This window comes from Motacilla alba, chromosome 13 (assembly GCF_015832195.1).
Source record: "Motacilla alba alba isolate MOTALB_02 chromosome 13, Motacilla_alba_V1.0_pri, whole genome shotgun sequence".
Taxonomy (NCBI): domain Eukaryota; kingdom Metazoa; phylum Chordata; class Aves; order Passeriformes; family Motacillidae; genus Motacilla; species Motacilla alba.
This window is the reverse complement of record NC_052028.1, coordinates 17339868-17401969: the sequence shown is the minus strand read 5'-3', so window position 1 is coordinate 17401969 and position 62102 is coordinate 17339868. Positions and strand designations below refer to the sequence as shown.

General features: G+C 52.1%; 2 protein-coding genes and 1 long non-coding RNA gene across 3 annotated transcripts; 2 read left to right on the top strand and 1 right to left on the bottom strand.

The window, feature by feature from the left end:
* Positions 1-2105: 2105 nt before the first annotated feature.
* FGF1 (fibroblast growth factor 1) lies at positions 2106-3829 on the top strand (the record flags this gene model as incomplete). The annotated part of the gene is made up of 2 exons (XM_038150613.1): positions 2106-2420; positions 3110-3829. Coding segments are annotated over 2 exons (510 nt in total), but the record flags the coding sequence as incomplete, so codon positions are not given.
* Positions 3830-15453: 11624 nt separating this feature from the next.
* Positions 15454-23250, bottom strand: LOC119706617. The gene is made up of 3 exons (XR_005258582.1): positions 23085-23250; positions 22499-22572; positions 15454-17499 (listed from the first exon to the last, which is right to left on the bottom strand). It is a non-coding gene; the product is annotated as an uncharacterized LOC119706617 (long non-coding RNA).
* Positions 23251-45079: 21829 nt separating this feature from the next.
* SPRY4 (sprouty RTK signaling antagonist 4) lies at positions 45080-58781 on the top strand. Its single transcript, XM_038150475.1, has 2 exons — positions 45080-45184; positions 54496-58781. The coding sequence occupies exon 2, from the start codon at positions 54542-54544 to the stop codon at positions 55433-55435; it is 894 nt and encodes a 297-aa protein (XP_038006403.1). The 5' UTR covers positions 45080-45184; positions 54496-54541; the 3' UTR covers positions 55436-58781.
* The last annotated feature ends 3321 nt before the right edge of the window (positions 58782-62102 follow it).

The following is a 62102-nucleotide window of genomic DNA, read 5'->3' as shown; positions in this document are numbered from 1 at the left end:
AAACTCTGTCTCCCCAGCACGAGGCAGTGCTGGGGGATGGATGAAGATGAGCTCCCTGAGGCTGGATAAACACAGCGTGCAGCTCCAGCCTCCAGGCAGGAATAAACCCAGCACGGAACCCTCAAACCCTGGGAAGGCTGGATGATGACCCAAAGGATCTGAAGAGACAGGACTGGGCTCACGGGCACACCCAGGAGAGGTGGCACGAGCTCAGGCAGTGTCTCTGCAGCATTTTCCAGAGGTTTGGCTGGAGTCAGAAGGAGAGGTCAGGGTCCAGATGGCACCTCCTGGGACACGGGGAGCCACCAAGGCCATGAGGCCACTGCTGTGCCCTGCCTCAGGCTGTGGTCTCACAGCGTGGATGCTGTCACACAGCCCAGTCCTCTTCCCTCTGGAAAAGCAGATCCATCACCTCGGAGTGCCCCCAGGGCTGCACTGTGCCCGTGGCAGCGAGTGCAGGCAGCCCTGCATCCCAGCACGCTCACACCTCCCTGCTGCTGGCCCGGGCCACGTGTTTGCAAACCTCTGCCAGAAAGGAACCTCCTGTGAAAGAGCTCATAAACCGGGATGCAGGAATACGCTAACATTTACAGAAACTCCTGGAAGGGCTGCGTGCCAGCAGAGCAGCCTTGGTGAGAGGTGCCCTGCTCTGAGCACCCACGGTCCTGCCCCTGAGCCTGGAACTCGATGGAGCCGCTCAGCATCGTTCCCTGGTGTGCAGGAGGAGCAGCCCAGGCCACGGCTGGCACCGTGGGACATTGTCACACAGCTGGGACAGGCACTGCCAGCCCCAGGGAGGGACAAGGCACAGGAGCACCCAGGGTTCATTGTGAAGCCAGAGGAGGCAGCAGCGTGCCAGCCGCGTTCCAGCTGCAGGTGCTCTGCAAACTGCCCGTGCCCACGTGCATTTTGCTCCAGACAAATACCAGGAATTCTTATTATTCTCTTAAATGGCCTCAGAATCAGGGAGGATCTCTGAGAAGAGCAGAAGGAGTCCCTCTCTCTAAGCCTTTGTTGTCCAGCCCCGCATCAGGATCCACTTCTCGCGTCCTTTGCGTGGGCATTCCAAGCTTGCACCAAGGAATGGAAAGAAATCTTACCAGGACACTGCAGATTCTCCAGGATGAAGCTCCTGCTCATCTCTACAAAAAGGCTCCTTTTCCTGCTTTCATCCCATTATTCATGGAAGGAAATCTCTGTACAGACCTGGAAGAAAACCTGAAAGAATTCAGTGCACAAGCTCCTTCCTCTGGACCCACTGTTCTCCCTCCCTCTGTGGCCAAAAACCTCAGCATCCCACTGGCAGCAGGAGGGTCCCTCACTCCCCTCTCTCAGGGACAGTTTTTGAGCAGTATCATCATTTTCATCCCATTTCCCTCCTTTCTTTGCACTGCTCCTTGGCCAGGTCCCAGGTGTGCAGCGCCTCAGGGAATGCAGGTGAGCTGGGGTTTTCCCAGGGCACATTCCCAGCCTAAGCCAGGCAAGCACAGGGGCCGAGTGCTCCTGCGAACCTGCAGCCACACTGCTTCCTAATTAACGATCATTTGCTGAGCAGGAAATGCCAACAATGAAGAATGTGAACCATTACAGCAAGGATTTCACTGCAATGGGTGCTCCAGCAGGCCAAGAGGTAACACTGCCTTTTACCTCATCTAAATGAGGATAAATAAATTAAATATAAACAGGAAGGAAGGAGCTGGAGCCGAGACATCCGTTCGTACTTCATTCCAACCAACCTAAATATTGCTGTTATAAATCTCAGGGAAAGGAGCTGCCTGCGAGATGGGAGCAGCTGGAATTTGCAAGTCACTGTCACTGCAGCCACAGCCTTCTCTATTTCCCCATTCTCCATCTCCAACTCTGGATAAATCCAGCTGCAGCAGACGGCTGGGTGGGATGCTTTGGATCAGGGGGTTGCTGTGCAGGCATCTGGAGCCTGCCCATCCCTGGCTTAGCTCTCAAAATACTTCTTCATATGTCACTCCTTAAGTGTCTTGTCAAACCACATGAGAAATTTGTAAATTAGAGCCAGAATTAAAACCCCAATCTCCTGTGTCCCATTCCAGCATCGTAACCAAAAGGCTGCCCTTCCTTTGATGTAAAATAGGGGAAAAATTGGGCTTTGGTTCCTAAAGGATGGCTGTGGGATTTCTTTGAAGAAGAGGGTACAAGGAGACACTTTTATTACACACTGTACTGTTTCCTATAAACTCTTTATAAGCCAGACTTTAACAAAACACCCCGCTAAACTTCCTGGCAGCTCTTTTTTCTCTCTTTTCCTATTTTCCTTTCACTGTTGTTTTCTTTTCTCCCCAGTCCAGCTGCAGCTGAGCGCAGAGAGCGTGGGGGTGGTGCACATCAGGAGCACCCAGTCGGGGCAGTACCTGGCCATGGACACCAACGGGCTGCTCTACGGCTCGGTAGGTGGGAGGATCCCGTGGGATCAGGCGTGGACAGGGCTGCAGGCTGCAGCCCTCTCCCAGCTGAGCACTGCAAACCACAGGCAATAACTGGGCTCTGCTTGCGATTCTGGCAGCTGCACGGCCACTCTGCATCTGGCTTCATTTTGGGGGGACGTAAAGAAATTACCAAATGATGCTATTTACTGCCCTGCCTCCGACAAATATTGTATTTCCTATCTGACACTTGGTAAATATTGTGTCTCATACCTGGAGCAGCAGCTGCTCTGCAGCCCCTCAGCAGCTGCCACCCAGTGTAGGTGTCCCTGCCCACGGCAAAGGGCTGGAGCTCGATGGTCTTTAAGGTCCCTTCCAACCCAAACTGTTCTGGTTCTGTGCTCTGAGCCTGCAGCTGCCACCACACAGCTCAGGGCCAGAGCAGGAGCCAGGGCCAGGAGCAGCTTATGGAGCACGGGGCTGGTTGGTCAGTGCCAATTAAAATTCCCAGGTCACAGGCACCTTGCTACAGGAGTGACCCAGGGGAGCAAATCAAGGCCACCTACGCCACAGTTTAAATAAGAGCTTTACTGGGGTGTGGAAGTGTCAGAGGCGGGTCTGGGCGGCATCTTAGAGGGGAGAGCTGAGCTGGGATTGTCACATCAGGAACATCCCCGGCTCACTGTGCCTCCCCCGGGCTCTCTTTCTTTCAGCAGTTACTGGGTGAGGAGTGTCTGTTCCTGGAAAGGCTCGAGGAGAACCATTACAACACCTACGTCTCCAAAATGCACGCGGACAAGAACTGGTTTGTGGGGCTGAAGAAGAACGGGAACAGCAAGCTGGGCCCGCGGACTCACTACGGCCAGAAGGCGATCCTCTTCCTGCCCCTGCCCGTCTCGGCCGACTGAGCCCGGCCCCGGAGCTCGGAGAGACCCCAAACCCCGAAACCCAGCTGCTGCTGCCTCCTTAGGGCTCATCAGAGCTCCGAGCTTTAGGGCAAGGCTTTGCCAAACCTCGCCAAAGCAGAGCCCCTTCGCTCTGCACGAAGCTTTGCGGAGACGAGGGGACGAGCCCTGACAGCCTCCCGAGGTCCTTGGGGCTCCATGTCCCCCTGCCCTCAGCCGTGTGCCCGTGTGTGCCATGACCCTCAGCTGTGTGTGCCATGTGTGTGTGCCATGATCCTTGGCTGTGTGTCCATGTCTGCCATGTGTGCCATGACCCTCAGCTCTGTGCCCATGTGTGCCATGTCCCTCAGCTCTGTGCCATGACCCTCAGCTGTGTGTGCCCATGTGTGCCCTGACCCTCAGCTGTGTGCCATGACCTTCACCTATGTGTGACATGTGTGCCATGACCCTCAGCTCTGTGTCCGTGTGTGCCATGACCCTCAGCTGTGTGTGCCCATGTGTGCCCTGACCCTCAGCTGTGTGCCATGACCCTCAGCCCTGTGCCCGTGTGTGCCATGATCCTCAGCTCTGTGTCCGTGTGTGCCATGACCCTCAGCCCTGTGCCCATGTGTGTCATGACCCTCAGCCATGCCCCTGTGTGCCATGACCCTCAGCCATGCCCCTGTGTGCCATGATCACGCTGCAGCTCCCAGGACCTGCCCTGGGCACACACCCAGGAGTGTCCCCGAGGCTCGCGCCGGCTCCCAGAGAAGCTCACACTTTGTGTCCCCAGGCATCCTAAGGCAAAGCCTGCCTGGATCCTGTGTGTTAATACATTTATCCATCCAGGTGTGTAGCTTCTGCCCTGCCCTCGAGCCGTTCCAGATTGCACCATCAGTGCCATTATCCAGGGCCAGCCTGGTTCGTGCCAGCTGGGCACGCTAAGCTGAGCTAGGCAAAGCTCCAGCCTCAGACCTTATCTCCCTCACAACATCAATAGTGTGTATTTCGTGCTAGTACCTGGCATATGTTATTTGTATTTATTTATTAAGTAAACATGTCTCTTCTACAAGCTGTCCATAAGTCATTCCAGGCACCTCGAGGCTGTCCCAGGGAGGATGGGGCAGTGGCAGAGGGTGGCGTGAGGGTGTGATGTACCACAGCAAGGGGCTGCACGAGGGTGGCAGAGCATCACGCCCATTCCCAGAGGATTCCTCCCACTGCCTGTGTCTGGCCAGATGGGGCTCTAAAAACAGCACTGAGGCCCCTTGGTGGCTCCCAAACCCCCTGAGAAGCTGGGTTTCTCCACTGCTGGCACAAGGGCAGCTCAAGAGCCACTCCTGCCAGCTGAGAACATCACCAGAGCACCACGCTGCCACGCTCCACCCAGCTCCTCTGGAAAACCCGTGCCAGGGCCTCACCACCCTCCCGGGGAAGCATTTCTCTCTAATATCAAATCTAAATCTACCATCCTTCATCTTAAAGCGTTTCCCCCTCATCCTATCCTGCCATCAAGGATAGGGACAAGACACAAGTGCTCCCTGCTCCCAGCAAACAGGGATCAGCCATCCCACGTGGAGGAAGGAATAAAAAGGCTGCCTTGCATATTTCTGCAGCAGCAATCAGCCACTAATTGCTGCGCTTTCCAATCGCTCTGCTAATTACTGCACTCCTGAACTTCTGCACTTGCTGCACAGACCTTCTCCCAGCACTGATAGCATCTCTGCGATCCCAGGGCTGCCAGGCAAACGGGGAGCTGCCATGGCAGTGGTGGGGCCGTGGCTGGGAAGGAGCCCATGCCAGGTCTGTGCCACCCTCCCCGTGGCCCTTCAGAGCTGCTTCCCTCCCACCTGTGGGATCCACAAGGAAACAGAGGGGAAAGGTGGATTCTGCTGATCCTGTGGGATCCACAAGGAAACAGAGGGGAAAGGTGGATTCTGCCAATCCTGCGGGGCCCACAAGGAAACAGAGGGGAAAGGTGGATTCTGCTGATCCTGTGGACCCCACAAGGAAACAGAGGGGAAAGGTGGATTCTGCCGATCCTGCGGGGCCCACAAGGAAACAGAGGGGAAAGGTGGATTCTGCCAATCCTGCGGGGCCCACAAGGAAACAGAGGGGAAAGGTGGATTCTGCTGATCCTGTGGGATCCACAAGGAAACAGAGGGGAAAGGTGGATTCTGCTGATCCTGCGGGGCCCACAAGGAAACAGAGGGGAAAGGTGGATTCTGCCGATCCTGCGGGCCCCAGCTGCTCCTCTTGGCCAAGAGAGGCACCCAGCCGCTGCCCGGCTCACTGCTCTGGTGGGCACAGCGTGACATTCCCATGGCGAGCACAAAGCCGGGCGAGGCAGGGGGATGAGGACAGCCAACAATGCTTAAACACAGCAGCCACCTTCCCTGTGAGAGGCTGAGCTGTCACTCAAGTCAAAAAAGTGAATTAATGCATGAGCAGGAGATCCAGGTTTCTAATTAAACTGGAAAGTTGGGCCGTGTAAGGCTGGATTTAGCTGGGCTGTCTTGCAACACCTCATTAACCCAGGGCACTCTCTCGTTAGGCTTCTGCTGCTCCGAAACCGCCCCCGCAGGTACGGCTTGACACCCAGCTGGGGAAAAATGTCAACACCTGGTCTGAAAAATAATCCCCGGGGAAGCCAAGTAATTGCTTCAGACAGACGGACAAGCCAGCGTTGCCCGGAGAAACCACCCCGGGGTGTTTGTCCTTAGCGTGAGAGGCAAAAAAGGAGAATTATAAGATTTAATAAAACCATTACACGTGAATATCTTTCCCGGGAAGCGCTGCGAGCCCGAGCGTGCTGTGCGAGGGTTACTGGGCAGGGCCGGGCTGCAGGGCGGGAGGCATCGCGCAAAAAGGGAAATAAATAAACCCGGGCTGAGCACACGGGAACCGCGCGTCCCCTGCGGGATGCCCGGAGGCACCGAGGAATAAAGGAAATAAACAAACAGCTCCTCAGGCCGACACGGAGCCGCCGCGATGCCGGGAGGTGGCGGTGCCGAGGCGCCGGAGCGGGACCGGGCATCCGCGGCGGGCGGAGGCGGCAGCGCCGACATCTGGCTCAGCATCTGGAGCAGGACGGAGCGACAGGAGCCGCAGCGGCCACCCCGGGGAGCCCCGCGTGGGGCCGGGGCTGCCGGGACCCCCGTGGGCAGCAGGAGGGGGGAGAGGGGCCGCGGCCCCGCAGAAGCGCTCACCCCGCAGCGCGGCCCCTCCTTCCTCTTCCTCGCACCCCGCGGCCGCCTGGCCCCGAGACAGAGCCCGGCCCCAGCGGCCAAACCAAGCCGGGAGGGAGCCGGGAACGGTCTGTTATTAAAGGCTGGGAACCGATGGGAATCCGAGCAAAAGGAAAGCTTGGGTTTCTGCTGCTTTCCTGTGGCTGGCGCGCTGGGAAGGCTGCCGGAGGACACACGCAGGATGGGAGCCCTGGGACGCTGTGCTGGCCACCACGAGCTCGGGCAGCATTGTCCCCTCGGAGGCTCCAGGGAGCCCCACAGCCCTGGCCTGGCCCCTGGTGATGCCCATCCCTGCAGCTCTCCCTGGCACTGTCCCCCCCTCCACACACCCTCCCCCTGCCCCCTCCTCTGCACCCCAGAGCTCCCTCCCCACTAACCCAGGCTTGTGCCAAACCATTTCGGGATGTCCTGACTGAAAGAGGCTCTTGGGACAGCACAGCTATTCCCCTTTGTGCCCTGACTCTGCTTTTAGAACCAGAATCTGAAGAATTCCCAGCTGAGGAGGGAGCTGGGGTAAACCTCTGTCCAGAGTAGTAGAACGGTGGAAATCTGTTCCTTAAAGAGAAGCGATTTCCATGAGGAAGGTCCCGTTGGGAAGAACGGCGGGATTTGCTGAGCAAAGCCTGCCAAAGCTCTGCCTCACAGCATCAGCACGGCTCTTGCAGGTTGGGCTCCCCCTCAGCACGGGCAGCAATTTGTTCTGGCTAGTGAGGGCGGCTTGTGGCAAGGGCTAATCCCAGCTCCGGGGTCGAGCCCCTCAGGAGAGGGGAGAGCCCCCACTCGCAGCCCAGGCTCCTCCCCAGGCGCTGAGCATCCAGAGGCAGCAGCTTTGTGTAATCCCCGCACAAAGAGGTGGTCACTGCTAATGGGTTTACCTGCTTAATTCTCCCTGGCCCTTCCTGCCTCTCCGGGTTTTCCCTTCCCTCTGGCTCGGTGCTACAGGAAACTCTGCTTCCCACATTAAGCAGATTGTCTGCAGCAGGACAGGCAAATGCATTTATCCTGCTGAATTCCCCGGCCGTGACACGGCGGCGTTTCCAGGATATGAATCCTCTGCCACTCACATCCTTCCCTGCCTGCTTCCGGAGCTGAGCCACGACACGCTTATCAATTTATCACCCCAGGCACAGAGCATCCTCAGCCCCCTGGCTCCCTCAGCGCTTCCCCGGGGACCAGCTGCTGTCACCCCCAGCTGCCCAGAGGAGCCCTGATGCTCGTGGTGACCACCAAAGCATCTCCCACCCCACTGCCAGGGCTCATCCCTGCCCAGCACAGCCCTGCGTCAGAGGGGTCTGGTGGTGGGTACACTTGGGACGCGCTCAAACACTCCCCACTAGCCCAGATTTACTGCTTTGTGCAGAAATCATCCCAACATGGGTCTCCTCTTCTTGCAGGAGGAAGGTGGGAAGGACATTCCCACCCACACGTGCCACAAGAGCCAACCTCTGCGACGTGCCTCAATTAGAAATGGTTTTCAGGCTCAGACTAGCAGTGTTGGCCCAGTCAGGGGAGGATGGGCTCTGTCACAGCTCTGCTGGGCAGGACACTGGGCAGGAAAATAATTTCCAGGCACAGCCATAGAAGTTACAGCTCGATAACTCAGTCTGCAAGGTTTGTGCTCCTTGGAGAGCAAGGCCTCCAGCTCAGGTCCAAACCCTGCTCTCCAAGGACAGCCCCAGCTTTCCAAAGCAAATCCAAGCACAACTCAAAGCCATCAGAATCCAATTGCTGCTCACTCGAGCACATCCCCCTTGTCACTGAGCATGGAAATTCAATATGTGGGAAGAGCTTGCAACAAAAAAAAGAGAAATTCTGTTTATTTTCTTAGCAGGAGTTTGGGCTAAACCCTTCACTTTTGGGAAGAGAGTCAGTAACTCTGTCACTTCTTTTTTTACCCTCCTTTAATTACTTTTCTAACCTAAATGAGAACCAAGAGGAAGGCCTGGGGCACAATCACAGCGTCGTTGGCCAGATGTACCCTGGCCAAAAAAGTGATTCCAAAATGAGACAGAGCGCAATGAATTATAACTAAAACACTGTTTTACCAATTTTCCTCAGAATCTGGACAAGTTTTCCACAATACAAAATAATTATTTTTTTTTCCTAGCCGAACAACCTGTGTAAGAAAGAGCTTGGGAAGGGCATCCCTGAGGATGTCACTTGTCACTGCAGATGCTTTGTCCAGAGGAAAAGGCACACGGCCACTGTGCAGCAGCTTTAGCTCCACCAACAGCCCACGCTGTTGTGAGGGAGGAAACCCTCAGCCCACGCTGCTGTGCCGGGGAGCAGCTCCTTCACACGTCAGGCTGTAACTTTCTGAGTGCACCGCAGGGTTTACATTGCGTTAAGCCCATCTAGACACAGAACCATTTCCTCCTCCCGGCCCCGCTAAGCCCCAGCGATTAACACTGTCCCCACCAAGGAGCAGAGAGGTCCCCACGGCTCCTGAACGCCCTCTGCTCCCCCAGCCTGCTCTGGGCTGGCTTTCTGGAGCAGATCTTCCTCCCTCCTGACGCTTGGGACACATTCATCCATTCTGTGCCCACGGGATGGGTCCCAGCACGTGCAGAGCAGCTCCATGGTCTGTCCTGCTCCCCCAGCCAGGAGCTGTTCCATTCTGTTCCTCCAAACCCTCCAAACCCACCTCTTCTCCTTCCTCACCAAAATGCAGGCTTAGACCTCATTTTTTTTTTAGTAAAATCCTGGTTCTGCTGTCCCTCACTGCTCTCTCAGGCGCTGCCCACATTCCCAGGCCCTGCCACAGCTCCAGCCCCGCTGCTGCCCTCCCATCTGCCAGCCCACCTGTCTCTGCAACCGGCCACAAATCACACCCCAGAAGAGTTAAAGCAGCCTGGAGCGTGGCTCCTGCCCCACTTTGCTGCCTGAACACCGTCCAAAAGCAGTCACACAGCACAATGGCCGCGGCCAGCAGCGCTGAGGTTCCGCAGGGACAGACAGACAGACTGACAGCAGCAGCACCGGCCACCCCGTTCTCTCCAGGATTTTCCCCCACTGCTATTTCCATTCCTTTGGGGGTTTTCTTGACAGTCTGGGCTGTCCCCCCTGGCAGGCTGTGCTGCCTGGCCCTGTCCCCACACAGTCCTCGTCCCCTCGGGGCACAGGGACCCCAAGGAGGCCAACACAAACTGCCACCAGGACGCCACGCGTACCACTGACAAATCTCCTAATAAGTGTTGAAAATGAGAAGAAAAGAAGAAATAAAAGGAGCCGGAGGAAGGAATCTGCTCGGGGAACAGCTCCATCTGGGCTTGGCACCGGGGCACTCAGCACATCAGCGCCCAGGGGACGATGGGTCCTGGCCAGACGGAGCTGCTGGCCCCGGCCCCGCGGGGATTCGGCCAGTTCAAACGCTGGGGCTGCAGGAATTCTCTGCTGAAAAGGGGGCCACGCAGCCAGGGATTCCTGAAAACAGAAAAGAGCTGGGTGCTTCCCTCGCTTCCCTGCCCTGCAAGGCTCGGGAGGGTCTCCAGCAGCAGGAGCTGGGGGCTGTGGGCAGCAGCAGCTCAGGTCTCTGTCCCACAGTCGTCGCTTCCTGCCTGTGCTTTATTTATCCCATATGTTTATTTTCTATACAGTTTGTCCTGAAATATGGCAGTTTGGGCTTTCGAGGCTTTCCTATCCACTGGGGTAAACCCCACATGTGGGATGACAAAGAGATGGAATCAGCCAGTGCTGATTCTGTGCTCTGGCTTCTGCCAGCTCCAGAGGCTCTGTGGGCTTTGGGGGTTTTTGTTTCTTTTTTGCTTTTTTTTTTTCCTCTTTTTTTTTCAACTGAACTTGTGCTTTTAACACTTCCTAGCTTAAATATTTTCAAAAGTTAGAAATAGGAAAAAAACAAAAAGCTCCACTGATAACAACTTTTCCATGTTGTCATGAAAACAAGAGAATCTCTCGGGATGCTGTGGGTGACTGCTGGGATGTGCCAATGGAACAGCGACCACAGGTCCTGTTCTGGGGTGTAACAGTGCTCCCCCACCTCACCAGGACCTTCATTCTGGGCATTTTGGGACAGAGCTGCTCTGTGATGATGACAGCAGGATGCTCAGCCCCAGCTGGAGCAGTGCCATGACCATCCCCCAGCCCAAGGATCAAGAATGAGAATTAAAAGAGAGAAAGAAAAAAAAAAAAAAAAGCCTCTTTGAAATCAGTTTTAAGTAAACAAAAAATTGATCTCACAAGCTTCAGTAACCACAAGCATAAATTTGGGGTTGGCTGGGCTCTGTTTTGCTTGGGTTCCTCTGCATCACATATGAAGCCTATTTTAGGATGCTTTGCTTGAGCGGCTCAGCTCATCACCAGGGCCAACGTGCACTGCACAGTCACCCCGGAGCCACTGCTGGCCCCACGGCCACGGGGACAGGGAGAGGCAGAGCTGGTCTGGAGGGCAAAGAAAATCCCTCATCCCTTGGGCTCCTGCTGCCACGGGCAAGCTCTGGCACGAGTTCTCCCTCTCAGCAACTCCTGCTGCTGGCCACGTTCTCAGCTGCACTGAGCCTGCTGCCTGCTCCTATGCCCAGCCTGGAAGGAGTCCCTGGGTGCCTGTCCTTGCCCCAAGACAGCAGCTGTGGCAGCTGTCACCTCCCCAGGCGCAGGGACAGTGGGCCAGCACAAGCAGCGATGTCCTCACAGCAGAGCCCTGCAGAGCTGCACGGAGGAACCTCTCAGCACAGCCTTCCAGAGAGAAAGGGCTGGGGGCGGCGGTCCCTGGCCAGAGACTGGAGCTCCTGTGCCCCCAGGAAGGCAGGGAACTGCTGACAGCCTGGCCCTGGACACTCCTCTGCTTCCCAAAGCCCTCCACGCACCCCAACAGCAGCTCCTGCTGCCCCGAGTTCCCTCAGCACTCCCGGATCAGGACACACGGCCATGGTCTGAAGTGACTCCTTCCCCACCCGCGGGCAAAGCAGGAGCAGGGAGGCAGAGCTGTTCCCTCATCCTCACGGGAGAGGGGAGGCCAGGCTTGGCTGGGAGCAGGACCCCAGAGAGTGGGGTGAGGGGAGCAGGACCCCCAAACAATGGGGTGAGGGGAACAGGACCCCAGAGAGTGGGGTGAGTGGAACAGCACCCCCAAACAATGGGGTGAGGGGAGCAGGACCCCCAAACAATGGGGTGAGGGGAGCAGGACCCCAGGCAGTGGGGTGAGGGGAACAGGACCCCAAACAATGGGGTGAGGGGAACAGGACCCCAGGCAGTGGGGTGAGGGGAACAGGACCCCAGAGAGTGGGGTGAGGGGAGCAGGACCCCAGGCAGTGGGGTGAAGGGAACAGGACCCCAGGCAGTGGGGTGAGGGGAACAGGACCCCAAACAATGGGGTGAGGGGAACAGGACCCCAGGCAGTGGGGTGAGGGGAACAGGACCCCAGGCAGTGGGGTGAAGGGAACAGGACCCCAGGCAGTGGGGTGAGGGGAACAGGACCCCAGGCAGTGGGGTGAAGGGAACAGGACCCCAGGCAGTGGGGGACAATCTCGGAGCTCAGGGGTGGATGGAGCCGGTGCAGAAGCACAGGTCCAGCACAGAGCCGTGCAGGCTGATGTGAAATCAAAGTAGGAACTGCCAGGGCTGACACATCAGTGCTGAGGCTGGAGGCCACACACGGCTGGAGCTTCACCCACCCTGACAAAACCAGCACATCAAACTCACACCTATAAAACAGCCGCGGCTCAGCCCCAAGTGTTTTGCATTTAAAGAATGGCTGCTGTTATCTTCCACAAGTCCCTGATTGAAATCCGTGTCTGACTGGCATGGCTGCAGGTTGGCTGTGTTTGTTCACTCACTGTGAGTGAGCTGCTCAGTTTCCCAGAATCCCAACACAGAAACACTCCCCACTGAGATGAACAGGACGTGCTTTTAGTGGTTTAGCAACTGTGCATCCTGTGTGTCCTTCGTGACAGCCACGAGCCCCTCCACGGCTCCCTCACGCTGCTTTGAGCACATCTGCACTTCTGGAGTAATTCAATATAAATATATATTTATATCGGGTCCAGCAGTTGGACTCGATGATCCCTGTGGGTCCCTTCCAACACAGGATATTCCGTGATTCTGTGATATATTTGTCATACATTCAGGAAGGCTGGCTTCTCAAAGTCTTGCAGGGCTTGGAACCAGCAATGATTATAATCAGGAAAAGAGCAGAGTGAGACATCTCCCATCTTTTTACGGAATAAAAGTCCCATTTCTATCTTCATAGGGATAGATCTGATTTTAAACTCAAGCTACATGAATACAGGAAAAAAAATCAGGATTGTACAAAGAAAATTCCATACTATTGTTGTCAGATTTTAACATTTCAAGACGGGTAGGAAAAGAAAAGTATTTCTCACCTATCACAGGAAATCACCTGGATTTTCTGTGAAAAGAGCCTGACCTGCTGAAGCACTCAGAGGAGATCACATGGAGACACCAGGGCCAGGGCAGCACCTCACCTCACTCACCAGAGACAGCTCAGGTGTGAGCATCACCTTGCACAGAACTTGGATCTCTTCCCCCCACAACAGCAACTCCCACCCCTGTGTGGCTTTTGTGCATGCCTGGATGGAAAGAATAATTCCAATTATCCATCAGCTGTGATGATTTGGCATTAGTGAGCTTCTGCAGTTTGCTGCTGCCATGGTTGGCTGAGGAAGCCTGAGGATGGCCCAGAAGGTTTCTTAAGTGTGGCTTCTATCAAGATATGCAACTTTTAAATGTTTTTATGCTTTTGCCAATTTAATTCAAATCTGATAGATCTTAATCTCTCTATCAGCAGCATCTGCACTGCTGTGAGAGAGCAGCAGCTCCGTGGACAGATGTGAGGGGGCACAGGGGACAAAGCCCCTGTCCCCAGGGCTTTCCTCCCTGGCCCTGTAATGTCCTACTCCAGAGCACAGGAGCCGTAGCCACCTGCTGCCAGCAGGAAATGACAATGTCAGGGAGAAAAGGCAGATTTTATTGTGTCTGGAGAACTGCAGCTCCGTGAAGCTGAAGTATTTAAATAGACAAGAATCTTTTGTCCAGGAAACTGAGCACTAATAATAACATTTCCTCCCGCAAAGAAGGCTTCTTCCCAGCTGCTTTGCACGGTCTCTGCCTCCTCCTGTTCCCTGGCACTGTCCCAGACCTTGTCACCCCCCTTTCCCCTCTCAGGCTGCAGAACACCCCACGGTTTTCCCGGCCGCCTTCACTCCACTCCCCAGCTCTCCCTCCTCCACCAAACATCCGGATTTTCTATTTGATTCCCTGCTCTGTTTTCTCCTCCAGGCTGCCTTGGCAAGCACACACCAGCAAGAGGAAGCCTCTCCTCTGGATCTGGTGCCCGGAGCCGCGGCACACCCCAGTTCCCCCATCCTTACTGGGACAGCCTGGTCCTGCTGGTGCAGACACCCCACTCAGAGAGCACAGGGCACCTTTTCCCAAATGCCCACGGCTTCCCAAAGCTGTGGGGGAATATTACGAGGGATGAAAGAGGACCCAGCCCAACATTCCATGCGCTCATCAACTTTCCAAACCCTGGCCAGAGCATGGAGGTACTCCAGCTCTCCAACCAGCTACAAATTATTGAATTATTCATTCATTTCCTGTGGGCACACTTCCCAAGTCAGCCCTAAAGAAAATCCACCCCAGGACAGCAGTCCTGTGTGTGGGTGTTGGGATGCACTGCTGTGGCAGCAGAAAGGGACTTGGGGCAGCCGGGTACCGAGGGAACACAGGGAATTTCCTGGAGCAAAGAGCAAGCCCTGACTGTTCCTGCCAGCACAGAACAATGTGCTGGAGGAGCCAGCAGCATCCTCTGGAGAGCAGAGCTGTGGTTCCCATCCTCCCCTCTGGAACAGCATCCCTGTCCCCATGGCTGTGGGTTAAACACCAGGGCTGGGTCCCCTGGGAGCATCCCATGGGACAGGAGCCAGCCCTGCAGCCTCTTGCCGGGACAAAACAATGTGAAAGGAAAGATGGAGTGTCAGAAACGAGACCTGTAGGAAACCAAGTCTTACCTGGAGGAAATGCAGGGCTGAGGGAGCTGTGTCTGGGCTGGAAAGGAGGGTCAGAGCAGGGGGCTGTGGCTGCTCAGAGACCTCAAATCCTTCAATATCCTGCTGCTGCCAGGGGACCAGAGTCTCAGCAGAACCATGGCTTTAGCAGGTGACAGATCTGAAAACCAAAGTGCTGCGTAACAGGAGGAACAGAAAGAAATGAGTAAAAATAAAGGGGTTTAATGAAAACATATCTTGTTTCCATCTTAAAGAAGGGGAAGAGGCAGAACAATTCTTATCCATAGCTCAATGTATTTATTGGAATTCATTTAAGAGCAGAAAATTCATAGATAGAAAAAATATCGTTCCATCACGACTGAAGTGTCCTGACAGTGTTGGTGCAAAATCTTTGCTGGTTCTAGTAAAATAAATTGGATTTAATGGTGGTTTGATCTCTTGAGTTCAACAGGACCACAGCCCTACCCTGCACCCTCAAGCCAGCCTCAGAGCAGAGGATGGGTGTGGAGTCAGGAAAGCTGCAAGGTATTAACAAAAATATTGAAATGAGGGTCCAGGTTTCCATACACAAAACCCTAAAGAAACTGGATCCCAAGTGCCAGTTTTTAATTAAATACCAGCTTGGACTATTATAAAAATCCAGGAAGTAACATATAATTATGCATCTACAAAGCTGATGACTCAAATTATTCTATTGATTTGAAATACAGTGTGTGCAAATGCATTTTACATATGTAATAAACTTGTTAGCTTAATAAATATGTGGAGACAACATTAAAATTTGTGTCTGATTTTAGAAACAAGTGGCTAAATCCCTGACCCATTCATCTGCATGAGACAAGTGAAACAAAGGCTTCACTGCTTTTATTTTATTTTATTCTTACAGAAGTAATGATTTAGAAAATGTACATTATCATCAACACTATAATCACCATCCCGAGTCTGTAATTCCACGAGGGAAGCCTGCACTGCACATAAACTGAGCCCACTGGGGGCTGTTGAAGCTTAAGTTCCTTAAGAATTATTTTTAAATTCCTCTCCATCAGGGATGTTATAAGTAATGAGAGCAGCTGCAATTGTGGCTTTTTGGAGAGTGTTCTCCCAGCTTGTTCTAGAAAAGCTGCTTGAAAGGTCATGGTGCTGAGCCTGTGGTGCCTGGGCTGGCTGGTGTAACAGAGCTGCATTTTAGCTGGCATCTGGCTGAGCTTATATTTTCATTTGTAAAAATTGAAAAATTCTTGGAAGAACTCCACAGCCTACAAAAAAAAAAAAATGTTCTTCTTGAAAACTAGTTATGAGTTAATGATAATTCCACTTTGGGCAGGAAGGAAGGGTTTAGGCTGGACGTCCCTGGGTGAGTGGGGAGGATGTTAAACCACAGCCCTGCTCAGGTCCCAGGCTCTGCTCAACAGGACAGAACCTCCCATTTCCAGGAGATTCATTAAACATCTTCCGCAGAACCAAATTACTTTTATAAACACTAAGTAATTCTGGATATGGGAGAACTTTCTGAATGGAGCTCAAATCCAGCTTTTCCTTTGACACATCCCTAGAAGAAACCTCAAATATTAACTCCTGAGAAATGCAGACAAAATCATGCAAGAGCTGAGACATCCTGGATGTACAATGTACTTGATAAGTATTTTTATATCCCTTATGCCAGAGATACAGGGGAACAATCACAGACATCACGGCAAAACTCAAATTCTGATTTATCCCCACATTTAGCTACAGCCAGGGTACAATTCTGCTTAGAGTGTCTGTTTGTAGAAAATATATGTCTATTTAATCTTGATGAGCTCTGGAGTGATCCTGTGCTGGGAAAAGAACTGGTCATTATTCAGAAGGACTTACGGAACTTCCACACAAGGAAAAGGCTGGAGCTCTGGAAATAACCAAAGGGGAGCTGGACAAGGACAAATGAACGACCTCTCCTCTGCACAGAGGGAAAAACCTGCCACGCTATTCCCTTCTTTCCAATAAATGTCCAGATTTAAGGTGGATTAGCAAAGGTTTAGACTCCTAGCATCCAGCTTTACTCCATCTATTTCTCCACTGGCATAAATCATGGAATCACATTGAACTGGGGAATTGTTAAGGTGAGAAAAGACCCCTGAGATCAGATTCAACCATCAGTCCATCAGCACCATCATGTTCTCCACCAAACCATGTCCTTGGGTGCCAGATCCACATATTTTTTGAACGCTTCCAGAGGTGATGACTCCACCACTGCCCTGGGCAGACTGTTCCAACGCTTGACAAACCTTTCCACGAAAAAATTTTCCTAATATCCAACCTAAACCTTCCCTGGTGCAACTTGAGGCCATTTCATCTTGTCCTGAGGGACCCCAGGGCAGGCACAGGACTTTTGCAGCTCCACAGCTTTCCACCAGGATTTATGCACCCTACAGAAGGAAAGAGCTCACGAGAGCCAGGCAAAGCAGGGCAGCACCTCACCTGCCCTGGAGCTGGGACATGTCCCTGCTGGCCCTCAAACCAGGGTACCTGAGGGAGCACACCTTAGAAGAGGGGAGTGAAAATGAGATAGGTGTGTCCTGCCAAAACCCCACATGAGCTGGGATGTGCATATCCAAAACCCCGACTGTCCCTTGTCCCCTGCAGGGCTCCGGAGCTGCGCCACGTCCCCTACTCATGAATGTTTCACTGCACTTCTGGAAAACAGGCGCTGCTTTTGAGCAGTCTATGAAACAATATTGTCAACAGCTCAGCTGTTCTCCCCTCTGGCCTGGGCAGAGCCAAGAACAATGTCAATTCAGGCATGAAAACCCTTCGCCTTGGGCAGCCCCATCCAGGGATGCTCAGCTTTGCCTTCCCACTGCACCAGGGAGAGGTGATGGGGCTGGATGGAGGGTCATGGCACAAAACGAGCCAGGCAAGAGAGAGGCCTTCAAGTGAGCAAGCCCACGGTTGACAGGGATTGCAGGATTTAAGCTGGAGCCAGTGAACACCCTGGGCTGGATGCGCCTGCCTGAAAAACAAAAAAAAATCCAATAAAATGGGCAGATGGTCCTGGAGACGAAGGGGGAAGGGGGGCTGGAAACAAGGAAACCAGATATTAAAAAATGTAAATGAGAGGGAAATTATAAAAAAGCATAAAGCTCCTGTCCCTGAGGGAACAGCTGTGTATGCTAATCCCTCCTGGGCTGCTCCTTTTGGATCTCCCTTCCTTCCTTCCTCCGTCCCTCTCTAATAGCTCCCTTGTTCCTGCTGGACAAAACCGGCCCTTTGTGGCTGCTCTCAGAACAACATTAAAAACAGGAATAGGGAAATTGTAAACAGGAGGCTTTTGGCCTACAGGCCAAGGCACACACCGGCCTCTGAGGTCTACTTCATGCTAAGCAAAGAAACAGATCTTTGTTGCTAAAGGGATTAGGGCTGCGGGATTTGGGAGGCTCGGCAGAGGCATTCAGCTGGCCTGAAGTGGGGGCTTTGTAAAGAGATACCTCCATTATGGCCCCGCCAGCGGAAACGGCTCCGCTCTTTATGCGCCGGGGAAATGCGATAGTGCTGGGGCTGAAGGGCTCTCCCGAACGCCCCGTCTGCTCAATGGCAGATTCTTCCCCTGCTAAATAGATGGGGGGTAATTACCTTCGCTGGGGGGCAGGGAAAAGGCCCATCTTTAACCCTTGGGTGCTTTAGTGAGAGCCACCCCAGCCAGGGCTGCAATGGGTCTCCAGAGGAGCACCTACCACCCTTCCTTCTACCTCGAATTCCTCCTCAAGCAAATCAGCACATGCCATAAAATATCCACCACCTGCGTTATTCCAGGGCTCCCTTAGGCCACCTTTGTGCCCAGGGTGCCAGTGACCCACAATAAACCCCAGCCCAGCCCTTGACCAGAGCCATCCCTGGCAGCACATCTTCCCACTGCCCAGGGTTTGTGCCCTGCGTGGGGTTTTGGCTGGGGATGGCCTTTTTCTCTATTTTTTTTTTTTTTTCTGTTTTAGGAATAATCAACCAACTCCTTCCTGCTGAACAATAACCTACATTCAGGGTTGCATTAAGATTATCCCTCAGTTGCACACAGCCCACACCACCTCTATGGAAGTATTATGGATTTTTCCATGGTTGACTTCTAATTAAATTCCCCAGCTGAGCTCAAGAGCCATGGGAAGATAGGCATGCTCACAAACAGCACGGTACTGGCAGCCCCTGTGCTTCCAGTGGGAATCTCTCCTGGAAAAGAGAGCAGGCAGCTCTGAGCCTGCCACAGCTGAGCCCTCTCCATCAGCACAAGCGGGCTGCCCTCGTGCTTGTGGGGCGTGGGGCAGCCAGCCATGGGTGGTCACACTTCTCCTAGTGGTACCTAAGAATTACTCCTTCTTTTCCCCCAAAACCGAGAGCATGTGCAACTGGAAGTGGCTCTGCTCTGGAAAAGGAACAGAACTTCACTGCAGAGTCTAGAAAGGAGAATAAATACAAAATTATGTGCCTTGGAGGCTGTTGGATGAGAGATTCTGCTCAGGCTGTACCAGTGTTGCCAGTGACCTGCTGCTGGCTGTCACCTCTGCCACCCACCCTTCTCCAGTGCCACCAGGGTGTCCTGTGGGCAGAGGGAAGAGCTGGGTTTGATGGCACAGTTCCAAGCATTCCAATTTTCAATGACACAAACTGATTATACCAGAACAACCTTCCTTAAAACCCATTAATTTGAAGTTTACAGGTTGGCCTGATGATAAAAGCCAACTAGCGTGCAATCCATCTTTAACTTTTTTTTTCAGGCGCTGCCTAAATGTCAGTCTTCTCCTTTTTGGCCCCAGTTTCAAACTCTCTTCCCAGGAAAATGTTTGTAAAAATAATTTGCTATAATTAGAAAAACATTTCATTGGAAATTCATTACTGGAAGCCTGTCCTGCCAGTGGGAGCAGGGCAGGCTCCAGGACACCTCTTTTGGTGACATGTCTCTGCTGAACTGACAGCCCAAGAGACGCCCATGTTTGTGTCACAGGGCTTTGAGCTCCAGCTCCCAGAATCAAAGGATTATGAGTGCTTTGCTACATCCAGAAAAGAGATCTCTTGATTCCAGTCCCTGTGCCTGGTGGGAGTCCTGACTCCCAACGAGAATGGGAACAGCAAGAGCAGGATATCTGTTATTTTGAGGGCATTTAATGTGATACCCCCTCAGGTGTGGCAGTGCCACTGAGAGCCGGGGCTGTAGCTGTCTCTAGAACTCAGTATTTGGGCTCAGAAACACAGACACAGCCTCTGCGTCCTGCCCTGGGTAACCTGGGAGCCACCACCCCTCAGGAGAAGGGGGAACATCATGGCAAGGGCCAAGTGAGTTTGGATGCAGTCACTAAGCCCAGCCAGCGCCGGAGTTTTAGGTGTGCCAGTGCTGTGAGTGAGGAGCTCTGCTGTGCCATGCTCCCCCTGGGGTCAGCACAAAGGCTTCCCACGACTGGACACCAGAACTCCAGCCAGGGATGAGCATTCCCTTCGCCATCCCTCTCTCCTGCCCTTTGCTCTGATGCAGAGCCCTTGGGATGCAGCATCCCCCTGCAGCACAAACCCCTCTGCTGCCCCACCCCAGAGCTTCACCCCAACAGGGAAAGCACAGCTTGCTCATGTGGGTTACAAGGGGGATGGCACAAAAAGGCAGCCCCTGATCACACCCCTCTGAGCTGGGACTCTGAGCTGTGAACACCCCTTCAGGCCGGGGACTTTGCACACACAGAGAGGAGCCTGGGGGCTGAGGGATGGCAACTCCCTGACCAATTACAAAGTAATTAAAAGACCCACCAAGAAAGCTTTGCATATGGACTTCAATTATTACACCACAGTCCTGCCAGAAAAACACAAAAGAGGATCTTGGGCAGCTCGGAGGATGCACATGGCTTGTGTAGGTGGAGAGACCTAAGAGGCTGTTGCTTTGGGTAGGAAGTGGATTTTCCCTCTCCTATAATCTTGTTAAATTACCTTGGTTTGAAATCAATGATTTATATCTCCCTCTTCAAATCCAGAGGGGGAAAAAAAAAACCCAAACCCTCTCTAAACAGGCAGTGTGTGACAAGCAATACATTTTCACTTTCGTTTACCCTCGCACTGCAAAGTTCACTCAGCGAACCAGAAGTGTTACAGGAAAACACTGGGAAGGACTGGTTTAAAAGAAAACCTTGGCTGAAGTGAGATGGAAAACAGATTTCCCGGGTTAGGTAAGTATCAGAAAATAATACATAATGTTAGACATCCGAAAAGGGAAGTAGGAAAATATTTAGGAATGTGCATAGCCATTTGCAGCCTATGAAAAGCACAAAAACCCAGTTTCATTAGGAAAGGACACTGCAAACAGTGCCAGGAGGTGCCATGCTCCAGGACCATCCTGGGAAATGGCCATATCCTGAGCCCAGCACTGCTTTTCTGGGAGTGCCTGTGTGTAGCTGGCTGAGAGATTTTCATTTCCCTTTGGGGTTCAGGGAGCCTCCCTCCCTCCTCAGCCAGTTTGCATCCGTGTGGGTCCCGCAGCTTCCAGGAGGAATCATCTCTTAGCAACACTGACAAAACCAAAATAAAATAAAGACTCAGCACAGGCCTGGAACCGAGGCCACGCTGCAGCCCGCCTGCTCCGAGGGTGGAGCAATTAACATCTGTCCAATTAACATCTGTCCAATGAACATCTGTCCGATGAACATCTCCTCACCCTTCAGCCTTGTGAAACCCCACGGTGCTGCCAGGGAGCGCCGAGCCTTCATCACCTGAAAGCCACCCCCAAGAGAAGGGTGGGCACAGGACGAGGGAGGTGATGCCTCCCTCTGCTCCTCTCTGCTGAGGCCCCACCTGGAGCTCTGTGTCCAGCTCTGGGGTCCCCAGCCCAGGAGGGACCTGCAGCTGCTGGAGGGAGCCCAGAGGAGCCCCAGGGATGCTCCAGGAGCAAACAGCTCTGTGCTGCAGCAGGTGTGAGGCATCACCAGCGGTGCCAGCGGGGAGGAACTGTGTGTCCCAAAGCCAGGGGAAGCACTGCCATCACCCAGGGACAGCTTTGGCCCTGCTGAGTCTCTGCTCTTCCCCCAGCAGGAGCAACACCCCAGCCCCAGGAGCGCGCCCAGCTCGGCCGTGGCCCCGCTGCCCATCGGGAACACAAACCTGCCCTTTCTGCTTCTGGGTGAGCTGGATGGAAATCACCAGGCTCCCCGTTCCCATGGAGGGACAGCAGGGACCTGCTGGACACTGCCCCCTCCTTTAACAACAGTGCCATTATGGGATGCTGAGCCAGCAGCCGTGGGGCTGGGGAGCCCCCGGTGCCCCTGCCCCACCAGGCACTGCCGCCCTGGCACAGCACAGGGTGGGACTTTGGGTGCCTGTCCCCGCTGCCCACGGCGGGTTTGGAGAGGAAATCCCCCCACGTGGCCTGGAGCACCGTGAGGGAAATAAAGCCATCTGTTCATTGAGGCAGGGCAGCCTCAAAGCAATTAATGTAAAGAGCCTGCTTGAAGGGGTCTCTCCTCCATGCAAATCCCCTCTTGTAAACAAACCTCACAGGCCCTAGCCCCAGTCTCTGAGGCAAGTTCCAATCTGATTAGTTACTCCACATGCCTTAAATTCCCCCTCACAGTTACCAGTGAATGAAACTATCTTTTTGCTGAGATATATGACACACTTGCTGATTTTCACCTTGAGGTGTCCTTTGCAGTGATAATTAGTGAAACTGGGACCCCTCAGGGTGAAAAACAAGCAATTTAAGTTGTTTTTTTGGCAGTAGCTGTCCTGCAGACCACCAGCCACACAGCACAGCACCAGACCTCCACCACAGTCCAGCACACACTGAGTTTTACCTCCCATATTCGCATTACTCCAGACTTCTTTGGGTGACCACCTGAAGCAGAGCACAGAGTGCAAGGTGGGTAGTTCAGTATATCAAAAACAGGAGAATGAATTATTGGGAAGGGAGTTCAGCAGCAGTTTTGTGCCATTCTCTGGGCAGCAGTCCTGGAAAGCACTCGTGGGAAAAGCACTTGGTGCAGTGAACTCACCTGGGCAGGAGCATTCCTGCAGGAACACGCACTGAGGATTCTGGAAAAGCAGTGGGATGAAGAAACAGTCCCCCCTATGGAGGAAATGCATCTGTTCACTGATGGTTTAAACATGGGAGCACCAAACTGGAGCCACAAGCTGTTTCTGCACAGCTCAAGGAGCCCCAGGGAAACTCCACAGCTCCCCTGAGCCTGAGCCCTCCCTCCAGCAATACCCACTTCCTTTTCTCAGATAATTAATTTGCCTTCTCAGTCTCTCCATTTAAAAACACGAGCCTGAAAGCTCCCCAAATTGTAACACAGCCTGGAAAAGCATAATGTGCATCCCAGTCCTTTCCAGCTTCATCCCTGCCCCACTCTGCTCCCCCCAGCAGGGATGTGCTTCCAGCTCACCTCAGCCCAGCATTACAAAGGGTTTGAAACCAGCCTGGTTTCTCTCCCTTGCTTTGTACATCACTTTTTTCTTCTATTCTCTTTAAAAACAGACAGGAAACTGATAAACTGATGAGAGCTAAGTGAATATTAAGCACTTTACACCTCACTGATTTGGGTTTCTGCCCTGCACAGCAGAGCCTGTAGATGTTACCTGTGATGTTCACATGGAGGCTTTGCTTCCCCTGGCGTGCTTCAAGTCAGATCCCTGTCTTCACTCAGGAGGAAAGCCCCTTTCCCCCAGCAGCAATGGAAATTTCCCAAACATGGATAAAAAGAGGGTCCTGCAGTAGAAGACAGGAAGAGAAGAGCAAGATGCATTTCCTGAAAGCAAAAAAAGAAGATTTTCATTAAAGGTAAGTTCTGTTGTCAGCCCCAGGACTTCCAGGCAGTTCAGAACAAACATCACCCCTTGGCCTGAAGGACCAGAATGGCAAGTTTTGGTCTTAAAAAAAAAAAAAATAAAAGAATGAAAAAGTGAAATTGTGGGTGCCCTGTGCCTTTGGGGGGGGCTGAATCTACCCAGAGCTGCTGGGCTGCCCTGAAACCAGTGCAGGTAAACAGGAAATCTGATGGCCAGGGAGGAGTCGGTGCTGGGAACACTTGTGATTTTGGCATTGAAAGTGTTACAGAAAACTTGCCATAAAGTTCCTCTGAGGCTTTAATTTCCCTCCCCCCAATCTTCCTTTGATTTTGATCCCCTCCTTTCCTCGTGTCCTTTGAACTCTTGAAAAGGCACTTTGAAGAGATGTCATAAAGCGGGGGCCTTATTCAGGATCTCCTCTTTGATGCTCCTGCTCCGTGTGTGAAGTGCAGCCCCGCAGGATGTGGAGCCAGAGGAGCCGAAAGCCGAGACGGAAAGGAAAGGGCGCAGAAGTAGAAGTGTGGCTGTGGGCTTTGGGAGCAGCTCCTGGCCACGGGCACAGCCCCAGGCTGGATCCTGGGCTGCAGGGACCTGGCGTGGTCACAGCCAGCCTGCTCCTCCCAGGGGGAGGACGGGGATGGAGGAGAGGGGCAGCAGCTGGGCATCCTTCATCCCAAAGGCCACCTGGGTGTCACCACCAGGTTACAGCTGTGTGACAATCCCCCACGCCTGGGTGACATCCCCCTGGGAAGAGCCCTGTCTGTGTCGCTTGGAGCATCTCTGGCACCCAACCCCCGGGGCTGAGCCCAGCCCAGCAGCTCCAGGAGTCGGTGCTGCTATCACCCTGCAGCCCTCCCCACCTCCAGCTGTCCAGCCATAAGAGGTCCTGCTGTCCAGGACAGAAAACAGCATTAAATAACCAAAAATGTAAACAACCCTGTTAAATAATCAAAAATGTAAATAACCCCACGCACACAAACCACCAAGAGCAGACCTTCAGCTCCCAGGCCCATCCCATGGGAGCTGAGGGCACTGCCCAGGCAGGAGGAAGCAGGTGCAGAGCTCAGCCCCAGCTCTTCAGAGCCAGTCTCCAAACTCCCCACTCCAAACACCCTTTCCATGCTGGAGCACCCAGAAAGCTCAGAACCCCCGGATCATTAGGGCTGGAAAAGCCCTCTCAGAGCAGCAAGTCCAGCCCTGCTGCAGGCCAGGCTTGGGCTGGGTGACTTTTCCCCTCCTGAGCTTCTTCCTGAGTTATGACGGGACATTTCACAGGGAAGCAGTTTGTGCAGCACAGGCCCCGTGGCACACAGCCACTGCTTGGAGCCTCTCAACTTTGTTTAACCTTTGCATAGGGAATTGCATCAACTCGTCCAAGGGAACCTCTCAGCTCGGGAGAAACAGATGTTCAGGCATTAGATAAGCTACGAGCAAGTCCACGGTGCTCATCAGCAGGGACGTGGGGTTGACTTTGGGTTTGTTATTTTTACTGGGTGACCAGTGCTAGGAGTTACTCAGAAATAAGTGAAAATTATCCTGAAAACTTCTTGAAGGGCTTCTGAAAGGGTCTTTTCCTCAGTTGCTCCTTCTTACCTGCAATATCAATTTATATTTTTTTTCTTTTTTTTTTAGAATTACAGCCAAGTATCTGCTTCCAAGCCTGAATGCAGATGCAGCTGGAACAGGAAATTTTAATTTGCTTCCAACCTGGGAATTTTGCACTTTAAGCTTGAGATAAGGAGAGAACTTGGTTTTAAAGACACGTCCCCTAACAAAAGACAATTGTCCTTCCAGAGGGGACCCCCACAGCTCTCCTGAGAAACCAGTACTGCAGAAAATGGCAAAATCTAAAGAGCTGAGTAATCCTGGTGTGCAGGGACACCTTCCACTAGCCCAGGCTACTCCAGCCTGGCCTTGGACACCGCCAGGGATGGGGCAGCCAAGGCTTCTCCAGGCACCCTGTGCCACCAGGCAAAGCCACAGCTGCACTGGCATTGACAAGGGAGACCTGACAAAGCAGCCATGGCTTTTCTTGGTGCAGCCAAGGAGCCTTGGGAAGAACCACAGCAGCCTGGCTCCTCCTGCAGCTGCTCCCTTCACACAACCAGCCTTGAGGAAAGCAAGCAAAGGGGAAAAAAACGAGGCAGAGAATGAAAAACGAGTATTTTGTGACGGGCATTTTGTGTCACTGACCTGTGGCAGATGTTTTGAAGGCACAATCAAACATCTGAAGCTGCAAATATGAGCGCTGGCACCAGGGAGCAACCCAGCACTCAGGGCCTGAAGTTTCCATCTCCTTAAGCCCTGCTCTCACACGGGGCATCTCCCCAAGGACCTTCCCCAGGAGGGCAGGGAGCAGAGAGCTGCCCTGCCACGGCCAAACCCACTCTGCAGCAAAGTAGGTCAAACTGAAATGCTCTGCTCTCAGCTGAAGGTCACCGCTGTCTCCCCAGCCTGCTCCGGGCAAGTGAAGTGTATTTACATTGAGAAGATGTGGAGAGGTTTTGGAGCTGGAAGTGGTTAGAGGAAAAACAGGCTGTTAAAGAGAGCAGAGCGTGAGCCTGCATCCGAAACGCTGAACGCCGAGGGAGGAAAGAATGAAGAATCCCAAATAACAGACATTTCCCTCAAAGGGCAGGAGTGTTAGAACTGCCTTCCCCACTCCTGGGCAAGCACTGGGAGGTGTTCCTGTACAAACTTCAGCACTGATGAGAGGCCTTGGGTAACATTTGCAGAGGGCTTTGACATGGAAAGTCCAAATTTCCCTTTACGGAGGCAGAGCCTGACAAAAGCATAATGGAAAGAGGCTTCTGAGGGACAAAAATTGACTCCCTGGCACACACGCAGGCCCACGCAAACTTTCCAGCCTGCCCTCCAAGTGTGAGCACTGGTGTTTCCATTAAGGGCCTGAAAGCTCAGAAAGCTTCTGGAGAAAAGGTAAACTCCTGATTAGACTGAGCACGGCTTTTTCCTTGGATTTCTGCAGAATTTTTGCACGTGGTTTTGCAGCAGGAGCAGGGATTACCTGGGTACGTTTGTGGGTGTCTCCTCTGACTGCCCTGCAAGAGGAGCACTGATGTAGCCATTTCAGGGTATTTGTCTGAAATCACTGTTGGGGACATTTGTCAGAGGAGACTTCATACAGAAATAAGATCATAGAAGAAATCACAGAATTATTCAGGTTGGGAAAACCCTCTAAGATCATCAAGTCCTAGTGTTCCCCAGCACTGCCAATGCCACCTCTAACCCATGTCCCCAAGTGCCACATGCACACAGCTGTTAAATCCTTCTGGGGATGGGGACTCCACTCTTCTTTCAGGGAAGAAATCTTCCCCAATATCCAACCCAAACCTCCCCAGGTGCTACTTGAGGCCACTTCATTTTGTCCTGTCACCTGTTCTCGGGAGAGGAGACCGATCCCCACCCGGCTGCAACCTCCTACACACAACAGCCTGGATCTGAAGGCACACTGAACTTGGGGAAAGCCCAAACCTAAATCAGGCTGCCTCCTGTGCCCTGCTCTCCCCAGCATGATCCCACCACCCAGGGGACTCCTGGGAGCCCCAGGCAGGGGACACGTGCTGACACGGAGGTTCCATCACTCACACGATGCACACACCGTCTCCTCTGCCCCTGTGGAAGCCATAGCACTGCCGAGCACAGGAGAGTTATGTTAGGAGACTAATTAATGTGTTTTGGCTGTCTCCTAATGAACCCCGGCAGCTGGAAGCAGGCAGGGCGCCAGCGCCACGTGACCGCCGCGCTCTGCCTTGGCCTCGGCTCAGGAATCTCTCTGCTCAACTATCCAGTTGTCCTGCACGACTCTTTTTCCCCCCAAACTGAACTAATCAATGCCTGGCTGCGATTTATCACGGAGGGAGGGGGAGGAACGTGCCTGGAGAAGCTGTTGTGCATCACCCGGTGCGTTCTCAGCCCGCTCCCGTGCAGCCATACCCAGGATTCCACCCCTCCATTCATCTTCCCGCGAGCAGAACGGCTGGAAGCGGGTGAGTGCCTGCCATGGAGAGCAGTTTTGAGTGACGTTATTGCATTCTTGACTTAAGCCCATTTTTCTGGTTTCCATGCAAACGTCAATGAATTTTAAAAGGGAGCATTCAGCCCAGACCTTCCGATTCAGACAAAATACACTATCTCTCTAGATGGGATTATTCTCCTGCTTGGCAGAGGGGGAATCCATTGGATTTCTTCTCCTCTCACCATCACAGCCCCTGACTGTCCCGCACACCCCAGTTACCTCCATGGGCTGCTGCACCATTCCCACGGCTCCGGGCAGGAATACTCCCTCTAAAAGCACAGGAATATAAACGCTTGCACCCCATACGTGGACAGCCACACACGTACAGGTGTGCGCCGGCACCGAGCACGGCAGGAATGTAAATATGTTTTACTCCTAATTATGGAAAGCACTTTGGCAGGAGGCAGCCGGGGACACAAAGAGCTACTATTGAGGTTCCTCAGGCTGTGGCCTCCATTCAGCACACAATTGACAATATTTAGACAGCACGGGCTGGTTCCTTCCTTCGCAAGGTAACTTCCTCGTCTGGCAGCCCCGGCAGGCTGTAAATGACCTTGTGTTTGAGGACAGTGGCAAATCAAACAAGCGGTCAAAGGCGAGCGGCGCCTGCTCACTGCTGCTCCTCCACCACCATTCCCTGCTCCCTCCTCTCCTCCCGCAGCCCCTGGGCTGAGCAGAGCTGGCAGGAGATGCTCAGCTGCTCCTCCACCACCATTCCCTGCTCCCTCCTCTCCTCCCGCAGCCCCTGGGCTGAGCAGAGCTGGCAGGAGATGCTCCCGTGCTGCCCAGCAGGGAGGCAGCAGCCAGGGAGCACCCGGAGATCCCGCTGCACAAAAACCGTGGCATGCAAATAAAGACTGACTTATTGATCCCAAAGGAATCTCGTTTGGGGTTTTGTCTCGCTCGTCCCTCCCATTTTCAGCTTTCCTCAGGCAAACTCTGCCCTCTGAGACGCTCAAAGGTTTGCTGGTCTTTCACTGGGCAGCTTCACTCCCAGTCCCTTCCTCTCTGTCCTTGCCCTGCTCCAGTCTGGCTCCCGTAACACACAGGGCCAGACCACAAGGCACATTGACTTCTGCAAGTCTGGCTCTAAAACCAAATAAAAAGCTTTTCATTGACACTCAAGTGTAGGTGCAGCAAGTCAAAAGCCTTATTTTCATGTTTTACAGCGCTCCCACCTGAATAAATTCATTTTAAGTGCCACTTTTCCATTTGTGGATTCTGAAAGGTTGGGAGGTCTGGATGCCATCACCAGGAACCAAAGGGCAATATATTACCCACTGCAGGAGCCTGTCAGTGCTGCTGTGTCCCGCAGCCATGGCCCTGCAGAGCCTTGCCAAGCACGGGCAGAGCCCTGCCTCGGACACACGGACGGACACACAGACAGACACACGGACGGATGGACAGCAGCAGGTCTGTTCCTCGCAGAGTGGCACAGGCACGTGGCCATAAAGCAATGGTGGGACTTGAGTGTGACATGGCTCAGTGGAAAGAAAATCCCCAATATAAAATATTTCCTTACCCGCCCACCTTCCTGCTCCCGTTTGGAGCAGAACGGCTCCATTGTGCTCGGGGTTTGCTCAAGGCACAGCCTGCACGGGGAGAGGAGGGGCTGCACATCCCTCAGCACGAGCACAGCCCCAGACCCGAGTGGGGCTCTTGCAAACACCCGGTTTGCATCCAGGGCTAGCCCATCTCCAGCTGCACTGCACAGCATCACCTCGAATCACAAATCACACGTACCTGTGGGTGTAAGTGCAAGTGCCTGAGGCAGATTCGGCACACCAACAGCTCCAGGAGAAATCTGAAGAAATAAATGCACATATTTAATTTTCCAGCCATTTTTAATCACATGGAAGCACAGCTCAGGGGTGTTGGAGCATCGCTGCTGCCAGCCCAGAGGACAGAGGTGCTCTGTCTGCCCAGCCATCAGCTCTGAGGCTCTGCCCACAGAGGGAACGTGCACCATCCTGTCAAACTCACAAAGCACCAGCAAGCCCAGCATCTGCCAGGAGGAAGATCACCGGCTTTACAGTCAGACCAGAAGCAGGAGCTCCCTGTTTTCTCCCACTCGGCACATAGAAGCTTTTCCACAGCCTTTGGTGGCTCTCCAGCAAAGCAGGGAAGGCTGGAGGTTGCTCCACTCATGCAAGGAAAATCCTCTGACAAACCAAGCGGGCGTTTGGCCGAGGAGCTGCAGCAGCACGGGGCTCCTCACTCCTCGCACACACAGCCCTCCACAGTAATGCAGGGACAGAAGCACTAGGTGGCAAAAAAAGCCAACAGGTTCTTATTAGTTACAATCTGGGAATGAGCATTAATGTCTCTGTGAAATCTCAGGGAGTTCAAAACCAGCCACGAGCGGGGCTCAGCCCAGGACCAGCCGTGTTTTGGTGTTCCCAGTGAAGGGTGGGAGTGAGGGCTCACAATCAAAGAAAAGGGGAAGAAAGGGGTTAAACCCCAAATTGTTACAGAATAAATAGTACCAAAGTAGAAAAAAATATCTTGCTGGATTTCTGAGCACCATTTCCTTCCTGGCAATGACCGTGTAATAAAGCATCAAAATAAACAGTAATCAAAAAAATAAATGTCTGGAATTGGTCTGTATTCCAGATGAGAAACATCTGCAGGGGTAGATCAGCAGATCTTTTCTCTTTTTCCTGGGCAATTAGTTGGACAATTCTGCTCTCTTATAAGTAGAATTATTCTCCCAGTCTCTTCTATCACCTCATAAATTAAATCAGTATTTTTGCAAAGGAAAGTAAAATCAATAAATCCCTCCAGATAAATAAGAGCAAAAGACTCCCCTAGACACAGCTGAGCCATTCTCCTGGGGACCGCTCCCTGCGCAGCTCTCCTCATTTCCAACTGCACTTTCTCAAAAGGATGGGGGGAAAAAACCAAGCCTCAAATGTTTTCAAATTTAAAAATAAGGTTATAGTTTTTGCTGTGCAGAAATGAACACGAGATAAGGCTGGATCAGACCAATGTATTAACTGTGACTTGTTACAGACCACAAACAAGGACAGAACCATTCATTTTGGAGCCACCACTGCCAATTATGAAAGCGTTGTGCTTGCCATACACATTGATTAGAAAAGCTGCTTGTTTGAACTAATAAAGCAGTAAATGAGCTGAAATTGTCTTTTCTTTATTTTTAATATGATAAATGGAATAAACCATGGGTACATCTGTTCCAAGCTTCTTCTCCAAAACATGTTATGTCTGAAAAGCCTGAAAAATGTTCTTTTCTATTCCAGCATTTCAAAGTAATGATTTTCTGCAGAGCATCACCTACAAAACATCCATCAGGCTTACACAGTTTAATCCTCATTCTGCATTTAGTTCCCTTTCTGAGCTAAACCACATTACATGGGAGGGAGCAAAGAGGCATCAGCCTGCAGATAAATCACGGGCATCCCTGGCTCAGCACCCCAGGGTGCAGCTCCCGGAGCTGCCCCAGGATCATGGAACCTTTAGGATGGGAAAGGCCTCCCAGATCGAGACCAACTATTAAGCCACCACTGAACACAGTCCCCAAGTGCCACTTCTACAGCTGTGCCACTTTCAGACAAATCTGTGTTACAACAACAGGGAGAAGCCAGAGGGACAGACCCGTGATCTGTTTTAGCCACAAAATTATCTTCCCCTCTCCCATTACCACTATTTTTTAAAATCTTGCTGCTTAGGTCTCTGAGCCTCTCCCAGCAGGACAAACCTCTGGTCATCTTGAGCAGGAAAATGCACACAGATCTCTTGGATTTTGAAAACATTTCCACCAAATTGCAAGGAAAACTCCTTACAGCACGTGTGCAGCACTGCAGCAGCCCCTGCTCCCCTGAGACACCACACCATCACTCCATAGAGAAAATGCTGAACCTTTTTTGGCCCAGGCACTGTGGTGACACAGCACATCAAGGTGAATCCATATTCCACTTTTGGGATCTCCCAGGATCAGTCCAGCTGGAGCTGGGGGTGCAGACCTGCTCCCTGCACTGCCCCAGAATGGGAGCTTAGTGAAACAGCAAATAGAGGAAAAAAGTGTCAGCAGATAATGGACACCTTACTTTAGGCTGTGGTTAAGTAATTTGCTTTTCTGAGGAGGGAGTTGTTTTATTGTATTTAATGGGGGTTTAAGGGCAGCCATGGTGAAGTCTCGACATAAAGGAAAAGCAAACAGCTGAAGAGTCCTCCCTGGGCTTTGATCCTCCCTGCAGTGAGTAAACCATGAAGTGATTGTTAAATCCTAATCCGATTTAAAACTGCTTTTGAATGCTTTAGGGGAGGAAGTGCTGGCTCTCACCGTCCTTTCCAGCCCAGGGGTTTAAAGCTGTGTCACTGTGCCTGTGCAAAGCCAGGATCCCCCTCCCTGGCAGCTGCTGCAGCCCAAAACACCCACCTCGAGATAAAGCTCATTCCAACTGGAAGGGAATAAATCTCCTCCTGTGGGCACCTGGAGAAAGCTCGGTGCAGCTCCCCCGTAACTCAGCTCTCAGCTGCAGAAAACAGGGGAGCAGAGCTCCAGCGAGAGCCAGAAGGCAGTGCTGGCAGCCACCACAACAAAGTCCCAACCAAACAAGCTGCAGAGTGTTGGACAGCAGGTTATTGCCCTGCCACCCACGCCTGGGCACGCACGGACACTGCTGCAGGAACACAGCTCCTGGAACAGGCTGCAGGAACACAGCTCCTGGAACAGGACCCCCACGGGAACAACCTCCATGGAGCAGAGCCACCAAGGAATTCTCATCCTGGGCAAAGCCCTGGACCTCTCCTGGGCAGGCCTGGCTTTGCTGAGTCAGACCCTGCTGACAGCACAAACTGCCCTGACTGTCCTGAGGAGCATTTCTGGGATGTGGAGCCGCAGGAGTGCTTCCCTTCATCTCTGTTGAACTTAGCACATAAAAATATTTCTATTTTTTTCTTCCAGAAATGCCATTCACAAGGAATCAGGGTCAAGCAACCTGCAAAAATGTAACACAACAATTGCCAACCAAACTTCAGCAGCAGCATCTTTCCTGTCAGAGTCTCCCATGACATGCTGGCCGATGAGTTTTATGCCACCCATTGTTTATTCCACTACCTTATTATTCTCTAGATCCCTCTGGTTGTTGTTGAGATGATCTAGAAATGCAGCTGGGCACAGGTACACCTGTAGCCCAATGGGCCCATGATTACAGAGTTAGAGAGGTGTAGGACCCTGCCAGACCAGGAGCTGCACAGCCAGAGTGGCAACCCTGGTTTCAAAGGGTTTATGAAGGGGAAAACCAGGAACACTGAAGATTTAGGATCCTTACATCTGGATTCTGTCACTGTAGCAGGATAAACCAAAGCCATGATCCAACCTTCTTTGGTCAAGTGTGGATCAGAAGACGAGCAAACACATCCCAGCTCAGCAAGTCGTTATTTTCTGGGTGTTCAGTCCACCAAGAGCCTGGTAGGAGCAGAGATTTCAACATGAAAACCAAGGCCCCAGGACACCAGGATTGGAAATGTGCTGGCAACTGGCAGGATATCAGAACAGTTTCCTTGGCTGGAGCCAAAAAGCAAGGATTTTGTCTTGGAACTGTTTATAAATCCCAGCTCCAGAGAAGCTTAAGAGACTGAGTGTGATCATTGACTCAGGAAAACCAGGACACGGGCATCGGGTCCGGGGACACGGAACAGCGTGGATCTCCAGGGGAAAGCCAGCTCCCACGTGCCAGTGCCCCTTCAGCCACGACTGCAGCTCTGCTGGCTCTGCATCCCACCTTGAGCAGGGTCTGAGAGCTGCCTCAGCCCCACAGTGAGAGACTTCTGCTCTCCGGGATGTTTCCAAAGGTAGGCACGAGGAAAGGCAAGAGCAGGACCCTCTGCTCCCTTCCTAAAGCAACCTCTAAAGAGCAAAATGACCTTTACTCCAGGAGAACGTGCTTTTGTAGCAGGACTGTTACATTTTCTGAAATGATCTCTTTTCAAACAATTAAAACCCACGCCCACACCATATGCAAGGCCGCGAGTCAAATCCCTGCTTTACATCACACACGGCACTTTTAAATGACATCTCCTTTTTCCGGGGTGGAAAATCACAGTCAGCATTTGTATATAAATATTATTACACAGCTTGAATGTAGAAGCCAGGAAACAGAGAGTGCTGCATGACAACGTGCTAAAAATTCCTTGCTGCATTTTTTTTTTTTTGTGTGTGTGTGTGGAGGAGCCAGCACTGTTTGTACAGGGATCCCATTGTCACACACGGCGTTGTGCCCACGGCAGCTCGCCCAGGACCAACACGTCCTCCTGCAAGCAGAGTGAGCAGCACGGAGGAAATTCTCTCCTCGGCTTCTGATACTCCTTCACTGCTCTCCTGAAAATTATGGATTCGCTTCACCTGTGCATACATTAAATCCCAGGCTATTGTCATGCTCTCACTTCTCATATGCCTAAGAACAGGAACACAATAATTAGGAGGGTGAGCTTGTCCTCCAAAGAGAAGCAGATGAGGAAACTGCTGGCACACGTTCTCTTTAAAGTCATAATAGCATTAGTTATCTTAGGAATATTGCTTTATTCTAATGAAAGTACGTTTTATTAGATACATTTTCAACCTCAACAGTCCCCTTTCATAGCTCACAAGTGACTGACAGGGCCAAAAACTTGGACTGGACTTTGTTTTGGGCTAAGATCAAGCTTAGGGTCAGCTTGCCATGCAATAGCTTGAGCCTGTCTGAGTGGCACCAGATCCTCATTTCTCCAGGGATGCTTTAACTTGCTGTGCCAGGGCTGGAGGGACAGGAGCTTAATAGCCCAGGGCTTTTCCATCGCCAAGGAACAAATGACAGCACCTGAAATTGAAATCTCAGTCCTCCAGATCACCAAACCTTAATCCCTCCATATCAAATGGTCCCGTCTCTGCTGCTAAAAATACCCCAAACTGGCCGACGCCGGCTCTCCAAGCATCCAGAAATAGTGGCTGGTTTTTTCAAAGCCACACACTTCCATGTGTCCACAATGTGCTGCTTGCCTTTGAAAACAAAAACACTTCCACTGGAGATACACACTGTTCCATCAGAGCAGCCAGCCCAAGCCCTGGGGCACAGAAACCTCAGAGAGGGAGAAGCCACGTCCGGAACACACCGATCACAAATATCCAGCAGGCCACAGGGCACCCTGGGCACCCTGCAGCCCTGACAGCAAACCATTCCTGCTGAAAAGCACCAGGACAATGGACCAGGAGCAAGGAAAGACACCCCACCACTAACAGACACCACGGCGTGGGCAGAGCGTGCAGTCCCTCCTTCAGGCTGTCCTTAAAGAATCTCGCTGCTTTCCTGCTGGACCAAGCAAACTGACTGGTCAAAGGTGCTGAAGCTGCTCCAGGCTTAATAAAAGAGCCTGGGACAGCAAAGGGACACAGGACACCCTCTAGGGAATGTTTTTAAGAAAAAAATGTGGCTGGAGCAGCAATGTGCCTGGGATGGGAAATACAGGAAAAGTGGCCTAAGGTGGGGGTTCCGTTCAATCTGTTCTTTCACTGCTCTGCAAATCTCCCTAAAACTTCTGAAGACAGCAAAACCTTTCCCTTTGGAGCTTCCAACCCCGGAGCCCTTCAGAGGAGCCCACAGAGCTGGACCAGGGCCTGACGAGTAGGACAAATCCACACCATTTCATTACTCATATCACTGAACTTGTTGAGATAGAACAAAACATTTTGAGGGTTCCCCACCCCTTTGGCTGCCAAGCTCCTGTCAGGGAAATCAATTTGCAGACCAGCTATAAGAATTTAACATTCCTGACAATTCTGGGGGCCAGGATTTGATTTGATTATGAAAATTTAGGGTCATTTCCAAACTTTATTCATTCTGGTTCTAATTACTTTGATAACTGAGACAAGTTTTGAGGTGAACCCTCAAGTCTCTTTCAACACATGCTTTAATGAAAAGAAATTCACAAAACCAAAGAAATTCACAAAACCAAAGGATAAACAGGTCAAAATTAGTACAAATAACTTTTCCCTTCCAACATTAACCCTTTCAAGGGACACTGGACACAACTTGATGGTCTTGGGGAGTTCCCATCCATTGGACGGACAGAGGACTTTGTTTTAGGGCTGAAAAAGTGGGGTTTCAGACTGGACTGAAATATAAACCTCAAAATTCCCAAAATTCTGGACCAGTAATTCACACCAGTTTTTCCTCCCTGGTTTTCCCTTTCCCAAGCATTTTCCACTTGTCCCACAGATGAGCAGAGCCCCTGCACTGCTTTGCACCAAGACGTGCCCAAGGACCCGGGAGGATTTTCCCTTGGAGGAACTCGGCCGTCACATCCCATTCCATTTGGAACTTGGGCTATTTTTGCCCTGTGCATCATCCAGTGCCTGTCCTCGCTGGCTCTCGCCTGCCAGGACGATGACTAACTTTCTCCCTCCACTTGTTCCCTCCACCCCTGAGAACATTCACATCCATCTGGAGTTTCTCGCAACAAAATATTTTTCAGCGAACCAAAACACCGTAAAACAGGATCAGCCGAGCCAGCCTGGCATCCTCCCGGCTGCTGGCACAGCTGGTGCCCTTCACCCGGGGCTGGGGAGGCTCCCCTGGCCCCAGCGTGGCTCTGCAGGGTGCCCAGGTGAGGAGCCCCCCTGGGCTGCACGGAGCTTTCCTGCATCACCGGGGTCCTGCTCATTGTCTGTGGTTTACTCGCTGCCCATTTTAAGATCAATGAAAGAGAACCCCAGACTGGTTTGGGCTGGAAGGGACCTGAAATCTCATCCATCCCCAGCCCTGCTGTGGCAGGGACACCTTCCACTGTCCCAGGTGCTCCCAGCCCCAGTGTCCAGCCTGGCCTTGGGCACTGCCAGGGATCCAGGGCAGCCCCAGCTGTGCCAGGGCCTGCCTGCCCCCACAGGGAGGGATTTTTTCCCTGTATCCCATCTAGCCCTGCCCTCTGGCAGGGGGAATTCCCTCGTCCTGTCATTCCATGCCCACCTTTCCACCTGCTCCAAGCACCCAGCCTCACTCCTCCCTACCCTGCCAGGAATGGGGGCTCTGGAGATGCTTCACCCAAACTCTCTGGGTCCTATTCAAGGGTCAGGAAGCTGAGGAGGGACAGGAACAAAGGGGTGCTATCAGCTGAACTGGAATGAGTCCCATTCATTTCAAGTGCTATCTGCTTTTGTGCATCAGCAGCCGGGGCTAATTACGGTGCTGAGGAAGTGCATCCCCTCCCAGGTGCTGTGAGTGTCCCTGGTGCTGCCAGCCCCTGACACTGATAAACCCCCAGGGATCAGGAAGGAAGAAAACTCTGAAGGGAACCAGGAACAGCAGAGAGGAGGAAGGTGCCCAAAAAAGAGCTCATGAGGAACAAAGAAAAAAAAAAAACGAAAAAGAAAAGCTTCTGAGATCCATTAAAGGCAAATCATTTAACATTTACTTTTCCTTCTGGTGCTGTTCTAAGTTTCCACATTACTGCACCATTAATTAGGCAAAACTACAGGAAATGATGGGTATTTTGACAGAGCATCGACTGCTGGACTCAGCCCAGCAGAGCTGTCATAACATCCTGATATACAGCACGAGGGGGCTGTGGGCTGGGGGGCTTTTAAAGAAAAAGCTAAACCACAACAGAACACTAAACCCCAGTAATTCTGTCAGAGGCAACAGGTTAAGGCCACAAAGAAAAGTGGGGTTTAAGTGCAAAAAAAATATATTTCCTTTCAAATCGCATATTTTCCAGTCTGTAAATTTTTAATGGGTATAATCTGGGTATTTTCAAAGCAGGGACAGGAGGAAATTAGTCAGGAAAATATTTAAGTGTTAGAATGTGGTAATTATATACAATTATGTGACTCCGTAATACCCAGTGATACTTCAAAGAGGGAAGGGTTGGGTTGATTTTGTTCTGTACTCTGTGGAGGAGTAAACACGAGGGATGGAAAACCAGGGGAATCAGAGCTGGTTCTGCAGGGAGGGTCAGAGCCCCCTCGTCCACGTGCAGCTGGGGTGAGGTGCAAGCCCCCCACAAGCTCCAGCAGGGCCCCCAGAGCCACCACGAACCCCCTGGAACATTCACCCCAAACCTGAGCCTGGAACCAACCCGCACCAGTTCCTCAAGGAACGGCACTTTCCTGGAGGGACTTTAACTTGGAGGAACGTTTTCACTGGCAATTTATTTTAGCAGTTATAAATCATGAATGAAGTGCTGGATTTCAGCATTTCCATTGTGATGTGTGTTACAGATCCCCCCAAAACCAAAGCCAGTTAAAAATGATGGCGTGGGGCTGGAGACAGGAGCCACACAAACCAGATCAATGTGACAGGGCCCAGAGGAGCTCTGGTTAAAACATGCAGCTGATTAATCATCCCCTATCCTGGGGAGCCAGCAGAGAGCTACAACCCAGAGTGATTTCACAGTATAGAAACCCCAAGGCAATTGTTTCCCAGCAGCACAGCCCCTGCCACTGCAGCCCACAGACATCTTCTCAGTGGAGCCCCTCCACTTTAAACCCAAACCTCAGAAATAACAGAAAACACTCCACAGGAGCACCTTTAACTGCTACACTGGGATTCAATACGTGCCTTTTTGCTCCAAGCTTCACAAACTCCAGGCCAGAAATGCAAGAGGAAAAAGACACTGGCAGCGCCTTGGTGATCAAACCTCCCTCAGCTTCAGGGATTTATCCACTGGCATGGCAGGACTTCAGCTCTTTTTAAAGAAACAGCCCCAACATCTTCCCCAGCAAATCAAAACTAATTGGGCACAAAAAATGTTTGAAGGCTGACTGGATTATTTAATTGAAGAGACCTCTGAGATTGTTTGGATGTAACTTGGTTTTGGGGAAAGTTCAATTCTACAGAAGAAGGAAAAACAAGAATATAGCAGTAATTTATTTGAGCTTTTCTGCTGATAAATTAATACAGCATGCCTGTTGCTCATCAATATCCCTGTCTGACTGTCTCAGGTGGAAGATACAGACCTTATTCCTGCCAAAACAAAGATGGATTTGCTGTCTGCTTTTGGTCACTTCAGTACATGTGCAAAAAACTCAGTTGATATTTAAGTGTTTGCTTTTGCTGTTCATTCATTACATTATGCGGGGAAAAGTTATGTGGCTTTTTAGGAAGGAATCTGAGAGTTTTCTGACCAGAATGTGGCTGGGTGTTAGTGAGGGTTTCAGGCACGGGTGCAGCATTTCTTCAGGCTGCTGTCAATCATTTGCCATGGACTGCAGAAGTGAGAAAATCCCAATACTCGGATTTTTCAGGCTCAGCCTGACCTGCTACAGCAATACAGGCACCACAAGACCTGTGAAGCACTGCTGCATGGCCAGCACGACTTTTAAGGCCAGGACTTCTCCACAATGTTGCTTTGTTGGCCGGGGAGCACCATTTCCTCCCGGTGAAAATCCATTTCCTCCTCACAGGTGAAGTGCTGGCTGCCGAGAGCCCTGAGCCAGCAGCTGCTGCCCGCTGGCATCGCTTCTTCCCTGGCCCTTAAAAAGCAGATATCCACCTCTCCTGAGCCTGGAAGCCCATAGGAAAGGCAATTCCAGCTGCTGCAGACAGGCAGAGAGGTGGATCACCCGGGACCACCCCAAGGCATGAGGCAGGGGGGCCACTCCATTTGCTTCACTGAGCTGCAGATGGCCAAAGTCCCTGTGCCTGGGTCCCCAGACAGGGATGCCCCACAGGGACCCCTGCCTTGTCACATCCAGGGCACCTGGGGAGAGCTCCCAGGCTCTCGGGGAGAATGTGGATAGCCACGCTTCCCCTGCCCCGAAAATATGTTTGCATTTGTTCACTTAGTTGCTAAAAATGCTCGAGTCACATGGGAACGCCTGGGAATGCAGCCCAGGAATTTTGTTTGTAAGCAGAATTGTGTTTCTGGAGACTATTGACCCGAACTGTAAATAAATACTCAGAAAAAAACACGGACATGTTCCCAATTTATGGTCCTCGAGATGATCCAGTCAATCAAAAACAGGTGAAATATCTCCCTCCCCGAAATACCATCAAGTGGCTGAGTCCTGCAGGTTGGAAGAGAAGCCACAGCCCTCCCAAGATTGAGCAGCAGGTCCAGTTTCAGACCTGGAGCCCGTGATGGGAAAATCCATATCTCAGACTGAGTCTCTGCCTGATAAGGAGCGCTGCTGCTCTGCCAGCGGGGCAGCAGGAGGGACGCCAGCAGCCCCAGAGCCCTGCTCGTCCCTCACAACCAGGCTGCAGCTGCTCTCCCTCTGCTGAGGAGCTCTACCTGTGCAAAGCACAGTTCTGCAGAGCAGCCAGCCCAAAATCCCAGCCCTGCTCAGGTCCCAGCTGCAGAATTGGCAGATTGCTCTGATGTACTGAGATACACACACAGCTTGAGGTGATGCAAACCTCGGGCAGAAAACATCTTCAGAGCAGCAAAACTCCAGAAAGCAAGAGCAAAAGATGAGGCATTCAGGGGAAATTAAAGTTGCCAGTCAGATATAATTGCAAAAAATAAACAAGTGTAACACCCAAACCCTCAAAAAAACCTCTTATGTACTTCATATGTCCCAGGCCAGGTTGGACAGGGCTGGGAGCACCTGGGACAGTGGAAGGTGTCCCTGCCATGGCAGGGGCTGGAACGAGATGGGCTTTAAGGTTCCTCCCCACCCAAACCATTCCAGGATTCTGTGATTTTGCATTTTCTGAGTCCAAATCTGCTGCACAGATTTCTGTTTAGGTTTGCTTCAGGCTTTTCCATACCACTCAAGGAACTGGTACAGAATTCCCCACCGCAGACCATGCCTGCAGCACCAGTTCAAGACTGAAGATCATCCTTTCTACCCAACTAAAATCTTCTCGTCTTCCCCCAGCTGGTGCTCCCAAAATTCCATTGCTCGTGTTAAAACCCAAAATAACCCTGAAGGCTCCGCAGCCAGGTAAGGCCACAGAGCAGAGCTGCAAGGGAAGGAAGGAAACGAAGCAGTTGGTGTTAATTATGCAAAACAAGATGTGACTCCAAGGATGTGAGTAATGTCTGGATACAACAACAGGTGCCTGATAAGAGAGGAGGAAGCCCAGACCTTTCATCTGTGCCGCAGAAGCCGAGGCTGAGAGCTTCACTGGGAGCCCAGATAAGGATTCTTCGTCCCCCCCGGGGCAGTTTGCAGAGTTTATGAGGTGATTTCATAACAGGAGGGGACGTGCTGCCCGTGCCAGGGGCCCGGCTGCCAGGAGAGGCCCCTGCTGCGTGCCAGGGCACCTGAAGGCAGCCAGATAAAGCTGGGGAACACTTCCCGAGCGTCCCTGCAGGGATGAGCCCGGCACTGCCTCCCGCCCACGCCAAATCCAGTCAGGTGACAGCCAGCCATCCATCCACCCCCTCCTGGTTACAGCACCAGGCTCCTCTTGCTTCCCGCAGAGGCTGTGATCCAGAGGGAAGCTCTGGGAGGTGGCGTCTCCCAGGGAGCCACAGGCTCCATCGGCTCCAGGTTTTGATAATCTCACATGTTCAGCCCTGTGAGAGCTGCACCAACACAGCTGAGCAGCACCGCTGGCTCCGGGCTGGCACCTCTCTGGTGGCACCTGCTTTCTGTTTGGCTCCTCGTTCCCACCGCAGGCTGCGAGGAGCCCACGATCCCACTGTTTTCCCAACGCCTCTGGGATTCCACAGCAATCCCCCCTCACTCATCCCCGTGGCAGAGCAGCACAGCAACTGCTGGTCACAATGCACGAGGGGAGGAGAATTCCTACAGCAACATCCAAACAATCTCTCTGACTTATGTGTGATAAATGCTTGGCACAATCCACCAGTGCTTATCAGTAGGACTCATCCTGCCTACGCTGCCTGTGGCTGGAGGCATCACAAGCGCCAAGGAAATCAGGAATATGGGATGCTGCCCCAGATGGATTCTGGAGCAATGTATTTCCATGCAAGGGGCATAAAGTGTCAGTGGATTAGAAGAGAAGCACTCCATTTTCCAGGTTTTATCAATTATTTCTAAGAGGTGATAAGGTCTGAAATTCTCAGTTTTCATTTTTTAATAGGAAAATTTAATCTAAAGTTTCCATCCTTATTACAGGCATGGCAGTGGTGAAGGAAATAATGGGAGGGAAAAGGTTCTTCTCCTCCTATCACCAAGAGATGGCAAAACCACCCATGTGGGCACCCTTGGGTTCCGAGGGGCCAGGTTACAAACCACCTCCTCCACCAGAACCTGCACCCACTGCCAGCAAATCAGCAAATTGCACTGGCAGGACCAGCTGGGACAGGGAAGGGGCTCCTTCCTCACCCCCGTCACCGTGAGGCTCCGCCGCCAGCCAGAAAGGATTTGGAGGAGCACGGAAACCTCAGCAGATAAAGTCTACACATGTGCTCCTGGTGCAGCTCACAGACAGCAGGATGCCAGTGGCCAGGATTTCAGGCAGAGCACGGCTCCACGCTCAGAACGCCTCTGAGCCCCAGCTCCGCGCTCCCCAGGGGGTTGCACTTTCACTTTCCTAAATTGCCTGCATATTTGCTTTTTTCTGATGGCAGATTAGGAACCGTGCATTTCCTTAAACCGCCAGCTTTGGGCCAAGACACACACGCCCTGCCTGGAGCTCTGCCAGCCCACACAGCACAGGCAGGGCTGGAGATCCACGTTCCAGAGCGAGCTGCTCCAAGGGGAGCCCGGCAGCGGCGGCTGCCAGCGCTCACCAGACCCAGCTCACCAGGCAGGCTGCGCCCAGGATGCACGAGAACTAAACTAAAGAACTTCAGAGGCAAAGCAAGTGTGGCAGCAGCACAATTCATCCCAGAGAAGAAATCGCGATCAAAAATCTGCGGCCATTTCAGGGTTTAAATGGGCATGAAATGAGCGAGCGATGAATTTCCTGCTCGAGGAAGGAGCGCAGAGCTCAGTATCAGCAGCGCTGCCAACGTGGATAAACTCATTACACGTCCTGGGATAAGTGGCATTTCCCTTAAAGCCTCAGCTTCCAGAATCCCACAGAGATAACACAGGGCTCCTCCCTGCACTGCAGCAGCCCCAGAGCCCTCCCGACAAGGAGTCTCCTCCCCACAGGCACAACCTGCTCTTCACAGCAGCGTGAGGAGATCCGGGGAGCAGACAGAGCATCAGCAGAGGTGGGGAGACACCAGCCCTCCCCTGCTCAGCCCAGCCCAGCAGCATCTCCAGCTCCCCCTGTTTGCAGAGGGACTCCAGAGGAGCCAGGAACCTCCCGAGTGCAGAGCATCCTCCACCCTCACCCTGGGCTTTTGCCTCAGTGATCCCCAGCTCAGCCTCTGGATCCCGACCCAGAGCCAGAGCAGTGCCCACTGGTACCAACAGGAACAGCATTGGAGGAATTCACACACAATTCTGAATCCAAATCCACAATTCCAAACCCACACACAATTCCAAACTCACACGCAATTCCAAACCCAAATCCACAGTTCCAAACTCACACCCAATTCCAAACCCAAGCCTCGCGTGCCTGGGCACAGCAACCAGGCTGAGATCTAGCAAGAAACACCTTTGTCCATAGGGGAGAATTAGTCAAATCTTGTTTTCAATAGGTCTAAAGGAAGAGGAGAATTAGCTCCAAGATTTCCAATCTCATAACTCTCTGTTTGAAAAGGTTCCATCGATCCCAGCCATGCCAGCAAGATTCCCCGTTTTCTCTCCCGAGAGCAGCCAGGCCCCATTTCCTCCTCGCTCCTTCACACCTGGAGAACAATTTTTGTTTCCTCTTTGCAGTTTTATCGCTGGGGGCTCCAGGAGGGCAGGGGCTGCAGGGCAGTGCCCGGGGCTGCTGTGGGGTCGCAGCCTCGGGCAGCACAGAGCAGCTCGGCAGGGGCCGGGGCTCGCAGGGAGATGCTCAGCGCCGCAACAAAGCATTCCCCCGGTATTGTGCCCCCGGCATGCAGGGATAAAAGCCCTGAATCCAGAGGCGCCTGACTCTCCCACTGCTGCGGCGTTGCAGAACACTGGCAGCACTCAAATCGAGGTGCAGAATTTGTCCTGTGCCAGTGCTGTAAAATGATGGGGTCAGAGATTTTTTTGTGCTCAGGAATTGCAGTCTCTCAGCTTTGGGCTGCTTTCCAGCACGAAATACAGCACGATGATATCTTTTTCACCTTTTCTTCTATACAAGCTTTCTTAAAATCACATTTTCTTCCATTATCTCTTTATTTGCCGATTTCCAAAATCACAGACATCGAATTTCTCTGCCTGCCTGTCCTTCCAGCAGTACTTCACTGCAAAGAACGCAACCAGTAACAAAGCAACACTTTCACCAACCACCTTCTATTTATTTTCAAAAGCACCCAGCTGATAGATTTGAAAGCCGGTAAGATTTTATGCAACCTTCTGGAAAAGCTGTTCTTTAGGGAGTCTCCATCTTCTGTCCTTTCCTTGTTAAGCTGCGTTTGCCCGTGACCCACAACACGGCTCCCACTGGGAAACGCGTCTGCCCTCGGGGACAAACACACCTAGGAAATGACCAGCCTCGGAGCAGTGCTCTTGGAGGGAGAAATCCTTCCGGGAGAGAGAAACCTCCCTGGTTTTGGATCTGCGGTAACATACATTGTTTGCATTAGCGCTAAATAAACAAACAACGGGGTTTTATTCAGCGTTGTGCGGGCTTTGAAATGTCCGTGCCATAAACACGGCAGGAAACGAGCAGGGCCTCGCTTTGTGCTCTGCAATGACTCCTCACAGATATTAAAATACATCATTAATGCATCTGCAGGAAAGCAACCTGTCTGGGAGGCTCCCGGGGACCGAGGCCCCACCTGCAGCTGCCGCGGGGAGCGGAGCCGGGGCGCGGAGGGGCGGCCGCAGCCCGGCACACGCTCGGGCAGGGCTCTCCCGGCACGGAGCAGCAGCGCTGTGCTAGGCACGGCCGGGAAGGCAGAGAGCCTGCCTCGGAAGAGCCTCCCAAAAGGCGGAACACGGGCAGAGCTGCGGGGCTGGGAGCAGCGCATCCACGGCCGCACGTCCATGGAACGGGAGCCGCTGCTGCCGGGCGGGTGTGGGGAACCTGCGGCTCTACCCCAGCCCCTCTCCTCCTCAGGAGAGAAGAGCCGTGACACGAACCCACAGGTTGCACATACATCACTCGGGGCGGGTTGTGCTCGCATTTTCACCCAGGTGCTGCCACAGGGGACGGACACGGGTGCGTGACGATGCTGCGGCGAACGGAACGAGCCGCAGCTCTTAGCGCCGGCAAACGAAGCCGAGCGCTAGCGGAGAACCGTCCCCATCGTTTCACTCGTGGTCACACACCCCAAAAGCGGGGATCGCCAGAACCTCCGGCCGAAGGTGCCCCTGTCCCCCCCCGCCCCGGCTCCCGGCGAGAGGCGCTGCCCGCGCTGCCGCCCCTCGCCCCGCTCCCGGCGGGATGCGGCGGCTGGGGATGCCCGAGGGGCCGGGGCACCCTCCCGGCTGCTCCCCGGGCCCGGGCCGTGGGGAGGGGGCTCGGCGGTGCCCCCCCGGCGGTCGGGTGCCCCCCACCCCCGCCGTTACCTCCAGCCCCGGGCGGGGGGCGCGGTGCATGCGCAGCTGCCGCTGCCCTTCATTCATAAAAAAAAACCAAAAACGGGGGGGGAAAAAAAACCCCGGGAGCCGCATCCGCGCTCCCCTCCAGCCCCCATTCATAAAAGGCAGCGGAGCATGCGCGCTGCCGCCGCGGTGCCCACCCATTCATAGAGTCGGGCGGCGGCGCACGCGCACGAGCGGCCGCTGCCCTCCCATTCATAAAATAGCCATTTTCCCAGGCGGGCGGGCGGTGCAGCGCCGCTGACAGCGCCGCGCTCGCAGCCTGCCCGCACCCTGCCCGCAGCCCCTGCCCGCTGCTCCCGGCCCCGGGCCCTCGTCCGGGATTAACTCGCCTATGGAGAGATGGTCCTAGCTGAATTATTTAAAGTAAGTGCGAGATCGGTGCTTGCGAGCGGTTGTTAAATGGTTTTTTAAGTAGAAAAAGGCAAGGCTGCTCCCCGAGGGGAAAATCCTGCGCTCGTTCTGGATGTGCTGCGCTGCTCCTTACAGATCGCTGATCGGGAGCGGATTGCTGGCGATGACTTTCCTAACAGTGATTATAATTATGTACGGTGGAGAGCTGCCTGGTGCTTCCCAGCCTAGAGGAGACTTGGCATTCTGGAGAAATATCCTGTTTCTTGCAGAATTTCCATTTGTGTCCCTGCGTCTCTGATTTATCCCTCTTTCCTGCGTTCTCCCATCAACATCTGCATTTGCTGTACATATATGGCAGGCAGGTTTCGGCACACTTGGGTCGGGTTTGTCTGCAGGCTTTTACAGCAGAATAAGTGGGGTTTTTTTCTGCTGATGGGATGTCTTCTCCTTCATCCCTCCTTCCCTCCCCGAAAAGGAGCATAAATACACGGTCACCTGGGCTGACAAGTCAGAATTGGATCTTCCTTGCTGTGGAATGGATTGCCCGCATTTCCTCTCTTTTCCAAAGCCCTGTCTTGTGAGTGTCAAGTAGTTCTTAGCTGTCTCCATAATAGGACACTTCAGAAATCAGCCACTCATGTGTCAGACCTTTCCTGCATGACCTTTGCTCTTCAGCATTTTATTTCATGCAAGCCTCTTTGCCTTTTTTTCATTTTTTTTGGCCTCAGTGCCTTATTCCATCCCTGTTCTTCCCTGTCTTGCTGTACACTTGTCTTAAATCTGGATGGATGCTGCATTTTAAAGGCTAGACGAGTAACAAAAATGTGTACCTGGAATAACTTCATCTAATATATGAAATATTTTACGTGTGGAGGAAAAACCTGGGCTGGCTGCTCCTTTCTGCCAACTGCGTAGCAAAGATAAGCCAGGATTTTATTTTCTGGTACCGGTCCTGGCGTCACAGGAGAAAGACAAGCCTGGAGACGACATGTTCTGAAAATTCATTGTCAGGAGGGGAATGGAAAAAGCAGAAAGGGGCAGAAAAAAGGCACAAAGGTCTGAGAGGAGAGCAGCACTGGGAATGCAGACCTTGGGAATGGCAGTGCAAAGGAATATCACGGGGGGGAAAGGCTTCCCTCTTTCACCTCCAGTTACCAAGGGTCTGATTTCTTCTTTCAAGTCTTTTGTAGCCCCAAGTTTTTCTTTAGAGGGTGAAGGAGAGAAGGAAAGGGAAAAGGAAAAGCATCCCTGCATTATCCAGAGTGGAAAAGGCACGTTCCAGATCCTTTAAAACTTCTCCAGCTGCTGCCTTTCCTCCGCGCCATGCCAAGGGACAGCATGGCAAGAAATTGCAGTTTAATTAGCTAAAGAGGAACTCGGCTTCCCCAATATTAAAGCTTCCCCTCTCTGCCTTTATTTTGGGTTAGAGAATAAAGCTCCAATTTGTGCACGGAATCACAATGATCCCGATGACTGGCTTCCCCCTTGCCCATATAAAAATGAATGATAGCAGGAGGAGGGGCTGTTCTCAGTTATTGGAACCCCACTGGGGATGTCTCGTTGATAAATGTGCCCTTTTCCATGGGCTGCTGTGTTTTCCCTTGCTGGAAGGGACTCTATCTTGGGATTATAAAATTAAAAGGACCATTTCTGAATACTGCAGTCCTTTTGAAATTCTCCGTGAGGTATGTGCAGGGGAGAAATTATTTGTTCTCCTCCTGAAACGGCCAAACAAAAGCTGTTTTCCTGGAATCATGACTAATTCCCAAACCATACTGGGGAATGCAACATCTCAAAAAGCAATTCCTGCCCCCCCCAGAAAAAATTCTGTCCTCAGACTTCGGTGAAATAAAATTCACATCCCTTACAACACTACAGCAATAATTAATTACCACTTCTGACAGTTTTCATGAAATTAAACGTGAAAGAAAAAAATTCATTCATCACGTTGCTATATAACTTCCCAGCTTCAGCCCAGTAGTAAAAACTGCTTTTACAGGCAAACAGTTGCACAAGTGTTGTTTTTTTATCCTTTTTCCATTCAATGCAATTCATTTCCTCAAGAAAATCTACAATCCTTCCAACGAGGTTATCATTTAGTACCATTAGCCTAACAGATCATATCCGAGCTTAGTTTTCTGACCTTAAAATGAATGGTTTTGTCCAGTAAAAGGCTTTGCCTGAGAAATCCAAGTCCCCAGAGATCTGAATGCTAGTGGGCCAAAATGTGCTTTATTCACTCGCACCATAGGAACAGACTCTAGCTGGACAGAGACAGCTTCTTGGAAGTCTACAGGTCTCATTTCCCAGCTCCTGAATTTCCATGCTCTGGCAAGAATTTAGTGTCTCGTTTTGAAAATGGCAGGTTTCCCTAATAAGCTTTCTAATTTTTTTCCTGCCTTATTACTTGTAGAGAAGATTCTAGCTGGCCTTAGCTAGATAAGGCTGCTAAGGAGGGGAACAAAAAGAACGAATGTCAATATTTTGTTAATATTAATACACACTTTAGGGGAAAAAATGCCTTTTTTTTCCTTTTTTTGAAGCATTTACAGCTCGACTCCAAATCCAGACAGCCGAACTCAGCCTTGATGAACTCCAACCTTATGAATTATTCTTAATCCCACATTAAAAACATGTGCTTGCTGCAAGGTCTCCTTTAACTGCCTCTCAGAGTAGTCTTCCTCATTAAAAGCTCTGATTGAGCCCTTTGGCTCGCCCCAGGCGCAGCGTGTCCCTTGTCACCGCTGGCAGGCCTGGACAAGAGGATGTCCTTGATGCCAGACAAAGGCAGGGGCAGAATTGGTTCCCTTGCCTCCAGCTCCTCCTCTGCTGGGCCTTGGGGAGCAAATCCTTTATTGATCACCTGGGTGGGACCCTGTCCTGTCCCCTCAGTCCCCTCAGCACCCCTGTCCTGTCCCTCAGCGCCCTGCCCAATGCTCAGGTGCAGCTCTGCCCAACACTTCTAAAGTGCTTTTAAACCAAAAACTGCTTTTTAACCAAACCAGCAGAGGAGGCAGACTGGTGGTACAGATCAGACTTGGCACCGGGTGCCATCGATTCTGAGCTGTGCTGCCCTGCACAGGCCTGGAAACGTTTCTGCCCACCCCTGGCATGACACTGCCTCCAGTGTACTGCTTGCAATTCTGATCATTTCCTGTATTAGGCTAAATATTCTATGCTTTGCTTGTTTTCTTCCTCTTGCACTGTATTTTCAGAAATCCCCGTGTCACAGACAGCAAAGAAAAGAAACCAATTTCTGCAGTGCATTTACTGCAGCTGCTGCTGCCTCTGTGCCAGTGTCAGTGAGTGACTGTCTCAACTCTGCCAAGACCAGTTCAACTTTTGCATTGGAAATGGAGTCACAGAACGGTTGGGGCTGGAAGGGACCCTGAAGCCCATCCAGGGCCACCCCAGCCATGGCAGGGACACCTTCCCCTGTCCCAGGCTGCTCCAGCCCCATCCAGCCTGGCCTGGGGCACTGCCAGGGATACCAGATCCAGCTGCTCTGGGCACCTGTGCCAGGGCTCCACCCTCCCAGGGAACAATTCCTTCCTAAAATTTCATCTGGCCAGTCTAGTATCAGTGACCAAGAGCAGGTGTGATCCCTCTGAGGGTGCCAGGATTCGGAGCTGAGACCCAAAGCAGACCCCCAGAGGAGCAGCTCAGCTCTTGCCCTGTCCCGGTGCAAGGCTCAGCCTTCCATCAATCCCTGGCAATTTCTCCATCCCTTCTTCACAGAACTTTGTGATTCCCAACCTCTTCAACAGCTGGGAAATTCTTGGAAACCTGTGATTGGAAATTCATGTTGAAGCATCAAATTTGCTTTGTTCTGTTTACAGTTGGACTTTTCTATCCTAAAGGTCTTTTCCAACCCTAACAGCTCTAACATAAGGAGGGGCTTTTTGTGCCCCGGTGCTCTCCATGCCCCCAGCACCGTCACAACCATTTTCATTTATAAGAACATCACAAATGTAATGGTGCTGGAGGCAGCCACCAGCCCCTGGCAAAGGGCAGCACGGCACCCCTGCAGGTTCAGCAGCTCCCTGGTGTTCCAGGGCTCAGTCCAGGCTCCAGAAAGGAGCCACCAGACATGTCACAGCACACAGAGGGGACAATCCAGTGCCAGCAACCCCAGGAGAAATCTTGGCTTGCTGAGGCTCCTCCTGCCCCCGGTGCTGTCAGACACAACAGAAGGGACAGGCTGCTCATGAGGTGTAATTAAGGTGTAATTAATTAGAGAGAGATGAGTGGCCCCTGATCTGGAGCACGAAGCTGACAAAGACAGAAGGGCTTTGGTGGCTGCATCACTTCCCTGCCCACACCAGGACCTCTCAGCAAACACACCCCAAGCAGCACATTTGGGGCTTTTTGGTTTTCTGTGACATTTGAATTCCCTTTAGACATTTCAGGTGTCCAAAAAGGGTTGGGCAAATCTGTGGGACCTTGTACCTGATGCTGGCTGCAGAGGAGGAGCTCGTGGAAGCTTTTCCCATTTTCCTGCTGGCTGCACTGGGGACGTGGCAGTCCTGGGTTGGCCAGGATTGCTTCCACATGGGACCCTCCCCTGGACTTAAGTCCCTTACTCTAGTTATCCCTTTATTACCACAAACATCTAGAGTATTGTTAAACATGTGAGAAAGAGCTTATTAAAATTATTAACCAGTGGGTGACTCGGTTATGAACATTAGATATTTCTGTGCTCACTGGAATTTTAAGTCAAGATCCATTTTGTTTTTCAGTTACTGGAAGATTTGTTGTCCAACTCCACTCTGAAAATAAAGATGTTAGAACCTTATTCTTTCAAAACTTGCTCTGAAGACAGTAATGAGTTTTCCTGAGGGTTTATGTGACTTTCTCATGGAATTGCCTACAAGGGCAAAATGATGTAGGCAAATCCTAAATCCTACTAAAACATAAAATGCCTTTTGTTTTAATTTCATCTGATTTCAAAACCCTACAAAACTTTGAGTCTGAAATAACACCAAAACACTTTACAGTAACAGTTGGTTTCCTACAACTTTAGGACTTGCAATTACCCGGTACAACAGTAATTTTAAATTGGCCATATCTTGATGAAGAGATGGAACAAACACTGCAACACGTGTATGAACTTGACTTTGGAGTCCAATTTTACTCCCTTGGAAGGAAGTATATTTTGACTTGAAAATTGTATGTGGTGAGTGACTCTACAGTCATGGGGGAAGAGAATTTTTTCTCTTCATGGGAGTTTGCTGCCTTGGAAAGAACCAAGATACTCATGAATTTTTCTTCCTGTTGTCTACTTTAAGAAAATCATCTGTACAGCTGCAACCAGTGAGTTAGTGCCTGTTTTAATGCTGTAATACATCTGTAATTACCTGTGATCAAAAATTAATTAATTTTGTGTGCTGCATGGCTTTTTTCCCCTCAATTGAAATGCAATTTACAGTCAGGATTAGTGCAGTGGACAACAAAGATCCCTAAGGTTGCTCCCCTCAGCTCTTGTCCTCTTTCAGGAGCTAAAGTTCTGCCAGGTTACCCCAAACGTGAATTTTGATTTGGGATCTGGCTGGGATAAGCTCTATAAATTCAGTTTATGAGGTGCCAGTGTTGCTGCTGCAGGCGGTGTCATCCTTGTGAGCAAACACCCCACGTGTGTGGTGGGTTTGGGGGGAGGTGAAGGAAATGCTGCCCTGCCTCTGGGTTCACATCCACCAGAAAAGGTCCCGTTGTGGTGTCCTGGGGGATCCTCCAGGGAGCTCACAAGGCCCCACCAGGTGTCCAGGCAGGCACATCCCAGCCTGTGACGCTCCACAGGGGCAGTCTGGCTTATGATTTCCTCCTGCCCCAGCAGGAATCCCTGACCCTGGGCTTGGCTGGAGAGCTCTGTGCCAGGACGGGTGGAGCACCGTGTGCCTGCACGGTGAAAGGTGCCCTGTGCTGGGACACGGAGCACCAACAGAGGGAGAGGGGCCCTCAGCACAGCCACCACTGCAGCAGCTCCACCATGAGCACTGCCGTGGCTGCCCTGGGGGCAGAGCCCCGGGGACAGGAGCTGCTGGCAGGAGGAGAGCACCCAGCTCACCCCCAGTTCAGCGCTCGAGGTGTTTGGCCTGGATCTGTCACCAGCCATCTCACTGCACTGCTGGAACTTCTGGTGACAAGGCCAGCAGCAGCAGCGGAGTCATGGTCCTTGGAAAATTCCATAAATATCAGAAGCATTTGTCTGAGAGAGTGGCGTGAAAGGGGAGAGCAGTTAACTGCAGAAACCCTCTGCTCAGGAGAGATGGGGCAGGGCAGAAAGTGAAGGACCACGTGTCCAAGCACCAAAACCTGTCAGGGTGCACATCTGGGGTGGTTTAAAGGTGATCTTGATTGAGCCAGAGAGACACTGTGGCCAGAGCAGGGGTCTGGGAATGGGGAGAGCTGGGTCTTGTTTGCCTGTTCTCCCTCCACAGGTTTTATCCAAGTAGATCCTGTGCTCAGACACCTGCAGGGTCTTTGAGTTCACCATGTCAGGCTTCCTTTCCCCTTGTCCTGCAGAAATAGTTTGTCCATTAAAAAGACAATTTGAAACTGTACTACCGTGAAAAAAGAGGATGAAAAACTTCCATCCTTAGCTCTCCTGACGTGTGGTGTTTAGCCCGGGGTCCCTCTCCTTTCTGTGGTAATTAACTGAAATCTTGATTAGCATTATCTCAGATAAGCCATCTTTAACATCTGCCTGCCCGAGACCCCGTCTGTGCTCGGGGGTGTTTGAGGAGTGGCCTGGCTCTGATCCTTCCCCAGATTAATCTGGTGACACCATTTCTGTGTGATGGCATCACTGGCCCTGGCCCACGGCAGACTGGGCACTGCAGAGTTAAAAAGCCTGAGTGCCACCTCCAGGGGCTCCCACACTGCCACCAGCGATGCAGAACACCCTCGGTGTGCCACCCTGGGGCACAGCTGCCACCCTGGGGACAGGCACCACCAGCTCACGGCCTGGGCGAGCAGCTCTGCTCCACACGCTGCTGCCACACAGGGTGCCTTAAAACACACGGTTCTCCATGGATCCAGTGGGAACGTGGTGAACAGAGCGGATTCCTGAGAGCTGGTACCAAGTGGGAGTGGGCAGAGAGCCCTGGAGAGGCCACGAAGGCAGGGCTGAGGAGGAGCAGACAGGCTGGAGCACCCTGCAGCGCTGCCACCATTTCCTCCAGCTACCTTCCATCTAAGATCAGCTCTGCTGCACTTACTCTTGGCAACCAAAACAGCTGCATCTCTCTCCTTAAAAAAAAAACAAAAACAACAAAAAACCCAGTGGAATCAAAGTCTCCCTGCAAATGTAACACACAGCCGACACAGAACTGATGATTTTGCTAAACTCCGACTTGCAGCAAATACTTTTTATATCATGACACTGGATTCTGATGCACAAAAGAAAATCAAGTTCTTTTCCCTCTGCATGCACCACAGTTGTCAGAATCATTGCTTCTCTTTGTTTTTTACATACAGTAACTAGGAAGAGATGCTTTATAAACCCTCTTGTTCCTCCAGTCAGGATGTCAATGAGCTATGAATAATGAAATAAAAAAAACCCCAAATGAATGGCCAAGACCCAGCGGAGAATTTTAACTGGGGAAGAGCAGCAGCGTAAGGGCTGCATGACAATAACGATCACGACTGCTAATAAAGCATTTCTTCCTGCTGGTGTGGTGCAGGGCACAAAGGGGGCCCGGCAGGCCGGATGCGGAGCCGGACCCGGCATGTGCCGCCCTGCCCACGCTGCGGCCTCAGCCCGCCCGCCCTCCCACTGATCCCGGGAGAACTGGCACCTCTCCAGCCCCAAATGCCAAGGGATCCATCAAAGCAACGATTTGCGAACACAAGAGTGGACTCTGGTGGCATTTTTCAGGGGGTAAAAATGGGCTTCCCTCTCTTCTTCCAAGAACGCGGAGTCGGTTCTTGCTCCGGTTTTTGCGGGGTTGTGTTTGTTTTAGGGGAGATGTGCTCTGGCAGAAGTGCACACTCGTTGACACACACACTTCTCGGGCATTATTTGGTTGTAGCTGGATGCAGTTTTTTCCTTTTTCCCACTGCTGTGATATAAAAAGTCATGGAACCACAGAATCATTTAGGTTGGAAAAGACCTTTAGGATCCTCGAGCCCAGCTGTTAAACCAGCGCTGCCAAGTCCAAATCTTTCACGCTGTTGGAGAAGGTTAATTTATTTGTTGAACACAAACAACTGGCAATGCCTTAAGCCGTTCACTACTTCCTTTTTCTTGATACCAGCAGCTTTTCCCCTCCTGCGACCAAAGCTTTACTCACCCCTTCTTTCAACTGATCTCCAGCATTATATTATTTATGAATAAAGGTCACCCCGTGAGGAAATGGCACATCTACTAGAAAACAATGTGCACTTTCTAAATTTGAACTGAGTCGTTTCCGTTCTTTGATTTAAGTTTAGTTACTTCCTGTGGTTTCTTGTCCTACGCCACTGCTGAATCTTTGGATTGACTCCAGGATAAATTGCACTCTTTCAATGAAATTAGAAACTGCGGCGCTGACGGCTCAGCCAGGGCGGCTGGTAAACAGCGCTTCAGCTGAATCGTGGTGCACTCAGTGGGCTGCACGAGCGTCCCGTTACCTGGGTGAGGTGATGGACCCAGCCCGAGCCGCGTGGGTGCTCTCCTGGGAGCTGCACCCTCGGCTCCCACCCTGGTTTGCCACCAGACAAGGTGCTGAGCAAGCACTTCCACCCCCCCTGGCAGGGATAAAGGAGCCTCTGGAGCCAGCGGCTCCTGATGGAGAGGGGACACTTCCTCACCAAAATCAATCCATCCTCCCACAGGCAGATCCTCGGTCAGCAAGGACAGGTGCTCAGCCCCATGCTCAAAGCACCTTTGTACCAGGCTAATGCTTCCACCAGCCATAATCCTGCATCAGTTTTTTTAGGGATCAAGGTCAAGTGGGGAAAACCTCCACAGTTTAGAGAAATCATTTCAGGAAATTTGCTGACAAAACCACATGTAAATGTACACCAGTAGCCCCAAGATGTGCCTTCCCTCAGTAAAACCATGAGTGGGCTCTTCAGGAGCCTGCAGTGACTGCAGCCCTCCCAGGGCTGGAAGAGCTATAGGTGGCCAAGGTCAGGGAGAGGGACATGGCAGCAAAGAAGGAGTGAGGCAATTTGTACCTGAGTGCTCTCCCTCCCTTGGACACGCGTTTACCTTACAAGACCTTCAGCACAACAACCAGCTCAGCAAGGAGCCCTTTTGGGCTGGGATTGCAGGATGCCACAATAACAATGCGCTCTCTCTCTCTCCCCCATCCCTTTTCTTTCTCCTTCCCTTCTCCCAGGACACTTAAGCACAGATTCTGCCCCAGCAGTCAGCCCGATTTCTCAATGGAGCCCCGGATCCCTCACAACATCACCGTTGTCCCCAACTCTGTGATGGTGCAGCCCTTGCTGGACAGTCGGATCCCCTACGGGCGGCTGCAGCACCCGCTGACCATCCTGCCCATCGACCAGATGAAAACCACCCACATGGAGAACGACTACACCGACAACCCCGGCGCCTCGCAGCCGCCGGCCCAGAAGCGTCCCCGAGCGCCCCACGAGCTGGGCCTGGCCAGCCAGCACCCGCAGCGCTGCGAGCAGGATGTCACCCACCCCTGGATCTCCTTCAGCGGGCGCCCCAGCTCCATCAGCAGCAGCAGCAGCACGTCCTCCGACCAGAGGCTCCTGGACCACATGGCCCCGGTGCCCGTGGCAGAGCAGTCGTCGCCCCGCGCCGTTCGCATCCAGCCCAAGGCGATCAACTGCAAGCCTCTGGACCTGAAGGGCCCCGTGTCCCAGGAGCTGGACAAGCACTTCCTGCTGTGCGAGGCCTGTGGGAAATGCAAGTGCAAGGAGTGTGCCCTGCCCCGGACTCTGCCCTCGTGCTGGGTGTGCAACCAGGAGTGTCTGTGCTCGGCGCAGAACCTGGTCAACTACTCCACCTGCATGTGCCTGGTCAAGGGCGTCTTCTACCACTGCACCAACGAGGACGACGAGGGCACGTGCGCCGACCACCCCTGCTCCTGCTCCCACTCCAACTGCTGCGCCCGCTGGTCCTTCATGAGCGCCCTGTCCCTGGTGCTGCCCTGCCTGCTCTGCTACCTGCCCGCCACCGGCTGCGTCAAGCTGTCCCAGAGGTGCTACGACCAAGTGAGCCGGCCCGGATGCAGATGCAAAAACACAAACAGTGTCATTTGCAAGGCACTGCCCGAGAGCAAAGGGGCAGAAAAGCCCTTTTAACGGTTCGGGAGGACGGAGTTGGGAGGATGCTCACGGAGCAGGGTGGTGTTGGCTCTTTTTAATAACCTGTGTTCTGAGGAGAGCGTCAGCCTCTTGCCTTCGGAGAAAGCAGAAGCAACTGTTTCCACAAACTGAAGCACTTTGGGTTATTCAGGGTTTTTGGAACTGGTCGCAGTTTAAATAGATGGGGCCAAAGGAGGAATGTTAATAATGCAGAGTGAAGGCTGCAAACCCACGTACATCATGAAGTACAGCTGCTGAAAAACTCCCAGCTTGGAGGGACGGCTGCTCACCAGGCCTGCACACCACAGGAACCATTAACTGCTCGCTTGGCAGGCGCCGCCTCACAGCCAATCCCCGTTCCCAGCTGCAAAAAGCTGCTTTGAATTCAGATTCAGGGCAGGCTACTTGCTTCCTGTCTCCTTCCAAACCCCAGCTCGCTCCCAGCATCCTGTTGAAGGTGATGGGGGAACTCCCTCCACCCTCCTTCCCTCCTAGACACCACTCCAAGGGCTGGTTGCACACTCAGTACGTGTTTCTCAGAAGCTTTCTGTGTCTCTCAAAGATTTTCGGACCAGAAGTGAAGCTACATTTCATTTGTTGACGGGTCTTCTGCCCTTTGGGCACATCCCACCTGGCCCCACTGCTCTGGACCCTCTTTCTAAAGCAAGATGGTAGCGGGGCTGCTCCTCCCAGGAGGAATTGCAGCACGATGTGTTCAGGCAGTTGTATCCACACCTCCTGCCTGAAAGCTGATCCTTGGCATCAGGTTTCACCCGATGGAATATGAGTTTTCCCTCAGCAGAGCAGCCCCTCTGCAGGAGGAAGGTGGCTGAGCCCGCGTCCCCAGGCCAGGGATGTAACTCCAGCCACAAAGCGAAGACGGGTGGGGTTTGTTCCTCTGAACCTCTTAAGCTCTGGTAAGAAGTCACACAAACCTAAGTGTACGATGCACATAGATGTATTTTTCTAGGGGTCTCAATCCTGTACCTCCCCTCCTGGAACAAGCTCTTCTTTGCTCATTAGGTATTAAGATTTGTTTTTGTCTTGGGGGTGAATGGCATTTGCTTGAAGTACAGCACATTCCCCCACCCCTATTGCTGCTGTTTGACTTTTGCCTCTTCTGTACAAAAGTGTCTTTTTAAATGTAAAGAATGCTTTTAGTGTTTATTTTAGTGTTAACACACACTAGGGAAAGCCAGGGGAAGGAAGAGAGCGCAGTTAACGAGCGGGCCCGTGGTTTTCAGCACGCAAATATTGGCTCTGCCCGTGCCCCCATCCTGGGGCTGGTTCTGCCTTCCCCACGGATGCTGTGACCCCTCTCTCTTGACAACTACAAGGTGCTAAACAAGAATCTTGATCCAAACATGCAACGCTCTAACGAGTAGGTAGGTACTTGTTGCATGCAGAAAACCGACCTAGTCTCTCTTGGTGTTTTTAATTAGAGGAGATTTCCTCGGTAAATGCACAGCAGTGACAGTGAAATGTCATCTCTAATTAGATAAGCAATAGGCAGAGCTCATGTAGCACTTCCAGGAATCCCGTTGGCCTGGCTGCAGCCGCGGGTAGGGGCTGGCAGGAGCGCCCTGCTGGGGCTCTGCTGTCTTTGGGCTGCAGAATTCAGCTCAGCTGGACGACTTGGGGTTTAGCTCAATGGAATTGTAGATATTTATTGAATGGGGGAGTTAAAAAAAAAAAAAGAGAAAACCAACCAACTTTTCTATTTATAACACTGCTAGCTTGTACATGCTGAATCTCAGAAAAAAGGATGTAATGTGTGTTACAGATACCAGTTCCCATAGGGTAGCCTCATGCTAACTGTATGTGGCACCAGGAGGCAGGTGGGGATCCAGAGCTGTATTTATTATCTTGCACAAATTGGAGGGGGAAAGATAAAAGGAAAACCAACCCCAAACTGGCTGAACTGTTGGTTGAATGTATAAGATATTGTATTTAATAAGAGAAATCATTTTCCTAAGATACAAGCAGGCTAGAAAAGGCCAGCAGGAGAGGTATTTACCTGCTGCCCTCCTCTGTTGGGATCACATGTGTCCAAACGGCCTCCACCCACGGCTGCTTTGCCTTTCTGACCCTCTGCCCCTGGCTGCTCCTGGGGAACGTGTGCTGAAAACCTGCACTGGCAGAGCCCTTGGCTTGGCTGCATGGTCCTCGAGAGCAAAGGCGCCGCTGGAATGGTCGCCACTGTGCCAATCTACACTCATGTACATACTCCCAGCACTCCCAGCTGGGCTCCCTCTCACTGTACATAGCTGTAAACTATTTCTCTGTTGGTTTGTTTTGATACCTAAGCCCTGTAAAGCCGACGATGCCGCGCTGGAGCCGGCCAAGCCTTGTGGATGTGTTAGAGCAGTGGTCAGCGTAGCAGAGTGACCCTCCCTCCTCCCCTGGCTCCCAGCACGGCCCCTGGACTCTGCCCCAGCCCTCCCAGCCCCAGGCATGGCAGGAAGGTGCTGAGCCCTGGCTGGAGCTGGGCAAGGGCCGGGCTTGGCCCAGCCGGGGCTCTGCCAGAGGGAGCAGCTCCCGTCAGGAACGTCGGTATTCCCTCTCCTCCCCATCCCAGCAATTCCATCCCCCGCTCCCTCCGAAGGTACTTGGGGCTCCTGCCACCCCAGAGATGTACCCCGGGCATGGTGTCGCCGTGTCACAGCCCCACAGCTTTGCCATCCTCCCAGGCAGAGCCCCCTGCTAAGGAAGGGACAGCTGCTGACGAGCGCGGAGCTCTCCAGCCACGGCACTGCCCTGGGACACACAGAGGCAGGAGGGCAGGGCAGGGCAGCTGCCCCTGGCACAGGTGCCGTGCTCTGGAGGAGCAGGAGGATGGCAGGGCACCTGCGCTGCTCACTAATTCCTGCAGCAGGTTCATGGCAGAGTTTGCCCCTGCCCTCACAAATCAGCCCAGACAGCAGGAAGGGGGCACCTGAGGGTGCTGGCAATGCCACACCACATTCCCAGCAGGAGCAGAACAGCCCCAACAGACAAACACCTGTCACCACAGCCCTGTGCCCGTGCCCACCAGGTGCCAGGAGCAGATCCCAGATTTGGTGCTCCCTGGGCACCGGCTTTGCCACCCTGATGAGCCCTCACCCTTCCCAGCACTGGGTATTCCCTTCCTCTCCCATGCTCAGACACCCTGAGAAATATTTCCCCCATCTCCTCTTACCACCCCCTCACATGTACACCCTGAAAAGTTACCACAGAAGGTTTTTTTCTTTGTACAGAATATTTATTTTGAAGCTCTATTTTAATAGTATTTATTTTAGAAAGTCTACTATTGTAAGAGTTCTTCTGTTTGTGAAGAAAAACAAGTACTGATGAATGTACTGATCTAGAAATTATATATATATATATATATATAAATATATATTGTTAAATATATAAATGGCTGTTGTGGTTCTTTTTAAAAAATGCCAAGAATGTTTATAGCAACTATTCTAAAAATACAAGCAGAGAGTAGCCCAGAATTGGTTATTTGATGCTCTCCAGCCCTGCCAAAGAGCTCAGGGTGATGCCGGGGCTGCCCTGCCCCACAGCCTGGCACATCAGGGGCTCATCAATTGATTACCCTCAAATCCCTGCGGTGGGAAGAGCCAGCAGCTCGGTGAGGAGGAGCGCCCTGCTCTGTGAACTTGTAGGAGCAATCCTCTCCTTCCCTGCGCCCCTGAAACATGCCAGCCTGGGAGTCAGGCTGCTCCTTCACGGGGCTGAGCCCTCAGTGTGACAGGGGCATCGCCACCGAAGAGAGCCAGCCACAAAGCCAGCAGCCCCACACAGAGGGGTTGTGCCAGCCCCATCCCACAGAGCCTCCCACAGCACTTCAGCCCCACTGCCAGCCCCCTGCTCCTCTTTTCCAGGGGCACAGCTGCACTGCCTGCACCAGAGCGGCCCCACCAGGGCCATGGGGGGCACAGAGCCTCCTCCAGCCCAGCCCAGGCCACCCCAAGGTCCCCCCCATCACGGGAGCAGCCAGAACTCTCCCACCCCCTTGGAAAAGGGCAAGAAGCTGCCAAGGACCAACTCCCTGGGTCCCTGCTCGCCCTGCACAGCCGCTGAGCCACGTCCTGGGGCTCCCACCCACCAGCACCCAGCACCCTTCCTGCCCCCAGCTCCTGATGTGTCACCAGCATCACACTGGACTGCTAAAAATACAGGATCCGGGCTATTTTTCACCATTCCTGTTATTTATTTGCACACACTGTGGAGCTGTGACTCACTGGAAGCTGTGCCATGTTTTGTGTCATCGCAGAGGTAACCCGAGTGTGTTACCTGGCCTGAAATAATATTATTGAAACAATAATGTTGAATTAGTCAATGGATCAGATAAAGAGACAGTAACTGCACTGTGCGGATCACGACACCGGATGCCAAAAAATTTGCAATGAGGAAAAGGTACTGAATTTGTTATGCTGGGGTGGTTTCTCTTCTTTTTTTTTTTTTAACAAACAGGCTGAGCCAGGATGTATAAATTTAAATCAGAGTTTGGCAACACCAACTGATGTCTTGCACATAAAGCTTTAAAAATACCAACACGACGCTCATGTCTCTCTGCTGGAAGTGAACCAGAGCACTCTGCTTGATTTGAGCAGTAGATGTTAAAACAATATTTTTTAAATCTATCAGAATTATCAGCTTTTTTTTTTTTTTTTAGTCCTTTTTTACATAATTTTCTATTGGCTCTCAAAGGAAACCAACTCCAATTCCACAAGTGTAGGCTATGGAATGGTGAAGAGATGAACAGAGCTAAGAGTACAACAGACTTCCCAGGCCCTCGAGCAAGCCCAGCTCTTGGATATCAGACCTGAATTTCTAGAGAATCAAAACACCCTAAAAATACCCTAAATCAATGTATTAATTCTGAGAGAATGGGCTGAAACTTACAGACACTATGAACTTACAGAAATGAGTGACCAGTTTGAGCAGGTTGCATCCCTTGATCCCTTTCAACCCAAACCATTCTGGGATTCTACAAAATGAGATAAAAACCTAATTTTTAATTCCTTTTAAAACTGTTTTTCTAAAATATATACTTAATAAACACAATGGGATTTTCCCAAAGGTGTTAGTGTTGCAGACAGGTAAAATATGTTATAAGAAGAAAGGCCTCATGAAATCAGGCCTCGCTCTGCTTGTCTGCCACTTCTTCTAACTGCAGACAACTTGCAAGTTCCCAGATGAAACAATCTTGGGTATGAAAAGTTTGTGAACACAACAACCTATTCCTTGGGGAGAAAAATAGAGGCACCTCTATAAACAATAGATCTTGTCCCAAGAGAATCCACGAAGGAAGAATGTAAACGCCTGAATCTGAGTAGGTGCACACAAATCGCCTTCTGAGCACTAAGAAAACTATCAGCACACGAGGTCTGTGAAAACTACAAAGTGAGTCATGTGAGTAAAGAACTGGCTTTTCTGCATGCAGAAAATGGAGTGCCAGGTGACTTATTCCAGCATGGCTGGAGCCCAACGTGATCTGCAGAAGGCAGCAGCCGAGCCCTGCTGCGGTAGCGGCTCGCGGGACCGGAGTGCAGAACGGGCAAAGCCACAAAGACACGGCCACAGCCTGGGCAGGGAAGAAATGTGGAAAAGGAGGAGCCCCACTTTGTGAGGTACAGCACGCCTGTCGCAATACGGCGTGAAATGAACGATGCTCACACGCTGAGGTGTTCAAGGCAAGAAAGAGCGCGTTTCTTTCCCGACCTCGATGTTTATAGAATTCCAAAGGCGACCATGGATTGGAGGACGAAATTGCCACCTCTCCAACCACACTGCTCAAACCAGCAGTCCATCCATTCTCTCCTCCTCCAGAAAGGAATGCAAAACAATCATTATTTACATGAAAGTGCGCGAGAAACTCCATTACAAAAACGTGAACATCAGAAGGCTTGGAAGAACTTTAGAAGAACAGGGCGACACGTGCCAGCACAGCCATCGGCGCAACCGGCCGTGCCTCGCCGGCCGTGGGGTCAGCACCACGGAAACAAAACTCAAGTGGTGAAGACACAAACCCCTCACGGGTCAGCCATGCACAGTGTGGGACTCACTGAAGTGTGCACAACTTCCCGGGACTGCACGCTCCCGGTGAAAGCCCAGCGGCCAGCTCGGTGTCACGACGGGTCCACGTGGCTGCCACCACCACCCCTGCCACTCGGCCATGGCAGAGTTCTGAGCCTCTAACTCTGGGTGAGCACGGCAAGGAGATGCTGCAGCACAGGGGCTGCACTGCTCCTACAGCGCCATTTCCCAGAAATAAATAATTGGGATAAATTGAAATAATCTCACTGGGATTAGCGGTGTGTGATGGGGTGATGGAGGCTGAGCCCCATTCCTGGCCAGACACAGAGCTGGCTCCTCACAGGGCTCCTCACCAGCACACAGCACCCAGGGATGAGGTTTGGCTCCGTTGTGTGAGGCAGACAAATGGCCGGGACAGAGATAAATTGCCTTTGCACTTTGTTTTACTTCCTCCCCATAATAACCTCCTGTGGGAGCACTGAATCCCTGGACTCCCGCTCCGGCCCCTGCTGAGCACCATAAAACTTCAGGGATGTCCTCAGAGGGGGTTCCCACACAGGGCAAGGAGGAATTGGCAACGGGGGTCAAGGCAAAGCCTTTCAGCAGGGTCTCAGCCTCCTCTTGCACCCACACAGCC

What these genes read in the sequence shown, in the direction of transcription:
- SPRY4 (XM_038150475.1), top strand. Translation starts at nt 54,542, where the DNA reads ATGGAGCCCCGGATCCCTCACAACATCACCGTTGTCCCCAACTCTGTG.